This window comes from Brienomyrus brachyistius, unplaced genomic scaffold (genome assembly GCF_023856365.1).
Source record: "Brienomyrus brachyistius isolate T26 unplaced genomic scaffold, BBRACH_0.4 scaffold52, whole genome shotgun sequence".
NCBI classification, from domain to species: domain Eukaryota; kingdom Metazoa; phylum Chordata; class Actinopteri; order Osteoglossiformes; family Mormyridae; genus Brienomyrus; species Brienomyrus brachyistius.
This window is the reverse complement of record NW_026042327.1, coordinates 408,886-480,974: the sequence shown is the minus strand read 5'-3', so window position 1 is coordinate 480,974 and position 72,089 is coordinate 408,886. Positions and strand designations below refer to the sequence as shown.

The following is a 72,089-nucleotide window of genomic DNA, read 5'->3' as shown; positions in this document are numbered from 1 at the left end:
CCTTTAGCAAGCAGCTCCACTCTTTTCTGTTCTCAGTAATATTAGTCTGCCGGGGGGGTTGGGCAGCCAGTTGTCCATGGACCCCCAGAGGCCTGTTTTATCTCCTTACTTGGGGGTTTTGGTTCCTCTCCTCCGTTGTCATCTGGCTTTCTTTATTTAATATCTTTCTTTCCTTTTTCCCGTTGTGTATTACTGTCTTTAATGATGTTGTAATGTATGACTACACATCTATGTAAAGTGCCTTGGGACGACTCTGTGAGGCACTATATAAAAATGAAATTAAATGTCCCGCCTCCTCCCTGACGTGGCTCTAACAGGCCATGCCTGCTGCTTGTTGGTCTCACGTCTCGTTCCAGCCCTCGTGTTAAACACTCCCAGCTGTCTCCAGTCTCTTCCATCATTAGTCCTCCATTTAAGTGCTTCCTGGTCCTGTGTTCCCCAGTTCGATCACTGATGTTGTGCCTTATGTGTTGCCGGTTCCATAGCCTCCCATCCTGATCCCAGTAAGTCCCTGTTTGTTGTCTGAGAAACACCTGCTGCACGAGTCTTTCATCCCGGTGACCATGACACCAACCACCAGTGATCCACAGTTCCAAAGAAATGGCGCTCCAGCTCCCTTCAGGACTTCAGACCAGCTGCTCTCACTTCACACCTCCAGGCTTGTGGGTGTGGTTCCCACTCCTGGTTCTGCATGTACAGCTTTCATGTTCTCCCCGTGTTCCTGTGGGTTTCCTCAGGTTTCTTCCTGCTGTCCAAGATCATGCAGTTTGGTGAATTAGTGTCTCTTGATTGTCCTCAGCATGTGAGTGAGTGTTTGCCCTGTGATGGACTGGCATCCCATCCAGGGTGTCTCTGCCTTGTGCCCTGTGCTTCCTGTGACGTGTGTGTCCAATAACCCTGTACTGGATAAGCGGTTATTGGAATTAGTTGGTATGGGGCGCTGTTTGTAAAGGTAGCAAACATTTTTGTACTTGCCACTTTTTCAACATTTAGTGCAATTTTCTGACATTTAGCTAGAAGTCAATGGTGTTGTGGATTATCAGGTTTTTTTGCTGTGTAAATTATGTTCAAAATTGTTTATCATATGTAAATATAAATGGTTTGTCTATATATAAATATTAAATGTAAATGTTAAATATAAATATTAAATGTAAATGTTAAATGTAAATGTGAATATAAATGTTAAATATAAATGTTAAATGTAAATATAAATGTTAAATATCAAACTAAAATATAAATGTTAAATATAAATGTTAAATCTAAATGTAGACTCTAAATGTTCAGAACGTATGCAAATTAGCCACGCCCATTTGTGTAAAATGGGCGGGTACCGACGAGAGCGCAGGTTAGGGCTGATGCGGGACAACATGGCGAATTCTGCTCACTTAGAGGCCATAGAACATGCAGTTTTGGTAGGTGTTCGCGCTGCGTTACATGGTATTGCTACACAGCCGGGAGCAACATCATGTACAACTTCCACTGTGACATCGGGAAGCTCTGAATGTACATCGTTGTGTTTCTCACTTTCACAACATACATCCAACAGACACCAAAGTAAAGTTAGCAATGTCTTTACTAGGAATTGTACTGCATCGCATGTCACTTCTCAGTGTAGGACTATATAGTTCTCTAACTCTGCGTATTCCTACGCTAGCCAGTCTGTATGTTAATTATTGTGGTACATACCAGAAAAGTAGTTCCTATATCTAATGTGAACATAACATTTCCTCCCTTACAGCATTGATGTCTATCTCATATAAAAGGAAAACGAAACAATAATATACCCCACAACTACAGTACTGGCAATTACAACTTTACAATTACAACCAAATAGTCCTGAACACTTCGACATTCGTGCTGAACACTTAACACACCTAACACTCATTAAACATGGCAAAAACAACGCAATGCATTTCTATCGGTCCAGTCTTTGGGGAGGATGATGAGCTCTTTCAGGATAGCGTCTCTCGTGAGGGTCAGAGCCCTGAACAGGAACCTCAGGAAAACCCGCATTAACCAGTGCAGCATTTCCATGATCGGGAGGCGGCGGCTCTGAGGCTGTGCACACGAGCTCATCAGAGCCCTGAACAGGAACCTCAGGAATACCCGCATTAACAAGTGCAGCATTTCCATGATCAGGATAGCGTCTCTCGTGAGGGTCAGAGCCCTGAACAGGAACCTCAGGAATACCCGCATTAACCAGTGCAGCATTTCCATGATCAGGAGGCGGCGGCTCTGAGGCTGTGCACACGAGCTCATCAGAGTCCTCAGGGTTATGAAGGTCATCCTCTGTGCTCTTATTGGCTGAACGCTGAGCGGTTGCTTCCAGCAGTTGATCGACGTGTCGACGCCAGATAACACTCCCCAACTCTCACAGTGTATGTTAGAGGGCCTGTCTTGGACAGTATTTCACCATGCTGCCATTTCTGCTTAGACTGACGGTAGTCTCTTGCCAGAACTTGTTGTCCAATCACAAAGTTTCTAACATGACCAGTCTTTGCTTTGATGGATTGTTTTTGCATGACATCTCTACGCAGGTCAGGCTTTAGCAAATCAAGACGTGGCCTCAGTCTTCTTCCCATGAACAATACGGCAGGAGCTTGACCTGTGGTAGTATGGTCAGCATTTCTGTATGCAAGTAAGAAATTTGCCATCTTCTCTTGTAGTGACACTTGAGCATTTGACATTGTTTTCATTGACTGTTTAAATGACTGAACAAATCGTTCAGCTAGGCCGTTCGTGGCGGGGTGGTAAGGTACAGCTGTGGTGTGTTTGATGCCATTTCTCTGGAGGAAGGACTGAAATTCCTCGGATGTGAATTGACTGCCGTTGTCACTGACAAGTCGTTCAAGCAATCCTGTTCTTGCAAACAGTGTGCGGAGTAGTTCCACTGTTTTTGTGCTTGTGGCATTTTTCACTATGAAGACCTCTGGCCACTTTGAATATGCATCAATCACCACAAGAAACATACGATCTAGGAAAGGCCCAGCGTAGTCCACGTGGATCCTCTGCCAAGGGGCAGTTGGCCACTCCCAGCTGTGGACAGGGGCGGATGGAGGCTGTTTTTGCGTCTGCTGACATTCAGGACATAATTTGGCCATTTCCTCTATCTGTTGATCAATGCCTGGCCACCATATATAGCTTCTTGCAAGACTTTTCATTTTTACCACACCCAGGTGTCCATCATGAAGTGCTCCCAGGACTTGGGATCGCAGCTTGGGTGGCACAACAACTCTTGTACCCCACATGATGCACCCATGACACACGGATAACTGCTCGCGTCGACTGAAGTATTCAGGCAAGGCCACTGTGTTTTTGGCAGGCCACCCCTTCACAGTTAACTCAAAGACCTTTGCCATAGTTGGATCTCTGGATGTTTCCTGTTTGACCTGTGCGCTTGTGACAGGTAGGTTCTCCAGAAGGGTTGTATGGAACATCTCAGCTGGGTCTGCAGTGGCATTGACTTCAGGTTCACATGGTAAATGCTTGTAGGAGGCTGTTCAATGGATGAAGTACAGTTGCAAGATTTGGCAGGAATTTGTGATAGTAATTGACCAGTCCCAAAAATGAGCGAAGCTGGGAAACATTGGTGGGCTTTGGAGCTTTCAGGACGGCATCAATTTTGTCTCGTGATTTGTGGAGACCCTCTCTGTCTATTCTGTGCCCACAGAACTCAATGGAGTCTTTAAAGAACTCACATTTGTCCTTATTGGCTCTAAGTCCACACTCAGCTAGCCTCATTAGGACAGCCTCTAGATTAGCCAAGTGGGAGCTGTCGTCATGACCTGTCACAATAATGTCATCTAAGTAGCACTGGGTGCCTGGAATGCCCTGTAGCACTTGATCGATAGCACGCTGCCACACCGCAGGCGCGGATGCAATGCCAAACACTAGCCGATTGTACCGAAAGAGGCCTTTGTGGGTATTAATTGTTAGGTACTTTTTTTATTCAGCATCCATTTCCATTTGTAAATATGCTTGAGCCAAATCAATCTTTGAAAAATGTTGCCCTTCAGCTAATGAAGCAAAAATGTCTTCTATACGTGGTAATGGGTATTGATCTGCATGGAGAACTGGGTTGATTGTTACCTTAAAGTCGCCGCATAGCCTTATCGCGCCATTTTTCTTCACAACTGGTACAATTGGTGTTGCCCAGTCTGACCATTCAACTTTGGACAAAATACCCTGGTCCTCTAGTCGCTTTAGTTCTGTCTCTACTCTTGGACGCAACGCATAGGGGACAGGACGAGCTTTCAAAAACTTGGCTGAGGCGCGCTCATCCACTGTGAGGTGTGCTTTCATGTGTTTTAAAGTTCCTATGCCCTCTTGGAAGACTGATGTTGTCCGTTGAAGTAAAATGTTCAGCTCTTCCTGTGTGGCTTTACTGCTTTCATTCTCAATGGGCTGCATTACCTTAATAGACTGCCAATTGAGCTTAATCAGTCCAAATAATGGTACACTTCTGCATTGCAGCACATACAAATCCAAAGTTTTCATTTTGTCTTCATATTTCACTTTGACTTAAATTTTTCCCACCAGTGCCACCTTTTCTCCTGTATATGTTTTCAGTAACAGTGGTATACGTTTCAATTTAATATTTGCAAACTTCTCTTTGTAATCTTTCAGCGATATAAGAGAAAGTGCTGATCCAGTGTCTAGTTCCATTTTTACTTTCTTTCCTTCAATCTCTGGGGTCACCCATATCATCCTCTTATCACTGCCTGACACTGAATGGAGTGCTATATGCCCCAACCCTGTGTCAGTGTCATCTGAGGTTGAACCACTTGTATCGGTGTCATTCATTTCATTCACCCTTTTATCTCTTTTCCGGAATCTTTGTTTTTCCTCATTTTGCTTCATTTTACACATTCTCTGTATGTGGCCCTTTTTATTACAGTGTTTACAGTTCTTATCACGAAACCAGCAGTCTGCTTGGTCATGAGAACTTTTCCCACATCGGAAGCATACAGCTGCCTTGACTGGCTTGGTTGAGAATTTGTTAACATTATGAGTCTCACTTGTCATTTTCTTTTGTAACTGTGATGCATCCCTTGAGGCAGTTTCCATTGCCACTGCAATTTCTAATGCTTTGGCTAATGTCAAGTCTTTTTCGGTTAGGAGTCATCTTTGTATGCTTTCGTTATGCATACTGCACACAAGCCTGTCTCTGAGTGCGTCAGACAAGCCCGCGCCAAACTGACAATGTTCTGCGAGCTTCCTGAGCTCTGCCATGTAGTTGGGAATTGATTCGTTCTTTTGCTGATTTCGGTTATGAAACCTGAATCTCTCTGCAATAACAAGTGGCCTCGGATTAAAGTGCTCCTGCAACAGTTTGGTTATATCTTTGAACAATTTCTGAGCAGGTTTTTGCGGCGCGGTTAAACTCCTCAGTAAGTTGTATAACTTTGCGCCCATAACACTCAGCAAGACTGGCACTTTTCTCTCATTTTCAATGTTGTTAGCTAAGTAATATTGTTCCAGTCTTTCGATATACGTGTCGCGGGGGTATGTGTGCTTGGGCACCTGCCCGTTCCGTCTGACGGGGGCATAACCAGACCTTTTACAGTGGGGTTGGGGGGGGGGGGAAAGGGTACCTGGGGACCTGTCCGTTCTGTCTGACGGGGGCATAACCAGACCTTTTACAGTGGGGTGGGGGTGGCAAGGGTGCCTGGGCACCTGCCCGTTCTGTCTGATGGGGGCATAACCAGACCTTTTACAATGGGGTGGGGGTGGAAAGGCGGCCTGGGCACCAGCCAATTCTGTCCTACGGGGGAGTAAGCAGACCTATTACAGTGAGGTAGGGGTGGCAAGGGTGCCTGGGCACATGCCTTTTCTGTCTGACGGGGGCATAACCAGACCTTTTACAGTGGGGTGGGGGTGGCAAGGGTGTCTGGTTAGCTGCGCCTTTTGCACGATGGGGGAGAACCAGACCTTTTTCAGTGGGGAGTGGGTGGCAAGGTTGCCAGGGCACCTGCCCGTTCTGTCTGACGGGGGCATAACCAGACCTTTCACAGGGGGGTGGGGGGTGGCAAGGGGGTCTGGTTAGCTGCGCCTTTTGCACGATGGGGGAGAACCAGACCTTTTTCAGTGGGGAGTGGGTGGCAAGGTTGCCAGGGCACCTGCCCGTTCTGTCTGACGGGGGCATAACCAGACCTTTCACAGGGGGGTGGGGGTGGCAAGGGTGTCTGGTTAGCTGCGCCTTTTGCACGATGGGGGAGAACCAGACCTTTTTCAGTGGGGAGTGGGTGGCAAGGTTGCCTGGGAAACTGCCCGTCTTGTCTGACAGGGCTTTAACCAGACCTTTTACAGGGGGGTGGGGGTGGCAAGGGTGTCTGGGCACCTGCCCCTGCTGTCCGACGGAGGAGCACCAAGAACTTCTACAGTGTGGTGGGGGGGTTGTAAGGCTGCCTGGGCTCCTATCCGTTCTCTCTGACTGGGGCATAACCAGACCTTTCACAGTGGGGTGGGGGTGGCAAGGGTGTCTGGGTAGCTGCCCCTTTTGCACGACGGGGGAGAACCAGATCTTTTTCAGTAGGGAGGGGGTGGCAAGGGTGCCAGGGCACCTGCCCGTTCTGTCTGACGGGGGCATAACCAGACCTTTTACAGTTGGGTGGGGGTGGCAAGGGTGTCTGGGTAGCTGCGCCTTTTGCACGATGGGGGAGAACCAGACCTTTTTCAGTGGGGAGGGGGTGGCAAGGTTGCCTGGGAAACTGCCCGTCTTGTCTGACAGGGCTTTAACCAGACCTTTTACAGGGGGGTGGGGGTGGCAAGGGTGTCTGGGCACCTGCCCCTTCTGTCCTATGGGGGAGTAACCAGACCTTTTACAGTGCGGTGGGGGTGGCAAGGGTGCCTGGGCACCTGCCCGTTCTGTCTGACGGGGGAATAACCAGACCTTTCACAGTGGGGTGGGGGTGGCAAGGGTGCGTGGGCACTTGCCCGTTCTGTCTGACGGGGGCATAACCAGTTCTTTTACAGTGTGGTGGGGGGGGGGTAAGGGATCCTGGGCACCTGCCCGTTGTCTGACGGGGGCATAACCAGACCTTTCACAGTGCGGTGGGGGTGGCAAGGGTGCCTGGGCAACTGCCAATTCTGTCTGACGGGGGCATAACCAGACCTTTTACAGGGGGGTGGGGGTGACAATGCTGCCTGGACATCTGCCCCTTCTGTCCTATGGGGGAGTAACTAGACCTTTTACAGTGGGGTGGGGGTGGCAAGGGTGCCTGGGCATATGACTTTTCTGTCTGAAGGGGGCATAACCAGACCTTTTACAGTGTGTTGGGGAGGCAAGGTTGCCTGGGCACCTGCCCATTCTGTCTGACGGGGGCATAACCAGACCTTTTACAGTGGGGTGGGGGTGGCAAGGGTGCCTGGGCATATGACTTTTCTGTCTGAAGGGGGCATAACCAGACCTTTTACAGTGTGTTGGGGAGGCAAGGGTGTCTGGGCACCTGCCCCTTCTGTCTGACGGAGGAGCACCCAGAACTTTTACAGTGTGGTGGGGGTGGTAAGGGTATCTGCGTAGCTGCCCTTTTGGTCCGACGGGGGAGAACCAGACCTTTTATAGTGTGTTAGGCAGGCAAGGGTGCCTGGGCACCTGCCCATTCTGTCTGACGGGGGCATAACCAGACCTTTTACAGGGGGGTGGGGGTGGCAAGGGTGTCTGGGCACCTACCTATTCTGTCCAACGGGGGAACAACCAGACCTTTTACAGTGGGGTGGGGGTGGCAAGGGTGCCTGGGCACCTGCCCGTTCTGTCTGACGGGGGAATAACCAGACCTTTCACAGTGGGGTGGGGGGTGGCAAGGGTGCCTGGGCACCTGCCCGTTCTGTCTGACGGGGGCATAACCAGACCTTTTACAGGGGGGTGGGGGTGACAATGCTGCCTGGACACCTGCACCTTCTGTCCTATGGGGGAGTAGCCAGACCTTTTACAGTGGGGTGTGGGTGGCAAGGGTGCCTGGCCACCAGCCCCTTCGATCCTACCGGGGAGTAACTAGACCTTTTACAGTGGGGTGGGGGGTGGCAAGGGTGCCTGGGCACCTGCCCGTTCTGTCTGACGGGGGCATAACCAGACCTTTTACAGTGTGTTGGGGAGGCAAGGGTGCCTGGGAAACTGCCCGTCTTGTCTGACGGGGCTTTAACCAGACCTTTTACAGGGGGGTGGGGGTGGCAATGCTGTCTGGACACCTTCCTATTCTGTCCAACGGGGGAGCAACCAGACCTTTCACAGTGGGGTGGGGGTGGCAAGGGTGCCTGGGCACCTGCCCATTCTGTCTGACGGGGGCATAACCAGACCTTTTACAGTGGGGTGAGGGTGGCAAGGGTGTCTGGGTAGCTGCCCTTTTTGTCTGACGGGGGAGAACCAGACCTTTTTCAGTGGGGTGGGGGTGGCAAGGTTGCCTAGGAAACTGCCCGTCCTGTCTGACAGGTCTTTAACCAGACCTTTTCCGGGGGGGGTGGGGGTGTCAATGCTGCCTGGGCACCAGCCCCTTCGATCCTACCGGGGAGTAACTAGACCTTTTACAGTGTTGTGGGGGTGGCAAGGGTGCCTGGGTAGCTGCTCTTTTTGTCCTATGGAGGAGTAACCAGACCTTTCACAGTGGGGTGGGGGTGGCAAGGGGTACCTGGGCACCTGCCCGTTCTGTCTGACGGGGGCATAACCAGACCTTTCACAGTGGGGTGGGGGGTGGCAAGGGTTTCTGGTTAGCTGTGCCTTTTGCACGACGGGGGAGAACCAGACCTTTTTCAGTGGGGTGGGGGTGGCAAGGTTGCCTGGGAAATTGCCCGTCCTGTCTGACAGGTCTTTAACCAGACCCTTTGCGGGGGGGTGGGGGTGGCAATGCTGCCTGGGCACTAGCCCCTTCGATCCTACCGGGGAGTAACTAGACCTTTTACAGTGGGGTGGGGGTGGCAAGGGTGCCTGGGCACATGCCTTTTCTGTCCGACGGGGGCATAACCAGACCTTTTACATTGTGTTGGGCAGGCAAGGGTGCCTGGGCACCAGCCCGTTCTGTCCAAAGGGGGCATAACCAGATCTTTTACAGTAGGGTGTGGGTGGCAAGGCTGCCCGGGCACCTGCCCGTCTTGTCTGACGGGGGCCTAACCAGACCTTTTACAATGGGATGGGGGTGGCTAGTGTGTCTGAGCACCTGCCCCTTCTATGCTATGGGGGAGTAACCAGACCTTTTACAGTGGGGTGGGGGTGGCAAGGGTGCCTGGGCACCTGCTCGTTCTGTCTGACGGGGGCATAACCAGACCTTTTACAGGGGGGTGGGGGTGGCAAGGGTGCCTGGGCACCTGCCCCTTCTATGCTATGGGGGAGTAACCAGACCTTTTGCAGTGGGGTGGGGGGGGGGGGGGGGGGGTTAAGGGATCCTGGGAACCTTTTACAGTGGGGTGGGGGTGGAAAGGGTGCCTGGGCACCTGCCCATTCTGTCTGACGGGGGCATAACCAGACCTTTTACAGTGGGGTGGGGGTGGCAAGGGTGCCTGGGCACCTATCCGTTCTCTGTGACGGGGGCATAACCAGACCTTTCACAGTGGGGTGCGGGTGGCAAGGGTGTCTGGGTAGCTGCCCGTCTTGTCTGACGTGGGCATAACCAGACCTTTTACAGTGGGGTGGGGCTGGCAAGGGTGCCTGGGCACCTGCCCGTTCTGTCTGACGTGGGCATAACCAGACCTTTTACAGTGGGGTGGGGCTGGCAAGGGTGCCTGGGCACCTGCCCGTTCTGTGCTATGGGGGAGTAACCAGACCTTTTACAGTGGGGTGGGGGTGGCAAGTGTGTCTGGGCACCTGCCCCTTCTGTCCTATGGGGGAGTAACCAGACCTTTTACAGTGGGGTGGGGCTGGCAAGGGTGCCTGGGCACCTGCCCGTTCTGTGCTATGGGGGAGTAACCAGACCTTTTACAGTGGGGTGGGGGTGGCAAGTGTGTCTGGGCACCTACCTATTCTGTCCAACGGGGGAACAACCAGACCTTTTTCAGTGGGGTGGTGGTGGCAAGGGTGCCTGGGTACATGCCTTTTCTGTCTGACGGGGGCATAACCAGACCTTTTACAGGGGGGTGGGGGGTGACAATGCTGCCTGGACACCAGCCCCTTCGATCCTACCGGGGAGTAACTAGACCTTTTACAGTGTGTTGGGGAGGCAAGGGTGCCTGGGAAACTGCCCGTCTTGTCTGACGGGGCTTTAACCAGACCTTTTACAGGGGGGTGGGGGTGGCAATGCTGTCTGGACACCTTCCTATTCTGTCCAACGGGGGAGCAACCAGACCTTTTACAGTGGGGTGAGGGTGGCAAGGGTGCCTGGGCACCTGCCCGTTCTGTCTGACGGGGGCATAACCAGACCTTTCACAGTGGGGTGGGGGTGGCAAGGGTGCCTGGGCATATGACTTTTCTGTCTGAAGGGGGCATAACCAGACCATTTACAGTGTGTTGGGGAGGCAAGGGTGCCTGGGCACCTGCCCATTCTGTCTGACGGGGGCATAACCAGACCTTTTACAGTGGGGTGGGGGTGGCAAGGGTGCCTGGGCATATGACTTTTCTGTCTGAAGGGGGCATAACCAGACCATTTACAGTGTGGTGCGGGGGTTGTATGGCTGCCTGGGCACCTGTCCGTTCTCTGTGACGGGGGCATAACCAGACCTTTCACAGTGGGGTGGGGGTGGCAAGGTTGTCTGGGTAGCTGCCCCTTTTGCACGACGGGGGAGAACCAGACCTTTTTCAGTGGGGAGTGGGTGGCAAGGTTGCCAGGGCACCTGCCCGTTCTGTCTGACGGGGGCATAACCAGACCTTTCACAGGGGGGTGGGGGTGGCAAGGGGGTCTGGTTAGCTGCGCCTTTTGCACGATGGGGGAGAACCAGACCTTTTTCAGTGGGGAGTGGGTGGCAAGGTTGCCAGGGCACCTGCCCGTTCTGTCTGACGGGGGCATAACCAGACCTTTCACAGGGGGGTGGGGGTGGCAAGGGTGTCTGGTTAGCTGCGCCTTTTGCACGATGGGGGAGAACCAGACCTTTTTCAGTGGGGAGGGGGTGGCAAGGTTGCCTGGGAAACTGCCCGTCTTGTCTGACAGGGCTTTAACCAGACCTTTTACAGGGGGGTGGGGGTGGCAAGGGTGCCTGGGCACCTGCCCCTGCTGTCCGACGGAGGAGCACCAAGAACTTCTACAGTGTGGTGGGGGGGTTGTAAGGCTGCCTGGGCTCCTATCCGTTCTCTCTGACTGGGGCATAACCAGACCTTTCACAGTGGGGTGGGGGTGGCAAGGGTGTCTGGGTAGCTGCCCCTTTTGCACGACGGGGGAGAACCAGATCTTTTTCAGTAGGGAGGGGGTGGCAAGGGTGCCAGGGCACCTGCCCGTTCTGTCTGACGGGGGCATAACCAGACCTTTTACAGTTGGGTGGGGGTGGCAAGGGTGTCTGGGTAGCTGCGCCTTTTGCACGATGGGGGAGAACCAGACCTTTTTCAGTGGGGAGGGGGTGGCAAGGTTGCCTGGGAAACTGCCCGTCTTGTCTGACAGGGCTTTAACCAGACCTTTTACAGGGGGGTGGGGGTGGCAAGGGTGTCTGGGCACCTGCCCCTTCTGTCCTATGGGGGAGTAACCAGACCTTTTACAGTGCGGTGGGGGTGGCAAGGGTGCCTGGGCAACTGCCAATTCTGTCTGACGGGGGCATAACCAGACCTTTTACAAGGGGGTGGGGGTGACAATGCTGCCTGGACATCTGCCCCTTCTGTCCTATGGGGGAGTAACTAGACCTTTTACAGTGGGGTGGGGGTGGCAAGGGTGCCTGGGCATATGACTTTTCTGTCTGAAGGGGGCATAACCAGACCTTTTACAGTGTGTTGGGGAGGCAAGGTTGCCTGGGCACCTGCCCATTCTGTCTGACGGGGGCATAACCAGACCTTTTACAGTTGGGTGGGGGTGGCAAGGGTGTCTGGGCACCTGCCCCTTCTGTCTGACGGAGGAGCACCCAGAACTTTTACAGTGTGGTGGGGGTGGTAAGGGTATCTGCGTAGCTGCCCTTTTGGTCCGACGGGGGAGAACCAGACCTTTTATAGTGTGTTAGGCAGGCAAGGGTGCCTGGGCACCTGCCCATTCTGTCTGACGGGGGAATAACCAGACCTTTTACATTGTGGTGGGGGTGGTAAGGGTATCTGCGTAGCTGCCCTTTTGGTCCGACGGGGGAGAACCAGACCTTTTATAGTGTGTTAGGCAGGCAAGGGTGCCTGGGCAACTGCCAATTCTGTCTGAAGGGGGCATAACCAGACCTTTTACAGTGTGTTGGGGAGGCAAGGTTGCCTGGGCACCTGCCCATTCTGTCTGACGGGGGCATAACCAGACCTTTTACAGTGGGGTGGGGGTGGCAAGGGTGCCTGGGCATATGACTTTTCTGTCTGAAGGGGGCATAACCAGACCTTTTACAGTGTGTTGGGGAGGCAAGGGTGTCTGGGCACCTGCCCCTTCTGTCTGACGGAGGAGCACCCAGAACTTTTACAGTGTGGTGGGGGTGGTAAGGGTATCTGCGTAGCTGCCCTTTTGGTCCGACGGGGGAGAACCAGACCTTTTATAGTGTGTTAGGCAGGCAAGGGTGCCTGGGCACCTGCCCGTTCTGTCTGACGGGGGCATAACCAGACCTTTTACAGGGGGGTGGGGGTGGCAAGGGTGTCTGGGCACCTGCCCGTTCTGTCTGACGGGGGCATAACCAGACCTTTTACAGTGTGTTGGGGAGGCAAGGGTGCCTGGGCAACTGCCCATTCTGTCTGACGGGGGCATAACCAGACCTTTTACAGTGGGGTGGGGGTGGCAAGGGTGCCTGGGCACCTGCCCGTTCTGTCTGACGGGGGCATAACCAGACCTTTTACAGGGGGGTGGGGGTGACAATGCTGCCTGGACACCAGCCCCTTCGATCCTACCGGGGAGTAACTAGACCTTTTACAGTGGGGTGGGGGTGGCAAGGGTGCCTGGGCACCTGCCCGTTCTGTCTGACGGGGGCATAACCAGACCTTTTACAGTGTGTTGGGGAGGCAAGGGTGCCTGGGCACCTGCCCATTCTGTCTGACGGGGGCATAACCAGACCTTTTACAGGGGGGTGGGGGTGGCAATGCTGTCTGGACACCTTCCTATTCTGTCCAACGGGGGAGCAACCAGACCTTTTACAGTGGGGTGGGGGTGGCAAGGGTGCCTGGGCATATGACTTTTCTGTCTGAAGGGGGCATAACCAGACCATTTACAGTGTGGTTCGGGGGTTGTATGGCTGCCTGGGCACCTATCCGTTCTCTGTGACGGGGGCATAACCAGACCTTTCACAGTGGGGTGAGGGTGGCAAGGGTGTCTGGGTAGCTGCCCTTTTTGTCTGACGGGGGCATAACCAGACCTTTTACAGTGGGGTGGGGGTGGAAAGGCTGCCTGGGCACCTGCCCGTTCTCTCTGACGGGGGCATAACCAGACCTTTTACAGTGGGGTGGGGGTGGAAAGGCTGCCTGGGCACCTGCCCGTTCTCTCTGACGGGGGCATAACCAGACCTTTTACAGTGGGGTGAGGGTGGCAAGGGTGTCTGGGAAACTGCCCGTCCTGTCTGATGGGGCTTTAACCAGACCTTTTCCGGGGGGGGGTGGGGGTGTCAATGCTGCCTGGGCACCAGCCCCTTCGATCCTACCGGGGAGTAACTAGACCTTTTACAGTGTTGTGGGGGTGGCAAGGGTGCCTGGGTAGCTGCTCTTTTTGTCCTATGGAGGAGTAACCAGACCTTTCACAGTGGGGTGGGGGTGGCAAGGGGTACCTGGGCACCTGCCCGTTCTGTCTGACGGGGGCATAACCAGACCTTTCACAGTGGGGTGGGGGTGGCAAGGGTTTCTGGTTAGCTGTGCCTTTTGCACGACGGGGGAGAACCAGACCTTTTTCAGTGGGGTGGGGGTGGCAAGGTTGCCTGGGAAATTGCCCGTCCTGTCTGACAGGTCTTTAACCAGACCCTTTGCGGGGGGGTGGGGGTGGCAATGCTGCCTGGGCACTAGCCCCTTCGATCCTACCGGGGAGTAACTAGACCTTTTACAGTGGGGTGGGGGTGGCAAGGGTGCCTGGGCACATGCCTTTTCTGTCCGACGGGGGCATAACCAGACCTTTTACATTGTGTTGGGCAGGCAAGGGTGCCTGGGCACATGCCTTTTCTGTCCAAAGGGGGCATAACCAGATCTTTTACAGTAGGGTGTGGGTGGCAAGGCTGCCCGGGCACCTGCCCGTCTTGTCTGACGGGGGCCTAACCAGACCTTTTACAATGGGATGGGGGTGGCTAGTGTGTCTGAGCACCTGCCCCTTCTATGCTATGGGGGAGTAACCAGACCTTTTACAGTGGGGTGGGGGTGGAAAGGGTGCCTGGGCACCTATCCGTTCTCTGTGACGGGGGCATAACCAGACCTTTCACAGTGGGGTGGGGGTGGCAAGGGTGCCTGGGCACCTATCCGTTCTCTGTGACGGGGGCATAACCAGACCTTTCACAGTGGGGTGCGGGTGGCAAGGGTGTCTGGGTAGCTGCCCGTCTTGTCTGACGTGGGCATAACCAGACCTTTTACAGTGGGGTGGGGCTGGCAAGGGTGCCTGGGCACCTGCCCGTTCTGTCTGACGTGGGCATAACCAGACCTTTTACAGTGGGGTGGGGCTGGCAAGGGTGCCTGGGCACCTGCCCGTTCTGTGCTATGGGGGAGTAACCAGACCTTTTACAGTGGGGTGGGGCTGGCAAGGGTGCCTGGGCACCTGCCCCTTCTGTGCTATGGGGGAGTAACCAGACCTTTCACAGTGGGGTGCGGGTGGCAAGGGTGTCTGGGTAGCTGCCCGTCTTGTCTGACGTGGGCATAACCAGACCTTTTACAGTGGGGTGGGGCTGGCAAGGGTGCCTGGGCACCTGCCCCTTCTATGCTATGGGGGTGTAACCAGACCTTTTACAGTGGGGTGGGGGTGGCAAGGGTGCCTGGGCACCTGCCCGTTCTGTCTGACGTGGGCATAACCAGACCTTTTACAGTGGGGTGGGGCTGGCAAGGGTGCCTGGGCACCTGCCCGTTCTGTGCTATGGGGGAGTAACCAGACCTTTTACAGTGGGGTGGGGCTGGCAAGGGTGCCTGGGCACCTGCCCCTTCTGTGCTATGGGGGAGTAACCAGACCTTTTACAGTGGGGTGGGGGTGGCAAGGGTGCCTGTGCACCTGCCCCTTCTGTCCTATGGAGGAGTAACCAGATGTTTTACAGTGCGGTTGGGGGGGGGGGGGGGGTAAGGGCGTCTGGGCACCTGCCCGTTCTGTCTGATGGGGGCATAACCAGACCTTTTACAGTGGGGTGGGGGTGGCAAGTGTGTCTGGGCACCTGCCCCTTCTGTCCTATGGGGGAGTAACCAGACCTTTTACAGTGCGGTGGGGGTGGCAAGGGTGCGTGGGCACTTGCCCGTTCTGTCTGACGGGGGCATAACCAGACCTTTCACAGTGCGGTGGGGGTGGCAAGGGTGCCTGGGCAACTGCCAATTCTGTCTGACGGGGGCATAACCAGACCTTTTACAGGGGGGTGGGGGTGACAATGCTGCCTGGACATCTGCCCCTTCTGTCCTATGGGGGAGTAACTAGACCTTTTACAGTGGGGTGGGGGTGGCAAGGGTGCCTGGGCATATGACTTTTCTGTCTGAAGGGGGCATAACCAGACCTTTTACAGTTGGGTGGGGGTGGCAAGGGTGTCTGGGCACCTGCCCCTTCTGTCTGACGGAGGAGCACCCAGAACTTTTACAGTGTGGTGGGGGTGGTAAGGGTATCTGCGTAGCTGCCCTTTTGGTCCGACGGGGGAGAACCAGACCTTTTATAGTGTGTTAGGCAGGCAAGGGTGTCTGGGCACCTGCCCCTTCTGTCTGACGGAGGAGCACCCAGACCTTTTACAGTGCGGTGGGGGTGGCAAGGGTGCGTGGGCACTTGCCCATTCTGTCTGACGGGGGAATAACCAGACCTTTCACAGTGGGGTGGGGGTGGCAAGGGTGCCTGGGCATATGACTTTTCTGTCTGAAGGGGGCATAACCAGACCATTTACAGTGTGTTGGGGAGGCAAGGGTGCCTGGGCACCTGCCCATTCTGTCTGACGGGGGCATAACCAGACCTTTTACATTGTGGTGGGGGGGGGGGGGGGTAAGGGATCCAGGGCACCTGCCTGTTATCTGACGGGGGCATAACCAGACCTTTTACAGGGGGGTGGGGGTGGCAAGGGTGTCTGGGCACCTACCTATTCTGTCCAACGGGGGAACAACCAGACCTTTTTCAGTGGGGTGGTGGTGGCAAGGGTGCCTGGGTACATGCCTTTTCTGTCTGACGGGGGCATAACCAGACCTTTTACAGGGGGGTGGGGGTGACAATGCTGCCTGGACACCAGCCCCTTCGATCCTACCGGGGAGTAACTAGACCTTTTACAGTGTGTTGGGGAGGCAAGGGTGCCTGGGAAACTGCCCGTCTTGTCTGACGGGGCTTTAACCAGACCTTTTACAGGGGGGTGGGGGTGGCAATGCTGTCTGGACACCTTCCTATTCTGTCCAACGGGGGAGCAACCAGACCTTTTACAGTGGGGTGAGGGTGGCAAGGGTGCCTGGGCACCTGCCCGTTCTGTCTGACGGGGGCATAACCAGACCTTTCACAGTGGGGTGGGGGTGGCAAGGGTGCCTGGGCATATGACTTTTCTGTCTGAAGGGGGCATAACCAGACCATTTACAGTGTGTTGGGGAGGCAAGGGTGCCTGGGCACCTGCCCATTCTGTCTGACGGGGGCATAACCAGACCTTTTACAGTGGGGTGGGGGTGGCAAGGGTGCCTGGGCATATGACTTTTCTGTCTGAAGGGGGCATAACCAGACCATTTACAGTGTGGTGCGGGGGTTGTATGGCTGCCTGGGCACCTGTCCGTTCTCTGTGACGGGGGCATAACCAGACCTTTCACAGTGGGGTGGGGGTGGCAAGGTTGTCTGGGTAGCTGCCCCTTTTGCACGACGGGGGAGAACCAGACCTTTTTCAGTGGGAGGGGGGTGGCAAGGTTGCCTGGGAAACTACCCGTCTTGTCTGACGGGGCTTTAACCAGACCTTTTACAGGGGGGTGGGGGTGGCAGTGCTGCCTGGGCACCTGCCCGTTCTGTCTGACGGGGGAGCAACCAGACCTTTTACAAGTAGGGTGGGGTGGCAAGGGTGTCTGGGCACCTACCTATTCTGTCCAACGGGGGAGCAACCAGACCTTTTACAGTGGGGTGGGGGTGGCAAGGGTGCCTGGGCACCAGGCAATTCTGTCCTACGGGGGCATAATCAGACCTTTTACAGTGGGGTGTGGGTGGCAAGGGTGTCTGGCCAAATGCCCCTTCTGTCCGACGGAGGAGCAACCAGAACTTTTACAGTGTGGTGGGGGGGGGGGGGGGGGGGGGGTAAGGGTGTCTGGGTAGCTGCCCCTTTTGCACGACGGGTGAGTAACTAGACCTTTTACAGTGTGTTGGGGAGGCAAGGGTGCCTGGGCACCTGCCCATTCTGTCTGTCGGGGGCATAACCAGACAATTTACAGTGGGGTGGGGGTGGCAAGGTTGCCAGGGAAACTGCCCGTCCTGTCTGACAGGTCTTTAACCAGAACTTTTGCGGGGGGGTGGGGGTGGCAAGGCTGCCTGGGTAGCTGCCCCCTCTGTCCTACGGGGGAGTAAGCAGACCTATTACAGTGAGGTGGGGGTGGCAAGGGTGCCTGGGTAGCTGCTCTTTTTGTCCTATGGAGGAGTAACCAGACCTTTCACAGTGGGGTGGGGGTGGCAATGCTGCCTGGACACCTGCACCTTCTGTCCTATGGGGGAGTAACCAGACCTTTTACAGTGGGGTGGGGGTGGCAAGGGTGCCTGTGCACCTGCCCCTTCTGTCCTATGGGGGAGTAACCAGACCTTTTACAGTGCGGTGGGGGTGGCAAGGGTGCCTGTGCACCTGCCCCTTCTGTCCTATGGGGGAGTAACCAGACCTTTTACAGTGCGGTGGGGGTGGCAAGGGTGCGTGGGCACATGTCCGTTCTGTCTGACGGGGGCATAACCAGATATTTTACTGTGGGGTGGGGGTGGCAAGGCTGCCTGGGCACCTGCCCCTTCTATCCTACGGGGGAGTAGCCAGATCTTTTACAGTGGGGGGGGGGGGGGGTGGCAAGGGTGTTAATTATTTAACAAATCAAATTTCTTTATTTATTTAAATATATTAATAATATTTTTTCAGTCTGTTATGTCTCTAGTTAAATGATTATTTTATACACTGATTGACAGTCATTATGTCAGTTATGTTCAGCTGCAGTAATACAGTGAATTTAACTTAATCCAGCAGACTGTGGTTTCATTATGTTACTCAGTTATGCTTTGGGTGACGCTGAAGCAGGACATTAATAGGACAGAACAGAAAGCCTTTATTGTCATTGTACAGGGAGGGAATACAGTAAATGGACATAAATATATAAAATGTACATATACAGGGGAGAGAGAAAGCCCCCCCAATCAGGATTACATTTAGTTACATTTTAGTCAGAAAGATAAACTATTAAACTATTTTTTTCATGTTATTCAGATCACTGAACACAGTCATTTATTTTTTGTCAAACATACAGTACTGTGCAAAAGACTTAGTCAGTCCAAAGAAATGTTTCAAGCTGTTTATCTGGGTAGCAAGTGTACTTTGGCTTAGAACAAAAACACAATTTAACATTAGAACGTGTGCAAATTAAAAGTAACACAGTAAAACCTGGTAATAATTTCTTCTGTTTTCTAAAAAGTTACTGAAGTTGGATGGCTAGATGAACACCGCTTCAGTTCCCAAACTTCTCCTCAGGGGCACCTCAGCCGTTCCATGATTTTGTTAAATTTCACCAACAGCTGAATTAAATATATAAATATATTGGTTTAAAAAGTCAGTGAGAGATTGACTAGCTGTATGAGGTGTGTTAGTGGCCAAGTCAAAAAATACATGGCTGCACTGGACGGTCACTGCAAATACTGGGATGATTTTAGCAGAGGTTCTGAAATGGCGAAGCTGACACACTTTGACAGGCATCATATCATAGTTTTACACCAACAGGAGGATAATCTAAACATCATTTTCTTTGCCTGCCTCAGACTTTTGCACAGTGCTGTACATTTCAGAGTAAAAAGGATTATAAAGGTTAAAAAGCAGAGATTTTACCTTTTTGCAGGAGAACCAGCAACACGTCACAGTGACACTGAGGAGTTTCCATAATGAACCCCAAACCCTGGATAGAGGGACTCAGTGAATGAGGAGGTGAATCTGTGCAGGGGGGTCAGTCCATCAGAGGAGACTCTGTAGAAGGACAGAGCACCAGCCCCCCAGTCCAGATACACTCCTACTCTGCAGGAGCCTGAGGGCTCTATGGGTATGAGAGTCTGTTTATTATTGTGCCGGACAGAGTAACTGACAGTATTACAGCACAGACACCATGACTTGTCATTGTATCCAAGCCCACAGTCACTCCCTCCTTCCCTCCTGATCCCTTTATAAGTCACTCCTATCCAGGCTCCATGTCCATCCCACTCAGCCTCCCAGTAACAGCGGCCAGTCAGACTCTCTCTGCACAGAACTTGTTCCCACCAGTCAAATCTCTCTGGATGATCAGGATATGGCTGCTCTGCCCCCCCTGTCACCTTCCTGTTCCCCCCTGACAGAGACAGGAATCTGTTTGCTGTGTTGGGGTCCAGCGTCAGCTGGCAGGAGTCTGTAGGCAGGAGGAAGAATTATTAATCCCATCAGGCCGCCTGTACTTTATGTTTCTGTACGATATAAAAACAGCACAGCTTCCCCTAACGAAGCGGGAACTGAAGCTTATGAAACATAAAGTGGGCGCGCGACGGCGGCGGGAAGAGCCGCCAAAATGGGGTGCGAGCTAAACTAACAGCTTAATTAATTTAATTAAAAAATGACAAAGCAGCGACATTCATCAGACATATTCATCACAAGCATATTTACCACAAAACGGCACCAGAGATCAATACTAAAGTCAGTGTCTTTTCTTCTAACCGCTAATTCCGGCGCGTGCGGCTTGAAAATGGCCATCAATAACAGAATATTTAAGTAATATTATTACATGTTTAAAGTGATATTTAATAAACATTTGGACCTGGATTCTGATATAAACGATTATTCCGGCACAGATCGTGCGCGCATCATAAAAAACAGGAAGGTTCTCATTAATTAAGAAAAATATTGCACTGAAAAACGGGATTATTATCTCATTAATTCGGAAAAACAGAATTAATTTCCCCCAGATGAATGCAATACGCTTCCATAGAGAACCGCTTACCGCGCGCGTGACTGTAGATGCTGCGCCGCTGCCGCGAGGTGTGAGCCCCGCATCTCGCGCACGCACGCGGCCGCTTTAATTTGTTAACATGGGCGCCGAAATGAAATTTGATATTTTCCGCCGCACATCCAATACGTCCCGGGTGCAAAATTCTTTTAGCGCCGTGGATCAGGAGAACTTTTTAATATTCATGAGCGAAGCCCTACATGATTGCCTGGCTGATTATTATTTATGAAATAATTCAGCTCAAGAGCTGTGTGGTTATTAGCACAAGGAGATGAATTAGGTGTGTTAAATGAGGGGAAACCCAAAAATGTGCAGGACAGGATTTGGGCTCCTCTGGTTTAAGGGATTCAGTGACCAATCAGTAATATTTTCTCATGAATATTAAGGAATGTTCCAGAACCACCCTGTAAAAATGCAAATTCACTCACTGCCTACAGGTGCCGTCTTAGGACAATACTAATAAATCGCACACAGAAAACACATACACTCACGGCATCCGCAAAAAGAACAAATGCAAAGGATTATTTTTTTGTGAAATTAAACATGTATAACTAATTCAGAATATATTTTAACCATCCTACGCTCCCACACAAACACAAAGATAATACAAGCAGCTATAAAGCATTTGTAAAAAATATTTTTAAAAACGATTAAATGAATTGATAGTGTTTTTGGTGATGATTCTGATATTTTGTTTCTCGTTTGGATGTTTGTCTAAAATGACATGAAACTCACCTAAACTCAAACATGGAAATCCATCTACACACAGTGCAAAAAGCCACACTCATCACAACAATTGTGTGAATACAACCATAACATAGCATGGTATTATTAATAAAAAACATGCAAAGACACTTACATTTCTGTAAGCCTGGTCTGGTCCGGCACTCTCCACCGTGATCCACACTATAGGAGAAGCAGAATGACATAGTACTGCTGTATCCATTTATTTATTGGTGCCTCTTCTTCACATACATGCATAAGTATCTGTAGCGTGTCAGACACACACTCTGTACTCACTTCAGCTTCTCCAGTTTACAGCTGGGATCCTCCAGTACAGCAGAGAGCAGCTTCACTCCTGAGTCTCCTGGGTGATTGTAGCTCAGGTCCAGCTCTCTCAGGTGTGAGGGGTTTGACCTCAGAGCTGAAGCCAAGGAAGAACAGCCTTCTTTTGTGACTCTACAGCCTGACAGCCTGCAAAGAGACAGACAAAAACTCCCCAGTAAATAAGATCACCTGACCATTACAAGAATTATTTTTAAGCAAAAGTGACTCCTCTAATAAATATTTCAATAATCACGCAAAATTAACATCTTTTGAACATTTTATAAGAACCTATACTTCTCAGAACAAGAACCAGACCCTGTTGATATAGAATCATTTAAAAATAATCTAGACTTACCCATATTAACCAATGAAACAGCAGATGCCCTTGATGCCAGAGGAGGAGATTTCAGGTCCAGAGAGTACCAAGATTTTGTTTCAACAAACCAGTTGAATATAAAGAGTCACAGTCAGAGACTCAACTGGTTTGTTGAAACAAAATCTTGGTCTGGATTTGTACTCCCTACACCTGAAATCTCCACCTCTGCTTGATGCACCATTAACATCAGAAGAACTCCATCCATCCATCCATCCATTTTCCAAACCGCTTATCCTATTGGGCCGCGGGGGGTCCGGAGCCTAGCCCGGAAGCAATGGGCACGAGGCAGGGAACAACCCAGGATGGGGGGCCAGCCCATCGCAGGGCACACTCACACACCAGTCACTCACACATGCACACCTATGGGCAATCCAGCGACGCCAATTAGCCTCAGCATGTTTTTGGACTGTGGGGGGAAACCGGAGTACCCGGAGGAAACCCCACGACAACATGGGGAGAACATGCAAACTCCACACACATGTGACCCAGGCGGAGACTCGAACCCGGGTCCCAGAGGTGTGAGGCAGCAGTGCTAACCACTGCACCACCATGCCGCCCCTCAGAAGAACTCCATAAGGTCCTCAACCAAATGCCTAACAACCAATCGCCAGACCAGATGGTTACCCTGCAGAAATCTATACACATTTTTGGGACATATTTTCTCCACTCTTCAATAGACTGGTAAGAGAAATTAAACATGCATCACAAATCCCATCAAACATGAGCGCAGTGACCATTACAGTGTTATTGAGACCTGATAAACACCCAACACAACCCTCCAGTTACCGGCCATTACAGTGTTATTGAGACCTGATAAAGACCTGTAAGGACATAAAACTTATAGGTCCTGCAGGCCCCAACTCTGATCAGCCTGCATCAGTCTTTTTCAGAGCTCCGCTGACCCAGGCAAGACTGGACTCAACTCTTCAAACCACCCCTTTTAAGGAAGGCAAAGGCCTGCCGGCTCCTGAGAGACTGGATAGGAATAACTGGAGCAACACAGAAGAAGCAAGACCTTTCACCCCCGGAGTGACCGGAGTTCCATAGTCAATTCACAGCAACAACAGCTGTCAGTCTCCATACACTGACACCTTTTCCACTATAAACAGGATAACTCACCACACATAGATGTTAGGGACAAATACACACATGTTTGGTCTCGTTTGAATGGGCATGAGATGGCAAATACTATACTCTCAGATTTAAGGCAGTATAACTTTCCCCAAGGGAAATATAGATAATTTGGCTAAATCTACAAAAATGAGAGAGCCTCCCATATGGTAGAACAAGGGAATTATAACCGCCCCCTAAGGTGATCTGATTGGCTGGGGACTTGAGAACCAAGTCCAGCAATGCCCCTAAAATTAACCATTGACCGAAACTGGTCAGTCTTCAGAGACATGCCATCACCTGGGTTGGATACTTAAGGAAGGGTCTCAGAAGAAGTCGGGGAGTCACTCTGTAATCAGAGCTCCCACAGAGAACTGTGCGAAAGTCCATCTGTAGTCAGATGCTTTCCGCAGAACTTTGTGCACTCTCCGCTGAGGTATGGGATGGTTTAATATTGTATTTGTCAAATTATATTTACAAGTATGTGGCCACATGTCAATAATTGTATATTGTAGTATGTTTAATAAATGTTGTTTCGATTATTTTATGGCTGTCTGATTTGCTAACTTCTTTATAAACTTTCCAGATTGGACTTCTATCCTTATTAGGACAAAAGTGGTAAATACTATCTTGTAGCCTCTGGGTTAAATCCCCTTTATCCGGGTCCCAAACTCGACTGCCCAAGTTAAGTTAGGTGGATACCAGAACCACACCTCTGGAGTTCACACACGCTCAGTTACGGGCCGGCGTACACACTATGTTCCTAGGCACCGGGCATAGTCTCTGAGACATTCACATGGTAAGACAATGGGCGGCATCGGCGGAGTCCCTGAGACGAGCCAAAAGTAAACCTCGTACAAACTACCGCAACAAAAGGTGCGCCTTCACTGCCGCTGAGGTTGACACATGTTATGATATGGGCTGCCCCCGGCTGAGCCTCTGAGGTGGACGTACGTGTGGTTCGGGTAAACATCGGCTTAATCTCCGAGGCACCCACATGCTCAGTAATTGGCAGACACTGAGCCTTTGGGGAATTATATAGGTCGAGGGACCCGAATAATCAGAGGCTGACATTGTCTTAAATGGTGGCGATTTCTGTACCTTTAGGACAAACCCTGTGGAACAAGCCCACAGACCGCCCTGTCGGCCGAGGCGAATCTGGCGGACTCCTTCGTCAGGGGTAAAACTAGAGTTGGTAATCTAAAGGAGAGTCTCGAAGTAATCTGAACAACATAAACGTCATGACTACAATATACTGAAATAAGGTCATTAATAAAATGGAGTCAGATATGTGTCTAAAAGAATATTTTGTATATTAAAAAGGGTAAGTAATTCCCAGGAGCGCTTGGAAGGACCGACACGCATTCTCAGCCTTCGGCTGCGCCATTGGATTCCGCCATTGGGCCAGTGGGCGGCTCCCTACAGACCCAACACAACCCTCCAGTTACCCGCCACTCTCACTAATGAATACAGACTTGAAAATCATTACAAAAGCTCTCGCCACTCAGTTACAGACAGTCATTCCTACTATAATCCATCCTGATCAGACAGATTTCATCAAGACAAGACATGCCTCGGACAACATCCATAGATTATTTAATTTAGTCAGTACTGCTCAGCATACCCACACTAAAACCACGATTACATCATTAGATGCAGAAACGACATCTGACAGTCAGTTGGACATTCTTCTTTAATATATTGCATAGATTTGGCTTCGGAGAGTCGTTCACCCACTGGGTTAAAATACTGTACACCTCAGCCAAAGCTACAGTGTCACAGATGGGATGACATCACCTGCATTCACACTCCGACGGGGAAGACGGCCTGCATGCCCACTCTCTCCTTCACTGTTTGCCATCTTCATAGAAACAATTGTGGCAGCAATACGACAGAACAGTGAAATAAATAGAATTCATACTAATAAGTCAACACAAAATTAGTCTCTATGCAGATGATATCTTGCTGTTTTTATGAAACCCTCAATATATGAAATTTTAATTTTATTAATACCTTTTCAAAACATATCAAACTACACAATAAACTGGAAAAAAACACATAATATTCTCACTGTCTGACGATGCCTGGGATTCAGCTGATCAGGATGGTCCATTTCACACTGGAAATATCCGGTACTTGGGTATCTACATCTCCCACAGGCTGTCTGACTTGGTTACCCTCAACTACACCCCCTTATTCAAAACAATAGATGAGTCTCCCACTTGAATCAATAAAAATAAAATTACTCGTCCAGAATAATTTCAGAAAAATTCTTTCAAACTCATTAATGTCACATTTTTGCTGGAAAAACAAAAACACAAAATCAAACATTCCACATTACAGAAAAGTAAATCTCAAGGTGGATTACAAGCTCATTTTTCTTAATTACTTCTTAGCAAAACAAAACTGCTTTAACAACACAGTGCTGCCATTTCCACAGCACTGACAGCCCAGTGGAAAGTCATTAAAATCACTAACTGTACTCTCAGACCCTGTAAATACACGCCAATCTGGAATAATCTGGACTTCCTACTTCACAATATCACCATTCACTATCACTCACGGGGACAGAAAGGGATTACACATCTCCACCTCCTTTTCAGTAACAGTCATTTCATGACATTCAAAGACTTAATCCATAAATGCGAGTTGAGAATATGCAATTTTTCTAATATTTACTAACTGAATCTAGCATCAGAACCAAAATGGACCTCACACATAATACACTGAATCCTCCTCAGATGAGACAACATTCTGCAACTTAAAAATAAAAAGAAACCTCTAGAATATATAATCCTCCATCTGCGACAGACACATTGATATTTGTACCAAAAATTAACTGGAATAAGGACCTTATCTTTTCCCCCAGCTCTGATTTCTGGATGGACGTCTGCAACAACATATTCACAGTGACAAATACTGGCCTTCAGTTCAGTACAAAGTAATTCACATAAAACATGTGACTCAATATAAAAAGTAGTCAGTACTGATACCTGCTCACAGTGTACAAGGGGTGTCACAGATAATTATCTGCATACTCTGTGGGCCTGTATACCTGCTCACAGTGCACCGTGGGTGTCACAGATAATTATCTGCATGCTCTGTGGGCCTGTATACCTGCTCACAGTGTACAAGGGGTGTCACAGATAATTTTCTGCATGCTCTGTGGGCCTGTATACCTGCTCACAGTGCACAATGGGTGTCACAGGTAATTATCTGCATGCTTTGTGGGCCTGTATACCTGCTCACAGTGCACCATGGGTGTCAAAGATAATTATCTGCATGCTCTGTGGGCCTGTATACCTGCTCACAGTGCACCATGGGTGTCACAGATAATTATCTGCATGCTCTGTTGGCCTGTATACCTGCTCACAGTGCACCATGGGTGTCACAGATAATTATCTGCATGCTCTGTTGGCCTGTATACCTGCTCACAGTGTACAATGGGTGTCACAGATAATTATCTGCATGCTCTGTGGGCCTGTATACCTGCTCACAGTGTACAATGGGTGTCACAGGTAATTATCTGCATGCTCTGTTGGCCTGTATACCTGCTCACAGTGTACAATGGGTGTCGCAGATAATTATCTGCATGCTCTGTGGGCCTGTATACCTGCTCACAGTGTACAATGGGTGTCACAGATAATTATCTGCATGCTCTGTTGGCCTGTATACCTGCTCACAGTGCACCATGGGTGTCACAGATAATTATCTGCATGCTCTGTTGGCCTGTATACCTGCTCACAGTGTACAATGGGTGTCGCAGATAATTATCTGCATGCTCTGTGGGCCTGTATACCTGCTCACAGTGCACCATGGGTGTCACAGATAATTATCTGCATGCTCTGTTGGCCTGCATACCTGCTCACAGTGTACAATGGGTGTCGCAGATAATTATCTGCATGCTCTGTTGGCCTGTATACCTGCTCACAGTGCACCATGGGTGTCACAGATATTTATCTGCATGCTCTGTGGGCCTGTATACCTGCTCACAGTGTACAATGGGTGTCACAGATAATTATCTGCATGCTCTGTGGGCCTGTATACCTGCTCACAGTGCACCATGGGTGTCACAGATAATTACTGTATGTTCTCTATAGGTGAAAGATCTGGACTGCAGACAGGCCAATTCAGCACCCGGGCTCTTCTCCGACGAAGCCATGTGCTTGTAATAGCTGCAGTATGTGGTTTTGCATTGTCCTGCTGAAATACACCAGGCCTTCCCTGAAACAGACGTCCTCTGGAGGGGAGCATGTGTTGCTCTAAAACCTTTATATACCTTTCAGCATTCATAGTTCCTTCCAAAACATGCAAGTTGCCCATACCGTATGCACTTATGCACCCCCATACCATCAGAGATGCTGGCTTTTGAACTGAACGCTGATAACACGCTGGAAGGTCTCCCTCCTCTTTAGCCCGGAGGACACGGTGCCCTTGATTACCAACAAGAATGTCACATTTGGACTCTGACCACAGAACACTTTCCCACTTTGAAACAGTCCATTTCAAATGAGTCTTGGCCCACAGGACACGACGGCGCTTCTGGACCATGTTCAGACATGGATTCCTTTTTGCATGATAGAGCTTTAGCTGGCATCTGCAGATGGCACGGCGGATTGTGTTTACCGACTGTGCTTTCTGGAAGTATTCCTGGGCCCATTTAGTAATGTCATTGACACAATCATGCCGATGAGTGATGCAGAGTCGTCTGAGGGCCCGAAGACCACGGGCATCCAATACAGGTCTTCGGCCTTTGAACATTTGTAATATCATCTATGTTCTGTTGTGAATAAAATATAGGCTCATGTGATTTGAAAGTGTTTTATTTGTTATTTCATTCAAATATAAAGAACTTTTCTAGAATTCTGGTTGTTTGTATGTTTGCTGGGGGCGGCATGGTGGTGCAGTGGTTAGCACTGTTGCCTCACACCTCTGGGACCCGGGTTCAAGTCTCCGCCTGGGTCACATGTGTGTGGAGTTTGCATGTTCTCCCCATGTCGTCGTGGGATTTTCTCCGGGTACTCTGGTTTCCCCCACAGTCCAAAAACATGCTGAGGCTAATTGGAGTTGCTAAATTGCCCGACTGGTATGTGAATGTGCCCTGTGATGGGTTGGCCCCCCATCCTGGGTTGTTCCCTACCTTTTGCCTATTGCTTCCGGGATAGGCTCCGGACCCCCTGCGACCCAGTAGGATAAGCGGTTTGGAAAATGGATGGATGGATGTATGTTTGCAGCAAACTATTTTGTGAATAAAAGCTACCTCAATGCCCACCGCCCCCCTACTTTTTTGCTGTTATTTTAATTAATTATTATTATTACTGTTTGATTCATGTATTGTATGTTTCAGTCATTACAGATATGTATGAAAGTGTGTCCGTGAATGTATGGACATTCATATCTATGTATTAATATATACTGCTTAAAAAAATTGAAGGAACACTTTTTAATCAGAGTATAGCATCAAGTCTATTAAACTTCTGGGATATTGACCAGGTCAGTTAAGTAGCGGAGGGGGTTGTTAATCAGTTTCAGCCGCTTTAGTGTTAATGAAATTATCAACAGGTGAAATAGAGGGGCAACAATGAGACGACCCCCAAACCAGGAATGGTTTAACAGGTGGAGGCCACTGGCATTTTTCCCTCCTCATCTTTTCTGACGGTTTTTTCACTAGTTTTGCATTTGGCGACGGTCAGTGTCACTACTGGTAGCATGAGGCGATACCTGGACCCTACAGAGGTTGCACAGGTAGTCCAACTCCTCCAGGATGGCGCATCAATACGTGCCATTGCCAGAAGGTTTGCTGTGTCTCCCAGCACAGTCTCAAGGGCATGGAGGAGATTCCAGGAGACAGGCAGTTATTCAAGGAGAGCTGAACAGGGCCATAGAAGGTCCTTAACCCATCAGCAGGACCGGTATCTGCTCCTTTGTGCAAGGAGGAACAGGATGAACACTGCTGGAGCCCTACAAAATGACCTCCATCAGGCCACTGGTGTGAATGTTTCTGATTGTTTGGTCAGAGACAGACTTCATGAGGGTGGCTTGAGGGCCCAACGTCCTCTAGTGGACCCTGTGCTCACTGCCCAGCACCATGGAGCTCGATTGGCATTTGCCATAGATTACCAGAATTTGCAGGTCTGCTACTGGTGCCCTGTGCTTTTCACAGATGAGAGCAGGTTCACCCTGAGCACATGTGACAGACGTGAAAGGGTCTGGAGAAGCCATGGAGAACGTTATGCTGCCTGCAGCATTGTTCAGCATGACCGGTTTGGTGGTGGGTCAGTGATGGTCTGGGGAGGCATATCCATGGAGGGACGCACAGACCTCTACAGGCTAGACAACGGCACCTTGACTGCCATTAGATATCAGGATGAAATTCTTGAACCCATTGTCAGACCCTATGCTGATGCGGTGGGTCCTGGGTTCCTCCTGGTGCACGACAATGTGGCAAGAGCATATAGGCAGTTCCTGGAGGATGAAGGAATTGATACCATTGACTGCCCCCCACGGACATTATGTTTCGTCCATTCGATGCCACCAGGTTGCACCTCAGACTGTCCAGAAGCTCAGTGATACCCTGGTCCAGATGTGAGAGGAGATCCCCCAGGACATCATCCATGGTCTCATTAGGACCATGCCCCGACATTGTCAGGCATGCATACAACCACGTGGGGACGATACAAACTACTGAGTATGATTCTGAGTTACTGTAATGAAATTTCAACAAAATGGACTAGCCTGCCACATCATTTTTCACTTTGATTTTCGGGGTGTCTTTGAATTCAGCCCTCTGTAGGTTGATAATTTCATTTCCATCAAACGATGTGGCATCCTTTCGTTCCTAACACATTACCCAGTCTACATCAGTATAGATATCCAGCATGATTTTTTTCCCCATTGATATCTGATGTGTTTTCAAAGTGTTCCTTTAATTTTTTTGAGGAGTGTATATGTGTGATAATTTTTTATTTACTAATTTCTTTTTGACAATTACGGCTCCAATCATCCACAATCATCATATATAAATAGAATCCTTCGTTTTTTACTTTTTTGCATTTATCTCCTTTTCTTTTCCTCTCCCCTCTACGACTCCTCAGATTAAATACTGACTTCATTCGCCCCCCCATTCCTGCCACTTCAACTAGCCTCTACTTTGGGGTAGTGGTTCTTTTCACCTGTGCCTCTGGGTGGGGCAGGTCACCTAGTGCACTGGGGGTGGGGTGTCGCAGACACTCACACACGCATACCCTGTCACAGACACTCTCATACACACGTACCCTGCCACAGACACTCTCACACACACGTACCCTGCCACAGACACTCTCACACACATGTACCCTGTCACAGACACTCTCACACACATACCCTGCCAGACACTCTCACACACACGTACCTTGCCACAGACACTCTCACACACACGTACTCTTCCACAGACACTCTCACACACACGTACCCTGTCGCAGACACTCTCACACACACGTACCCTGTCACAGACACTCTCACACATACGTACCCTGTCGCAGACACTCTCTCACACACACGTACCTGGCCGCAGACACTCTCACACACACGTACCCTTCCACAGACACTCTCACACACACGTACCCTGTCGCAGACACTCTCACACACACGTACCCTGTCACAGACACTCTCACACATACGTACCCTGTCGCAGACACTCTCTCACACACACGTACCCTGCCGCAGACACTCTCACACACACGTACCCTTCCACAGACACTCTCACACACACGTACCCTGTCGCAGACACTCTCACACACACGTACCCTGCCACAGACACTCTCACACACACGTACCCTGCCTCAGACACTCTCACACACACGTACCCTGCCACAGACACTCTCATACACATGTACCCTGCCACAGACACTCTCACACACACGTACCCTGCCACAGACACTCTCATACACATGTACCCTGTCACAGACACTCTCACACACATACCCTGCCAGACACTCTCACACACACGTACCCTGCCACAGACACTCTCACACACACGTACCCTTCCACAGACACACTAACACACACATACCCTGTCACAGACACTCTCACACACACGTACCCTGCCTCAGACACTCTCACACACACGTACCCTGCCACAGACACTCTCACACACACGTACCCTGCCTCAGACACTCTCACACATACGTACCCTGCCACAGACACTCTCGCACACACGTATCCTGCCGCAGACACTCTCGCACACACGTACCCTTCCACAGACTCACTAACACACACATACCCTGTCACAGACACTCACACACATATCCTGCCGCAGACACACTCATACACACGTACCCTGCTGCAGACACTCTCATACACGTGTACCCTGCCACAGACACTCTCACACACACTTACCGTCACAGACACTCACACACATATCCTGCCGCAGACACACTCACACACACGTACCCTGCTGCAGACACTCTCATACACGTGTACCCTGCCACAAACACTCTCACACACACTTACCGTCACAGACACTCACACACATATCCTGCCGCAGACACACTCACACACACGTACCCTGCCGCAGACACTCTCATACACGCGTACCCTGTCACAGACACTCTCGCACACACGTATCCTGCCGCAGACACTCTCGCACACACGTACCCTTCCACAGATACACTAACACATACATACCCTGTCACAGACACTCACACACATATCCTGCCGCAGACACACTCATACACACGTACCCTGCTGCAGACACTCTCATACACGTGTACCCTGCCACAAACACTCTCACACACACTTACTGTCACAGACACTCACACACATATCCTGCCGCAGACACACTCACACACACGTACCCTGCCTCAGACACTCTCACACATACGTACCCTGCCACAGACACTCTCGCACACACGTATCCTGCCGCAGACACTCTCGCACACACGTACCCTTCCACAGACACACTAACACACACATACCCTGTCACAGACACTCACACACATATCCTGCCGCAGACACACTCATACACACGTACCCTGCTGCAGACACTCTCATACACGTGTACCCTGCCACAGACACTCTCGCACACACTTACCGTCACAGACACTCACACACATATCCTGCCGCAGACACACTCACGTACCCTGCCGCAGACACTCTCACACACGCGTACCCTGTCACAGACACTCTCGCACACGCGTACTCTGTCACAGACACTCTCACACAAACGTACCCTGTCGCAGACACTCTCACGCACACGTACCCTGTCACAGACACTCTCAAGCACACGTACCCTGCCGCAGACACTCTCACACACACGTACCCTGTCGCAGACACTCTCGCACACACGTACCCTGCCTCAGACACTCTCACACACACGTACCCTGTCACAGACACTCTCACACACACGTATCCTGCCGCAGACACTCTCACACACACGTACCCTGTCACAGACACTTTCACACACGCGTACCCTGCCGCAGACACTCTCACACACATGTACCCTGCCACAGACACTCTCATACACACTCTCACACACACGTATCCTGCCGCAGACACTCTCGCACACACGTACCCTTCCACAGACACTCTCGCACACACGTACCCTGCCACAGACACTCTCACACACATGTACCCTGTCACAGACACTCTCACACACACGTACCCTGCCACAGACACTCTCACACACACGTACCCTTCCACAGACACTCTCACACACACGTACCCTGTCGCAGACACTCTCACACACACGTACCCTGTCACAGACACTCACACACACACGTACCCTGTCGCAGACACTCTCTCACACACACGTACCCTGCCGCAGACACTCTCACACACACGTACCCTTCCACAGACACTCTCACACACGCGTACCCTGCCACAGACACTCTCACACACACATACCCTGCCAGACACTCTCACACACACATACCCTGCCACAGACACTCACACACATGTACCCTGCCACAGACACTCTCACACACATGTACCCTGCCACAGACACTCTCACACACACTTACCGTCACAGACACTCACACACATATCCTGCCGCAGACACACTCACACACACGTACCCTGCTGCAGACACTCTCATACACGTGTACCCTGCCACAAACACTCTCACACACACTTACCGTCACAGACACTCACACACATATCCTGCCGCAGACACACTCACACACACGTACCCTGCTGCAGACACTCTCATACACGTGTACCCTGCCACAGACACTCTCACACACACTTACCGTCACAGACACTCACACACATATCCTGCCGCAGACACACTCACACACACGTACCCTGCCGCAGACACTCTCACACACGCGTACCCTGTCACAGACACTCTCGCACACACGTACTCTGTCACAGACACTCTCACACACACGTACCCTGTCGCAGACACTCTCACACACACGTACCCTGTCACAGACACTCTCACGCACACGTACCCTGTCACAGACACTCTCAAGCACACGTACCCTGCCGCAGACACTCTCACACACACGTACCCTGTCGCAGACACTCTCGCACACACGTACCCTGCCTCAGACACTCTCACACACACGTACCCTGTCACAGACACTCTCACACACACGTATCCTGCCGCAGACACTCTCACACACACGTACCCTGTCACAGACACTTTCACACACGCGTACCCTGCCGCAGACACTCTCACACACATGTACCCTGCCACAGACACTCTCATACACGTGTACCCTGCCACAGACACTCTCACACACATGTACCCTGTCACAGACACTCTCACACACATATCCTGCCGCAGACACACTCACACACACGTACCCTGCCTCAGACACTCTCACACATACGTACCCTGCCACAGACACTCTCGCACACACGTATCCTGCCGCAGACACTCTCGCACACACGTACCCTTCCACAGACTCACTAACACACACATACCCTGTCACAGACACTCACACACATATCCTGCCGCAGACACACTCATACACACGTACCCTGCTGCAGACACTCTCATACACGTGTACCCTGCCACAGACACTCTCACACACACTTACCGTCACAGACACTCACACACATATCCTGCCGCAGACACACTCACACACACGTACCCTGCTGCAGACACTCTCATACACGTGTACCCTGCCACAAACACTCTCACACACACTTACCGTCACAGACACTCACACACATATCCTGCCGCAGACACACTCACACACACGTACCCTGCCGCAGACACTCTCATACACGCGTACCCTGTCACAGACACTCTCGCACACACGTATCCTGCCGCAGACACTCTCGCACACACGTACCCTTCCACAGATACACTAACACATACATACCCTGTCACAGACACTCACACACATATCCTGCCGCAGACACACTCATACACACGTACCCTGCTGCAGACACTCTCATACACGTGTACCCTGCCACAAACACTCTCACACACACTTACTGTCACAGACACTCACACACATATCCTGCCGCAGACACACTCACACACACGTACCCTGCCTCAGACACTCTCACACATACGTACCCTGCCACAGACACTCTCGCACACACGTATCCTGCCGCAGACACTCTCGCACACACGTACCCTTCCACAGACACACTAACACACACATACCCTGTCACAGACACTCACACACATATCCTGCCGCAGACACACTCATACACACGTACCCTGCTGCAGACACTCTCATACACGTTTACCCTGCCACAGACACTCTCACACACACTTACCGTCACAGACACTCACACACATATCCTGCCGCAGACACACTCACACACACGTACCCTGCCGCAGACACTCTCACACACGCGTACCCTGTCACAGACACTCTCGCACACACGTACTCTGTCACAGACACTCTCACACAAACGTACCCTGTCGCAGACACTCTCACGCACACGTACCCTGTCACAGACACTCTCAAGCACACGTACCCTGCCGCAGACACTCTCACACACACGTACCCTGTCGCAGACACTCTCGCACACACGTACCCTGCCTCAGACACTCTCACACACACGTACCCTGTCACAGACACTCTCACACACACGTATCCTGCCGCAGACACTCTCACACACACGTACCCTGTCACAGACACTTTCACACACGCGTACCCTGCCGCAGACACTCTCACACACATGTACCCTGCCACAGACACTCTCATACACACTCTCACACACACGTATCCTGCCGCAGACACTCTCGCACACACGTACCCTTCCACAGACACTCTCGCACACACGTACCCTGCCACAGACACTCTCACACACATGTACTCTGTCACAGACACTCTCACACACATACCCTGCCAGACACTCTCACACACACGTACCCTGCCACAGACACTCTCACACACACGTACCCTTCCACAGACACTCTCACACACACGTACCCTGTCGCAGACACTCTCACACACACGTACCCTGTCACAGACACTCACACACACACGTACCCTGTCGCAGACACTCTCTCACACACACGTACCCTGCCACAGACACTCTCACACACACGTACCCTTCCACAGACACTCTCACACACGCGTACCCTGCCACAGACACTCTCACACACACATACCCTGCCAGACACTCTCACACACACACATACCCTGCCACAGACACTCACACACACGTACCCTGCCACAGACACTCTCACACACATGTACCCTGCCACAGACACTCTCACACACACTTACCGTCACAGACACTCACACACATATCCTGCCGCAGACACACTCACACACACGTACCCTGCTGCAGACACTCTCATACACGTGTACCCTGCCACAAACACTCTCACACACACTTACCGTCACAGACACTCACACACATATCCTGCCGCAGACACACTCACACACACGTACCCTGCCGCAGACACTCTCATACACGCGTACCCTGTCACAGACACTCTCGCACACACGTATCCTGCCGCAGACACTCTCGCACACACGTACCCTTCCACAGATACACTAACACATACATACCCTGTCACAGACACTCACACACATATCCTGCCGCAGACAGACTCATACACACGTACCCTGCTGCAGACACTCTCATACACGTGTACCCTGCCACAAACACTCTCACACACACTTACTGTCACAGACACTCACACACATATCCTGCCGCAGACACACTCACACACACGTACCCTGCCTCAGACACTCTCACACATACGTACCCTGCCACAGACACTCTCGCACACACGTATCCTGCCGCAGACACTCTCGCACACACGTACCCTTCCACAGACACAATAACACACACATACCCTGTCACAGACACTCACACACATATCCTGCCGCAGACACACTCATACACACGTACCCTGCTGCAGACACTCTCATACACGTGTACCCTGCCACAGACACTCTCACACACACTTACCGTCACAGACACTCACACACATATCCTGCCGCAGACACACTCACACACACGTACCCTGCCGCAGACACTCTCACACACGCGTACCCTGTCACAGACACTCTCGCACACACGTACTCTGTCACAGACACTCTCACACACACGTACCCTGTCGCAGACACTCTCACACACACGTACCCTGTCACAGACACTCTCACGCACACGTACCCTGTCACAGACACTCTCAAGCACACGTACCCTGCCGCAGACACTCTCACACACACGTACCCTGTCGCAGACACTCTCGCACACACGTACCCTGCCTCAGACACTCTCACACACACGTACCCTGTCACAGACACTCTCACACACACGTATCCTGCCGCAGACACTCTCACACACACGTACCCTGTCACAGACACTTTCACACACGCGTACCCTGCCGCAGACACTCTCACACACATGTACCCTGCCACAGACACTCTCATACACGTGTACCCTGCCACAGACACTCTCACACACACGTATCCTGCCGCAGACACTCTCGCACACACGTACCCTTCCACAGACACTCTCGCACACACGTACCCTGCCACAGACACTCTCACACACATGTACCCTGTCACAGACACTCTCACACACATACCCTGCCAGACACTCTCACACACACGTACCCTGTCACAGACACTCACACACACACGTACCCTGTCGCAGACACTCTCTCACACACACGTACCCTGCCACAGACACTCTCACACACACGTACCCTTCCACAGACACTCTCACACACGCGTACCCTGCCACAGACACTCTCACACACACATACCCTGCCAGACACTCTCACACACACACATACCCTGCCACAGACACTCACACACACGTACCCTGCCACAGACACTCTCACACACATGTACCCTGCCACAGACACTCTCACACACACTTACCGTCACAGACACTCACACACATATCCTGCCGCAGACACACTCACACACACGTACCCTGCTGCAGACACTCTCATACACGTGTACCCTGCCACAAACACTCTCACACACACTTACCGTCACAGACACTCACACACATATCCTGCCGCAGACACACTCACACACACGTACCCTGCCGCAGACACTCTCATACACGCGTACCCTGTCACAGACACTCTCGCACACACGTATCCTGCCGCAGACACTCTCGCACACACGTACCCTTCCACAGATACACTAACACATACATACCCTGTCACAGACACTCACACACATATCCTGCCGCAGACAGACTCATACACACGTACCCTGCTGCAGACACTCTCATACACGTGTACCCTGCCACAAACACTCTCACACACACTTACTGTCACAGACACTCACACACATATCCTGCCGCAGACACACTCACACACACGTACCCTGCCTCAGACACTCTCACACATACGTACCCTGCCACAGACACTCTCGCACACACGTATCCTGCCGCAGACACTCTCGCACACACGTACCCTTCCACAGACACACTAACACACACATACCCTGTCACAGACACTCACACACATATCCTGCCGCAGACACACTCATACACACGTACCCTGCTGCAGACACTCTCATACACGTGTACCCTGCCACAGACACTCTCACACACACTTACCGTCACAGACACTCACACACATATCCTGCCGCAGACACACTCACACACACGTACCCTGCCGCAGACACTCTCACACACGCGTACCCTGTCACAGACACTCTCGCACACACGTACTCTGTCACAGACACTCTCACACACACGTACCCTGTCGCAGACACTCTCACACACACGTACCCTGTCACAGACACTCTCACGCACACGTACCCTGTCACAGACACTCTCAAGCACACGTACCCTGCCGCAGACACTCTCACGCACACGTACCCTGTCGCAGACACTCTCGCACACACGTACCCTGCCTCAGACACTCTCACACACACGTACCCTGTCACAGACACTCTCACACACACGTATCCTGCCGCAGACACTCTCACACACACGTACCCTGTCACAGACACTTTCACACACGCGTACCCTGCCGCAGACACTCTCACACACATGTACCCTGCCACAGACACTCTCATACACGTGTACCCTGCCACAGACACTCTCACACACACGTATCCTGCCGCAGACACTCTCGCACACACGTACCCTTCCACAGACACTCTCGCACACACGTACCCTGCCACAGACACTCTCACACACATGTACCCTGTCACAGACACTCTCACACACATACCCTGCCAGACACTCTCACACACACGTACCCTGCCACAGACACTCTCACACACACGTACCCTTCCACAGACACTCTCACACACACGTACCCTGTCGCAGACACTCTCACACACACGTACCCTGTCACAGAGACTCACACACACACGTACCCTGTCGCAGACACTCTCTCACACACACGTACCCTGCCACAGACACTCTCACACACACGTACCCTTCCACAGACACTCTCACACATGCGTACCCTGCCACAAACACTCTCACACACACATACCCTGCCAGACACTCTCACACACACACATACCCTGCCACAGACACTCACACACACGTACCCTGCCACAGACACTCTCACACACATGTACCCTGCCACAGACACTCTCACACACACGTACCCTGCCGCAGACACTCACACACACGCATACCCGGTCACAGACACTCTCACACACACGTACCCTGCCACAGACACTCTCACACACATGTACCCTGCCACAGACACTCTCATACACACGTACCCTGCCGCAGACACTCACACACACGCGTACCCGGTCACAGACACTCTCAAACACACATACCCTGCCAGACACTCTCACATACATGTATCCTGCCGCAGACAAACGGCAAATGACAAATGGGACCAAACTGTTTGTCCGTTATAAGCGAAATTCCATTGTATGTGAGTCCGCTATATGCGATGCTTTTTCTGCAGGTTCTTAAAGGCACACGGCCAGCGGACCTTGTCTGTTACATATGATATTCCGTTATAAGCGAGTTCGTTATAATGGGATTATACTGCACCTCCAACTCCACCTAGCAGACATACCTATGAGGGGATTGAGGTATGGATTGATTCTGATCGTGTTTGGACTAAACACCCCGGGATTCAAATACATCGTCCACCGTGATTCACCCACATTATTGTTGTGCCACAGGTGAACTGCACAAACATGTTTTTTCACTGATCACTTATATAACTTGTTTCTCACAGAAAGAGCTAGAACACCTATCTTGCCTTTCCCAGCGGAAAGGGAGGCTTATCTTTTCTCTCCCAGGGGAAAAGGGAAAGTCTTGCCCAAAATGCTTCATAACCGCAAGCGCAAAACAGCCTCACCTGGACAGGAATTGGAGAATAAAGAGCACAGTCCCTGAGGGAGGGGTGACCCTGGCCAGCTCGCCCCCTCCCCGCACGAGTACCACTCCAGATTTAGCATAAAGGAAGGGGGAGAGCTCAGCACTGACCGGAGATCAGCCGTGGGATAGAGCGCGCATCGCCCGGCACTTCTCAGGAATTATGTGTTGGTCTCCTGCCAGGACTGAAAGGGGCTCCCCAGTCCGTGTGTGAAGGTGGGTGATTATAGCACGTCCGAGTGTAGATGGCTTGTGGCTACTTTTTCATTTTATTAATTAGTGGGATTACCTATCATCCATCCATCCATCCATTTTCCAAACCACTTATCCTACTGGGTCGCGGGGGGTCCGGAGCCTATCCCGGAAGCAATGGGCACGAGGCAGGGAACAACCCAGGATGGGGGGCCAGCCCATCGCAGGGCACACTCACACACCATGCACTCACACACGCATTCCTATGGGCAATTTAGCAAGTCCAATTAGCCTCAGCATGTTTTTGGACTGTGGGGGGAAACCGGAGTACCCGGAGGAAACCCCACGACGACATGGGGAGAACATGCAATCTCCATACACATGTGACCCAGGCGGAGACTCGAACCCGGGTCCCAGAGGTGTGAGGTAACAGTGCTAACCACTGCACCACCATGCTGCCCCCGATTACCTATCAATGCTTATGAAATATATTATAATTTTGTGTATATTTTAAGAAATATTTCTGAATGGACCAAAGCGAACCTGATTGTTCCTTCGACAGCCCTATATCCCCCTCTCACATTAAAACAATATTCTAGGTGGGGTCTTACCAAGGAATTGTATAATCTTAGCATCACTTCATTTAAATTAAACTCCACACACCTAGAGATGTAACCCAACATCCTATTGGCCTTTTTAATTGCTTCCCCACACTGGCGAGAGTGGGACATGGAAGCATCAACATACACACCGAGGTCTTTCTCGTAATCAGCTACCTTTATTTCCGAGGAACCCATAAAAAATCTGTACTTTATATTTCTGCTCCCTGCATGGATTACCTTACATTTATCTACATTAAATTTGATCTGCCAGGTATCAGCCCAGTCGCTAATTAAATCAAGATCCCGTTGTAGCCTCTCCGCTGCTAGATCAGTATTTGCTACATCATCCACCTTGGTGTTGTCTGCAAATTTAACTTGTTTACTGTATGTATTGGTGTCAATATCATTAATGTAAAATAGGAACAATAGTGGTCCTAAAATTGAACCCTGCGGTACCCCACTATGAACGCAGGCCCACTGTGACATTGTGCCTCTAATAACTACCTGCTGCTTCCTGTCTGTTAACCAGTTTTCAATCCAAGATGCTACAGTTCCTAAAATCCCTGCAGCTTTGAGCTTAAGCAAGAGCTGTTTGAGGGGGACAACATCAAAGGTCTTCTGCAAATGTAAGTACTTTTTGTGACCAAGTTCTATTTTTGCTTCCTCAAAGAACTCAAGTAGATTAGTTAAACAGGATCTACTTCTCCTAAATCCAGGTTGGCTACCCCTCAGAATGTTATTTGTATCCAGGTTATTTGTATCCATAACTTTTCCAGTTATGCAAGTTAAAGTAATTGGCCTATAGTTTACTGGATTACATCTATCCCCTTTTTTGAATATGGGTGTTATATTAGCATACTTCCAATCATAAGGTACCACATGTGCAAATAAGGATTTCGGAAACAGTAAAGTTAAAGGTTGGCTAATAATAACCCTCATCTATTTTAAAACTATAGGTAAGATGCCATCAGGACCCTGTGATTTATTTATTTTGAGCTTAGCTAGGTTTTGTACCACATCAGCCTCAGTTATACATACAGTCCCTCCACAATTATTGGCACCCCTTTGTACAAGGGGTAAGAAAAAATCCACCTTCTGGTGAAGTTGCTTCATCTCACACGGAAAAAAATGAGAAAAATCCAACCTTTACTTAAAATCAATTTATTTGAAGGAAAATCAAATCCTTCATCAATAAATAATTATTTTTAACAAAAACACATGAGCCACGATTATTGGCAGCCCTGCAAATTATAGTGAACACTGTGACGCCCGCTCCGTCCGCTCCTCGTGTGTGCCACGCCCCTAATTACCCACGTGTGATTCCCTGATTGTGCCCAGTCGCGTCATGTTCTTTTCTGATTAGTTCCCTGTATTTAAGTCTCTGTTGTACACTAACCCGTTGTCTGTCATTGACGTTACCTGCCGTTTGTCCCTGCCTGCGTTTCCGTCCTGCCCTATTCCCAATTAAACCCTCGTTTGCCCCGTTTACCGCCTTCCTGCCTGGTCCTTCCTGCCCACCTGCCTTACCCGAATTTACGTAGCGTGACAAACACAATGTAACTGAAGCATGTTTCCCATGTAAATTATACATATTTGAGTTGATTGAAGTGAATAGGAACCTTCAAGCTGTAATCCATGACTTCCTGAGTAACTGGGGTACAAACATGAGGAGACACAGAGCCCAAATTCCCTTAGTCATCCATCAACATGGGAAAGATAAGAGACACACAGACCAAATGAGGGAGAAGTGTGCTGACCTTCATAAGTCAGGGAATGGGTATTAAAAAATAGCTACTCGCCTTAAAATGCCCATTTCTACTGTTAGGGCAATAATTAAAAAGTGGACATCAACTGGAACTGTTAGAAACCTGCCTGAAAGAGGACCCAAGTTTATTTTGCCCCCACATACAGTGAGGATGATCGTAAGAGAGACAAAAATCCCCAAGGATGACTGTTAGTCAATTACCAGACAAAGTAAAATCTTGGGGTTACCACGTCTCCAAAAAACCATCAGATGCCCCCTTCATGCTAACAGACGTTTTGAAAGTTATGACAGAAAGAAGCTTTTTCTGTCAGTTACTTAAAATGTTAGAGCCAGGAGTTTGCAAAACATTATACAACTTTGACTGGAATGAAATTCAATGATCAGATGAAACAAAAATGGAGCTTTTGGGCAATAAACATTCAAGGTGGGTTTGGCGTAAAAAGAAGGATGGTTATAATGAAATGAACCTTATCCCAGCTGTAAGATATGGTGGAGGTTCTGTGATGTTGTGGAGCTGTTTTTCCTCCAAATACCCTGGAAACCTCGTTAGGGTACATGGCACTATGGGGTCCATGAAATACCAGGACATTTTATATCAAAATTTGGCTGCTGCTGCCAGGAAACAAAAACTGGGCCTTCATTGGATCTTCCAGCAGGACGATGATCCTAAGCACATGTCCAAATAAACATTAAAATGGTCAGCTGACCGCAGAATCAAGCTTCTGCCATGGCCACCTCAGTCCCCTGACCTGAACCCCACTGAAAACCTGTGGGCTGAGCTAAAGAGGAGAGTGCACAAGAGAGGGCCGAGGACCCTGGGTGATCTGGGGAGATTCTGTAAAGAGGAATGGTCTCAGATGTCCTGCTCTGTATTCTCCAACCTTATAAAATGTTATAGGAGACTCAGTGCTGTTATACTGGCAAAGGGAGGCTGTACAGAGTATTAAAAGCAGGGCTGCCAATAATCGTGTGTTTTTGTTGAAAATAATTATTTCTTGATGAAGGATTTGTTTTTCTTTGAATACATTTATTTCAATGAAAGGTTGGATTTTTCTCATTTTTTTCAGTGTGAGATGAAGCTGCTTCGCCAAAAGGTGGATTTTTTTCTAACCCTTTTTACAAATCTTTACAAGGGGGCCAATAATTGTGGAGGGACTGTATATTGTTTATATACGACACTGTATTTGTACTAAATGGTGGTAAGTTAATCATGTCCTCTACTGTGAACACCCGTGTAAAATAATCATTAAACTCATTTACTATATCAATTTTCATTTTCAATTATAAGGCCCTTACTATCCTGCAGATGAGTGAGTTCAGCTTTTAGAGCTCTTTGGGAGTTAAAATATTGGAAGAAACTTTTAATGTCATCCTTAACCTCCAATGCAGTCTTACTTTCGACATTCCACTTACTGTAGCGAATCTAATGTTATTTTTTAAGTCAACCCCTAGACTTAGATACTCCTGCTTTATTTTGAAATCATTAGTTATTTTCTACCTTAGTATTTCCAGCGTACAGTGTGAAATACCCAGTAATACTCACCTCACTACCCCCAGTTTACAGTGTGGAATACCCAGTCAGACTGACCTCAGTATCTCCAGGTTGCAGTGTAAGTCCCCCAGTCCAGCAGAGAGCAGCTTCACTCCTGAGTCCTGCAGGTCATTGTCACTCAGGTCCAGCTCTCTCAGGGGTGAGGAGTTTGATCTGAGAGCTGAAGCCAGTGCCTCACAGCATTTCTCTGTGAGTTCACACCGGCCCACCCTTAAAAAGATTAAACACTTTTAAATCCACTTTTTACACTGCAGCACTGTATTCAAATGAGGAGGATAAGGGTCATGACATAATGGATTTTCAGAAAACAATTAAATTATTAAAAAATCTTTTAACAATCATTCCGATTCTGTTTGGTGTCCATTATTTTTTTGTCCATAACACGTTAAAGTCAGCATGTTTATCTGTAACAGTGCTGTTAACTTTGCTAACCAACACAAATGTTTTGCATGCATTATATGTGTCACGCCCAGCTCGTGTGATCCTCGTGTGCCACGCCCCCTCATTAACCACGTCTGCTGCCCCGATTCTGACCAGCTGTTTCCTGTTATTTCGGCTTGTCTTGTGTATTTCAGTCCGTGTTCAGGTCTGTTTCCCTAGATCTGTCATTGATGTTGTGAGCCGTGTTTCCTCGTCTGCCCTTAATAAACCCCGTTTGCTCGTCTTCACGGCTCCACTGCCCTGTCTGCCTGCTCCTCCGCTCAGCGGACATCACAGTATGGTTGAATGGATGTTTCCTGCTTCCCTGCTTAATTATTTCTAGCATGGATCGAGGGCTGATAAGATTGTGGGATATAAGGACGTAGGAGAAGAAAACAGAAGCTGTTTGTGTTTGTTTATTATGTAACTGCTGAAAGGCATTGTGGGTTTTCTTGCTGTCCAGTTACTTTTGTGTAAAATGCATATTCTGTACTCACTGCAGCTTCTCCAGTTTACAGCTGAGATCCTCCAGTACAGCAGAGAGTAGCTTCACTCCTGAATCTCCTGGGTGATTGTAGCTCAGATCCAGCTCTCTCAGGTGTGAGGGGTTTAACTTCAGAGCTGAAGCCAGGGAAGAACAGCCTTCTTCTGTGACTCTACAGCCTGACAGTCTGCAGAGAAAGACAGAAACTCCCCAGTAAATAATATCACCTCACCATTATAATTATTAAATAAATGTGATGCTCTAATAAATAATTCAAGAATTACAGTTTAGTGTCTAAGACAAGGCAGGACCCCTTCTCTCTTTCCCTTAGCTAATTGCTCACTATCTCCTCTTTATAGTGTGGAATACACAGTAATACTGACCTCAGTATCTAAAGCGTACAGTGTGGAATACCCAATATTACTGACCTCAGTATCTCCAGTTTGTGGTTTGAAATACCCAGCAATACTGGCCTCAGTATCCCCAGTTTACAGTGTGGAATACCCAGTAATACTGACCTCAGTATCTCCAGTTTACAGTGTAAGTCCCCCAGTCCAGCAGAGAGCAGCTTCACTCCTGAGTCCTGCAGGTCATTGTCACTCAGGTCCAGCTCTCTCAGGGGTGAGGAGTTTGATCTGAGAGCTGAAGACAGCACTTCACAGTGTTTATCTATGAGATCACAGCTGTTCAGCCTGAAACAGAAAACACTTTAAGACACAAGCATATACACATCCTACACATTAGTAAAATACAAAGCATTACAATAAGCATTTGTTTTCATTATAATTAGCAGCACAGCTTACACTTCAAAATGAATTATAGTCTGCAGAGTGTTCTGTGCGTCCTGACAATCTGCTGCAGTCACATGATCACTAATTGTGAGTCAGCGCATCTTTGCTAAAAACTAGAGGTAAAAACATTAAGTACAAGCTATAGGAATACATAGGAACACATCAACAGCAAGATGGACGTGAACCTCCCATAACAGTCAGACCAGTGCTTCCAGTGCAGTCCTTAGCCATCTTTCTGCCAGGTGTCCCTACACTCGACACGTATCACTGAAAGGAGGAGATGTGAACATTCCCAGCAGCTAATGCAGCAGCAACTGGCACTTGGATTCTTGATCCCATGAGTAAAATCCTTTTTCTCCCTGTATTGTTATACCTGGGAACATGTCAAATCACCAATTACGTCTGGGTGATATGATGATATTATCGGTAATGAGCGTAATCAGACAAGTATCCCGGTGTCGATATCTGACAGTGACTAACCGGCGATTATCGTCTTTGCTGGGGAAACGCGCTTAGGCTACATACAAAGCAAGATAACAGAAAGATTCATGATTTGCTTTCAGTTCAGCTTTCTAGCCAAAGATTCTGAAGCAGTTCAGTATTGTCACATCACAAACTTCTATCTCTGAGTCAGCAGCCAGAATGTCAGCCATTCAAGTGCAGCTTTCTGGTGGGAATTTTGAGCTTCCCAACTCAGTTTTTCATATCTTAGTCTCAGGCACGGCTTTAAGTGTGTCCCTGACCCCGCCAGGGCTGTGATTAGGATTGGTTGCTAACTGTTTAATAAAGGTGGTTAAAAGTAAACTCTCTCTCTCATCTATCTATCTGAATCAATCAATCATTATTTATATAGCACATTTTAGCCACAGCGTTTATAAAGAATTTTGCAAACATTTAAAAAGAAGAAAAAGAAATTCAAATAAGCTCAGAATAAATAACAATAAGCGCAAAAGAAATAAAAATAGAGTAAAAATGTTTTAAAAAAATAAAATTAAAAACCATCATAAAGGACTTTAAATACCCATCTCCTCTTTAAGGGCCCCTCCTCAAAGGGGCCTCTAGCCCCTATGTCTTCTGGGGGAAGCGACCGCCCGCCCCCCCCCCCCCACAATTACTGATATTAATAAAAGCATAAAATAATAAAACTGATTATCATAGATTATTATATGCGGTGGTAAAAAGATGCCTTTTCAGCCTAGTTTTGTAAGTACTGAGACATTCAGTAGCTCTCAGGTTTTCTGGGAGAGAGTTCCAGAGTTTGGGCCCATAGTGACTAAAAGCTGCCCCCTCCCTCCCCAGCCGGGTTTTAGGAATAATCAGTAAATTACTGCCGGATGATCAGACTGATCTGCCTGGGACATACCTTACAGTCATGTTACTGAGGCAGGACAGAGCTAAACCACGTAAATATTTACAAATTAGCAAATGAACTTTAAAATCAATCCTAGAAGCCAGAGGAAGCCAGTGCAGGGATGTGAGAGCAGGTGTGATGTGATCCCTGTGACTGGTGCGTGTTAACACTCCGCCAGCGGCATTCTGGGGCCGTTGTAGATGTGATCCCTGTGACTGGTGCGTGTTAACACTCCGCCAGCGGCATTCTGGGCCCGTTGTAGATGTGATCCCTGTGCCTGGTGCGTGTTAACACTCCACCAGCGGCATTCTGGGCCCGTTGTAGATGTGATCCCTGTGACTGGTGCGTGTTAACACTCCGCCAGCGGTATTCTGGGCCCGTTGTAGATGTGATCCCTGTGACTGGTGCGTGTTAACACTCCGCCAGCGGTATTCTGGGCCCGTTGTAGATGTGATCCCTGTGCCTGGTGCCTGTTAACACTCCGCCAGCGGCATTCTGGGCCCGTTGTAGATGTGATCCCTGTGACTGGTGCGTGTTAACACTCCGCCAGCGGCATTCTGGGCCCGTTGTAGATGTGATCCCTGTGACTGGTGAGTGTTAACACTCCGCCAGCGGCATTCTGGGCCCGTCGTAGATGTGATCCCTGTGACTGGTGCGTGTTAACACTCCGCCAGCGGCATTCTGGGCCCGTTGTAGATGTGATCCCTGTGACTGGTGCGTGTTAACACTCCGCCAGCGGCATTCTGGGCCCGTTGTAGATGTGATCCCTGTGACTGGTGCGTGTTAACACTCCGCCAGCGGCATTCTGGGCCCGTTGTAGATGTGATCCCTGTGACTGGTGCGTGTTAACACTCCGCCAGCGGCATTCTGGGCCCGTCGTAGATGTGATCCCTGTGACTGGTGCGTGTTAACACTCCGCCGGCGGCATTCTGGGCCCGTCGTAGATGTGATCCCTGTGACTGGTGCGTGTTAACACTCCGCCAGCAGCATTCTGGGGGCGTTGTAGATGTGATCCCTGTGACTGGTGCGTGTTAACACTCCGCCAGCGGCATTCTGGGCCCGTCGTAGATGTGATCCCTGTGACTGGTGCGTGTTAACACTCCGCCAGCGGCATTCTGGGCCCGTCGTAGATGTGATCCCTGTGACTGGTGCATGTTAACACTCCGCCAGCAGCATTCTGGGCCCGTTGTAGATGTGATCCCTGTGACTGGTGCGTGTTAACACTCCGCCAGCGGCATTCTGGGCCCGTTGTAGATGTGATCCCTGTGACTGGTGCGTGTTAACACTCCGCCAGCGGCATTCTGGGCCCGTTGTAGATGTGATCCCTGTGACTGGTGTGTGTTAACACTCCGCCAGCGGCATTCTGGGTATTATTTAATACTGCCAAGACCCCCTCCACTCTGCAAACAAGTAAACCAACTTCCTTTCTTTTTAACAACCTAAGCAGTTCTGTTAACCTGCTTTATGACTTTATGGTCGTGTTTCCACAAACTGTGCTTGCTTTGCAGAACAGTATTTCCCTTTTAAGGTTATCCATTTTAAATCTGGTGTAGGATCACACATGCACATAGCACAGAGCTTAAATTCCAGGTGGCCTGAGACAAGGCCTACCCTGGTACGAGAGGCACACATTGGCCTAGGCCTCAAAGGGGGGTTTGTGACCCCACACACAGACACACTTAAACACACACAGATAACAAGGGGGGCCAGCACTCCAACTTTTATTGCTCAAAGTTTTAACGACCTACAGACAGCAGAGTGGACCTCAAGGACAGGGGTCCCTCGACTTGGCACACAACCCCCTCCCCAGACATCCTGCCTTACATACCACTCACCCAACACCCTAAAGAAAGTTTCTTTTAAGTTTGGCTGTTGTATATCTGTATATTTATTTACCCATAACTACTAGTCTCAATATACAGACAGGTTATGTTTGTAATGTGTCCTAACTTTCAAAGACTCTTTTTCTTTGACTGACTAACCTCCCCCCTTTTATTTTCCACATTCCTCAGCAGCCCTTATCTGATCCCTGTATTCTACCATGTCTATCTAAGGGTAAGATGTGCTGCTGACATGAGAATATGTCATATAATGTCTGTATAAAGGGTAACCTCTGATTGAGGTGCAACCTAGACCACTTAGACCAGTGACTGGTGTGAGTAATATAACATAATGACATAATATAAGTAATCATTAATTAATCATTACAGATGGTATTCGGTGTGAACCGCTAGGCTGGTATGGCATGTTTGGTATCAAACCGATGGAAAATCACTCCAGTTTTACACCACTTCAGCCTCTGTTCATTGAGTGCTCTCTAGTCCCTGCCTCTGTGCGATTTGGCTACTAAGCTCTAAAACCTCAAACTCGACTGAAATATCGTGAGGCTCCCTCTCATTGGCCATGAGGGGAGCTTCGCTACCGATCGTTTACATTACCTGGTGATGCAGCTCGCTGGACGAACCTTCTAACCCAGGTTACTAAGCGATACTGGTAACTAGTGAATCCCATGTAAGTCTCACATTAACAGACTCACGGGGATTCGTAATTGAGTTTGGAGGAACCAACCATTCGGCATAACAATTAGTTCATAAACATCATTAAATAATGATTAATTCAAATGTAATTATTTTCAAAACATATTGGTGGAGATATTAAAATTTACCTGAGCTAAATATTCCTACAATGGTGTCCCTCAGGGATCAGTGCTGGGCCGCTACTGTACACTGTATATATTGGTCACATCAGAAATCATGGTGTTGGGTTTCATTGTTTTACTGATGATACACAGTTATATATATATCTGTTAAGCCGGATGATGCATCACAGCTCTCGGTTAGAAGACTGTCGACTAGATATCCGGTGCTGGATGGCAAATAATTTATTTATGTTAAACACAGAAAAACAGAAGTACTGTTAACTGGTCCGAAGGCGGCTCGAAATAAGTTTGACAACCTCAACCTTGGTGGTCTTCCTACCCAACCTAACACAGTGGTCAGAGATCTTGGTGTTCTGGTTGATTCAGATTTATGTTTCGATGCTCATATAAAAAGCATCACTAAAGCTCTGTTCTATCATGTACGGAACCTCGCCAAGCTTCGGAAGATGCTCTCCTTTCATGAAGCGGAAACACTAACACCTTTATAACTTCCAGGCTGGATACTGTAATGCCTTCCTTTCTGGGTGCCCATCTGGTGCCTCACATAAACTTCAGCTGGTACAAAATGCAGCAGCCAGAGTTCTTACAAACACTAATAAATGTGATTATATTAGCCCTGTTCTATGCTCCCTTCACTGGCTTCCAGTTAAGTCTCGGATTAACTACAAAATACTGCTATTGATTTATAAAACACTGAATGGCCTTGCACCAGAATACCTTAGTAACCTGCTGGCCTTATACAACCCTCCTGGCTTTCTTCCATCATAAAGAGCAGGATATCTGTTAGTACCCAGGGCAGAAAGAGCTACGGCAGGCTGCAGAGCTTTCTCTTATAGAGCTCTTCAGCTGTGGAATAGTCTTCCAGCGAATCTGCAGGATTCAGGCTGACTTTCAATATTCAAGTCTAGACTAAAATCACACCTGTTTAGTTTAGCTTATAGGGACTCTAGTTCTAGCTCTAGCTAACTGCTCACTCCCAGTCAGACCTATAGTGTGAGGTGTAGAGCTGGGTGGGGATCGGTGCCATTGGCTTTGGATAAACTGAACTGTCAGTCTGTCACTTTAGCTTCACACTCCCTTGTGGAATTGGAGTGCTGACATTCAGGGACCCCCCATGCCTGCGTTCCCACCTGCCTCTCCCTCCTACTTATGCTGCCATAGCCATATCTGCCGGAGCTTACATACTGCACTCACCTAACTGTTTGCACTGCCTCTAGTCTCCCCTACTTTGGCTAACTGCACATTTTATTTCCCCTAATCCCCCTGGGCTGTGCTGCCTGGAGACCCCACATTTTCAAGATATCCTGCCTACCCTGCTGCCTGCGACGTCTCCACTACCTGTGACGTCCTTCTGGCCTGCTGCTGCCCCCTGGAGGATGGGCTCCCCCTTTGAGTCTGGTTAGGGTTAGGGTTTCCTCTGCTGCCCCCTGGAGGATGGGCTCCCCCTTTGAGTCTGGTTAGGGTTAGGGCTTCCTCTGCTGCCCCCTGGAGGATGGGCTCCCCCTTTGAGTCTGGTTAGGGTTAGGGCTTCCTCTGCTGCCCCCTGGAGGATGGGCTCCCCCTTTGACTATGGTTCCTCCCAAGGATTCTTCTTTCTACGGAGCTATTCCTTGCCACTGTCCCCTCTGACTTGCTCACTGGGGGCTTTGGGCAGGGATGCTGTAAAGTGCTTTGAGATGATATAATGTTGTGAAAATACACTATACAAATAAATCTGAACTGAACTGAAATTGCGCTCAGTGTTTGGGGGGAGGACTCAAAATGATTGTTTATTGCGATATTTTTATACTAAATGACACATACACATTTTTTTACTTATCGCCCAGCCCTAACCAACTATACACTAATTGGAAAGCTATCAGTCCTGTGAAATAGGCTTTTAGAAAAATGTTTGTTTGAATGATTTATGAATAATGATACTTCATTCACCCCCATTGGGAAATTGTCTTTTCGCCCCACCCATCTTGGGGACACGCTGACACCTATACAGGTGAGAGAAAGTTTGGGGGTCGCAGCGCAGGATCGGCCAGCATCCAGCACCCCTGCAGCTCAAGGACCCAGTGATGACATCACTCTGCCGGCCAAGAGATCTGAACCAGCGACCTTCCGCTTATGAACAAAAAGTCTGAACCCAGAGAGTCACGCACCACACCCAGTATTTACAGAAATGCTTCCTACAGCATCCAGAACTGAAACAAATATGAGTGGTTTTCCCACTATTAATGATAACTGGACCATTCTGTATGATGTTGTATCTTTGGTTATTTGTTACACAAATGATGGTCGTGGAAATCTTGTCTTTTTGTTTTTACTACATCACTACCTTCAGTTAATATAAACTAGGTTAAAAAGGAACCTTGTTGATAAAAGAGGGGAAATAAATTACATATATACATATTAATTTTATATTTTAAACAATGTTTGTTTATGTCTGCCAGACTACATGTGTCGTCACATCCTCAGCAAGGTGCAGCTGAGGCCAGCAGAGGGCGCCAGTGAGCAGCCAGAGACAGCAGTCATACGGAAGCTCCCAGCTCTGGGCTCCATCACATGAACACGCCTGCTGACAATAACACTCACATACCACTGATACACCCTGTGGATAAAGAGCCCTCACTGTTTCTATAGCAGGTTAGGATGCTGTGCTGTGATCAGAAGGCAGACTGGATGGGAATGGAAACGTAGTAACAAACAAAAAGTGACATCACTACCTTCAGTCATTATAAAGTCTGTGGTCAAGATTAGCTACTGCTATACATCAGCTATAGCTGTGATTACCAAAATAAAACTCACTTATTAATCCATGAGGAGAAATATATAATATATATTACACATTTCAAACAATATTCATGTATTACTGCCAGACCAGACATGATTTCCCATCCCCACGTCACTTACAGAGCCGTCCTGGAGTTCTTGACCACAGGCAGCAGCCTGCAGTGCTGTTTATCCGATCTGATGTATTTCTTCAGGTCAAACACATCCAGCTCCTCATCGGACATCAGCATCACAAAGGCCAGAGCTGAGTACTGTGCAGGTGAGAGGTCATCTGCTGAAATGTTTCCTGAATTCAGGTATCTTTGTACTTCCTCTACTAGAGAATTGTCACCCAATTCAGTCAGACAGTGGAACAGATTGATGGTCCTTTCTGGAGATAAATTCTCCTTTATTTTCCCCTTGATGTACTGGGCTCTATCCTTAATGATATGTGAGGTGATTCTTGTCGGCCCCAGTAGCCTTTGTAACAGAGTCTTACTGGAGTCTGTTGAGAGGCCCAGGAGGAAGCGGAGGTAGAGGTCCAAGTGTCCATTCTTGCTCTCTAATGCCTGATCCACTGCAGTCTTCAGCAGGTCAGCTGATGAGTTTGACAGAAACACATATAAAGCAGCGAGATACTCCTGGATGCTCAGATGCACAAAGCAGTACACCTTCTCCTGGTATAACCCATACTCCTCTTTAAAGACTTCTGTGCACACTCCAGAGTAAACTGAAGCTTCACTGACATCAATGCCATTCTCTGTCAGATCTTGCTCATAAAATATGAGATTGCCTTTCTCAAGGTTGTCAAAAGCAAGTTCACCAAGTGTCAAAAGGAATTCCTTGCTGTATTCTTTAAGCTTAGTTTCATGGTTTTTCATATACTTGTCATTTTTTACACTTGTCTGAAAGATCAGGAAGTGTGTGTACATTTCAGTCAGAGTCTTTGGAATTTCTCCCCTGTCAGTCTCACTAAAAAACCTCTTAAGCACAGTGGCTGAAATCCAGCAGAACACAGGTATGTGGCACATGATGAAGAGGCTCCTTGATGATTTCACATGTGTGATAATCCTGCTGGCCAGGCTCTGATCCCTAAATCTCCTCCTGAAATACTCCTCCTTCTGGGCATCACTGAACCCTCGTATCTCTGTCACCTGGTGGACACACTCAGGAGGTACCTGATTGGCTGCTGCTGGCCGGGAGGTTATCCAGAGGAGAGCAGATGGGAGCAGATTCCCCTTAATGAGGTTAGTCAACAGCACATCCAGTGACGTTTTCTTTGTTACATCAAACCAGCTCTCATTGTTCTGAAAATCCAGAGGAAGGCGACACTCGTCCAGACCATCAAAGATGAACAAGATTTTGTACATAAACAGCTCAGTGGATTCAAGAGATTTCAGTTCTGGGACAAAGTGGCAAAGCAGTTCAATGAGACTGTATTCACCCTTAATCAAATTCAGGTCCCGGAAAGGAAGAGCAAATATGAAGTGAACATCCTGGTTTGCTTTTCCTTCTGCCCAGTCGAGAATAAATTTCTGCACAGAGACTGTTTTCCCGATACCTGCCACCCCTTTAGTGAGTACAGTTCTGATAGGTGTCACACGCCCACATAAGGGTTTAAATATATCATTGCACTTGACTGTAGTATCTTCTGTTCGACTTTTCTTGGATGCTGTTTCAATCTGTCTCACTTCATGTTCATCATTGACTGCTCCAGTCCCACCTTCAGTTATGTAGAGTTCTGTGTAAATCTCACTGAGAAGTGTTGGCTGTCCTTCCTTAGCTTTCCCTTCAAATACACACTCAAATTGCTTCTTAAGTTTACATTTCATTTCCTGTTGATGTTGCAGCATGAGCTGTCCTGAAAAGAAATGAGAGAAAAATGCACTAATTCTCACCGTGATCCTGACCAATATGAGAGGAAGAATATTTTCCAAAAACACACTTTTTTGCACATACATATCCTGATATTTCCCTGTGACTGTGAATGTGAAACTGAAAGTTTTATCATGCGTATTTTTACTGGAACATCCTTTAAGGAAATGTTTAAAGCCATTTATCTGGGTAGTAAGTGTATATCTGCTCAGAACCAAAAAACACAAAACCCCTTTTCAGTTCCCAAACCTCTCCTCAGGGGCACCACAGCCAGTCCATGTATTTGTTAAATTTCACCACCAGCTCACTTCATTCATTAATTAAATAAGTTTAAAACTCAATGAGATATTGATCAGCCACATGAGGTGTGTTAGTGGTCAAGTAAAAAAATACAGGGATATACTGCACGATTTCTGTAAATATTAGGTTGCTTTTGGGAGAGGTTCTGAAATGGCAAACACACTTTGACATACATATTATAGTAGTTCTACACCAACATAAAGACCATTTAAACATCCTTTTCTTTGACTGCCTAAGACGTTTACACAATATTGTACATGTACATAATATTATAAAGTTCTTACTCTTGTCCAGCAGGTCAGCAAGATCATTATGTTTCATGATCCTCAGGATGTACACTGTGATCTTCAGAGCTACCTCTCTAACACTGGTCTTCTGCATCTGACCATCACAGTCCAGGGCATTGTCCTCCTCCAGCTGAGGCTCAGAGCATTCTGGGTAATTCTGATCTAGGTGCCTCACAAACGTCTTCAGCTCGTCCTTTAGGAACTTCATGGCTTTTTCCTCTAGCGACTAAAATAAACAGTCAGAGTTAATTATTGCTACTTACACCAAACCTTTTCAGAGTTTCACTTGTGAATCATAGTTTAAAACATATTTTCTTTAAGATGATGAATTTATTATTATGCAGCTGTATAAAATATAAGCTAATTCACATAACAGCCAAGAAAATATATATCAGCAATAAATACAAACCTTCAATTTGGATGATAAACCCGATTTATCATGTAGATCTGAACTGCAATCTTCCATTTGGTCTCTGTGAATTAGGCAGAAACATAAAGACCTCAATTCATCTACACAAATGTAACAGAAAGACTGAAAAGTTCCCCATTAAAATTGCTGTTACTGCAGATAAAGAATAACATTGTGTTATATTACAACACCAATTCCAAAAAGTTGGACATTGTGCAAATTGTAAATAAAAACAGAATGTAATGATATGGAAATCTCATAAACCTGTATTATATTCATAACAAAGTATAGAAAACATATCAGATGTTTAAACTGAGACATTTTGCTATTTCATGAAAAATATTGGCTCATTTTGAATTTCATGACAGCAACGTATCTCAAAAAAGTTGGGATGGGGGCAATAGAAGGCTGGAAAAGTTAGTGGTACAAAATCCCAATGTTAAGATCGCCGGTGAACGGGGAAGGTGCACGGACAGGCAGGCAGGCAAGGATCAGGCAGGCCGGTAGAATAAGGGGTAAACGGGGTTTAATCACAGGACTAAGGGCAGGAAACATCAGACGCCAACTAACATCAGTGACAGACCAGGAACCAGGGCAAGACATGGACTCAAATAGACAGGACTGATTGAAAATAATCGGACACAGGTGGGTACGATCCGGGAAGCACACGTGGATAATCAGGGGGGCGTGGCACACACGAGGATCGTACGAGCCGGGTATGACAGACCCCCCCCCCTCAGAGGAGGCGACGGACGAGACGAGGGAAACGGGACCTGGAAAAGAAGAACAAAACCATTCAAGGGACACCGGAAACATGACCGAGACACAGAACAGGCACAGAGACAAGAAGTAGGACAAAACCTGATAAAGGACAGGGAGGGCAGACAGACAGACTAGGAAAGGAGACATAGCGGGAACAGGCTGGACAAAAGGACCAGGAGTGAACGGAGGAGGAACAAAGGGACGAGGAAGGGAGACAGGAGAGACATAGCCGGGAGGAGGAGCAAACGAAGGAGGGAGACAGGCAGGGGAGTAGGGAGAGAAGGAGGGGGAACCAAGGGGAGTCCGAGGGAGCCCCAGCGGGCAACGGGTGGCCGTCAGAGGGGCCGCAGGCGGCCGGAACAGGAGGGGACCTCAGAGCAGCAGAGGAGGCAGGGCGAGGCACTGACGGAGGGGCCGAGGAGGGAGGTGGAGGGAGACCCAGGGAAGGGGACGAAGGAGCTGGAGGGGACCTAGGCGAGGGCAAGGAGAGGGGGGGAGCCGCAGCAGGTGGCGACGTCCTCCGACGTGCCGGAGTGGAGGGAACCGCAGGCAACTGAGGAGCTGCAGCAGGGGAGTCCGCAGGCGACTGACCGGGCACCAGAGTGGGGAGCAAGACAGGGCGATGAGGCTGCGGAGGGGGACCCGCAGGCAACAGCCAACCCGGAGGGCGAGGAACCGCAGGTGCCGACCAAGCCCCAGCGCAGGCAAGGGAGGGCGAGCCAGGGGGTAGGGTGGGTGGGACCCCAGCCCTGCGTCTGTGTCCTCTCCCCTTACAGGACACAGAAATAAGGACCCTTGGTGGGGGGTCGAGCTCGCCGGGGCGAGGGCAGAAGAGTCACCAGGATCAGGTCTGGGGCAGAAGGGACCGGCATGGGGCAAGGAACGGGAGTCACAAGGGGCACAGTCACTGGCAGAGGGTGCGCCTCCGGCGTGGGCGCAGGAGCTGCAAGCAGAGGGAGCGCCCGCTCGGGAGCTGCAGGCGGAGGGGGCGGCTGCTCGGGAGCTGCAGGCGGAGGGGGCGGCTGCTCGGGCTGCGCAGGCGGAGGGGGCGGCCGCTCGGGAGCTGCAGGCGGAGGGGGCGGCCGCTCGGTCTGCGCAGGCGGAGGGGGCGGCCGCTCGGGGAGCTGCAGGCGGAGGGGGCGGCCGCTCGGGCTGCGCAGGCGGAGGGGGCACCTGCTCGGGAGCTGCAGGCGGAGGGGGCGGCCGCTCGGGAGCTGCAGGCGGAGGGGGCACCTGCTCGGGAGCTGCAGGCGGAGGGGGCACCTGCTCGGGAGCTGCAGGCGGAGGGGGCGGCCGCTCGGGAGCTGCAGGCGGAGGGGGCGGCCGCTCGGGCTGCGCAGGCGGAGGGGGCGCCCGCTCGGGAGCTGCAGGCGGAGGGGGCGGCCGCTCGGGCTGCGCAGGCGGAGGGGGCGCCCGCTCGGGAGCTGCAGGCGGAGGGGGCGGCCGCTCGGGCTGCGCAGGCGGAGGGGGCGCCCGCTCGGGAGCTGCAGGCGGTGGGGGCGCCCGCTCGGGAGCTGCAGGCAAAGGGGGCGGCTGCTCGGGCTGCGCAGGCGGCAGCGGAGGCGGTTTCTTGGGCCCCCCCCCCCTGCTACCCCACCCCTCGATACGGCTCTGCTTTGCTTATCAATGGAGCCGCCTGCTCTGTGAGCGACTGGCCCACAGCCACGCCGGCCTGGGACTCGTGGGTGAGCAGGGAGCGTCAGACGGGGGGGGGGGGAGGGGGGGGCGCCTATCAGCTTGTTTCCCACATCCCTGCCCCCCCGCTTCTGTACCAGCTGGTCCCCGGGTCCCCACTAGCTGGGGCGATACTGCTGCCTAAATATGACGAAACATTAAACATATCATCATCCTGCACCTGTTCTCCATCCCAGTGGACATAATGTGCATGATGTCATCAGCGTGCGCCACTCCCTCTGGAATGTCCTACTGTATTACAGAATACTAACTGCTTCAGGGATCACAGCAGTGAAGGAAGTTGCGCATGCAGTCTCCGCCTGGGTCACGTGTGTGGAGTTTGCATGTTCTCCCCATGTCGTCGTGGGGTTTCCTCCAGGTACTCCGGTTTCCCCCCACAGTCCAAAAACATGCTGAGGCTAATTGGACTTGCTAAATTGCCCATAGGTGTGCATGTGTGAGTGAATGGTGTGTGAGCGTGCCCTGCGATGGGGTGGCCCCCCATCCTGGGTTGTTCCCTGCCTCGTGCCCATTGTTTCCGAGACAGGCTCCGGACCCCCCACCACCCAGTAGGATAAGCGGTTTGGAAAATGGATGGATGGATGGATGGCCAGACCTTTAAGTTTGACTACAAAGCACCTATGACAGACATCAGCCTTCGCATGATGTCACAACACCATCCCTCACAGATGTGTCTTACCTGGCTCAAGCTATTCAGAACAGCATAGCCGTTAACAGGCTCCCAATGCCAGAGCCTGCTGTGTTTAACGGGGATCCAATTCATTTTATTGAATGGAAGGCATCCTTTATGTACTCATTCAGAGAACAGGTATCTCTTAAGCAGATAAGCTGTATTACCTTAAGAAATATATCAGTGGTCCTGATCATAAATGTCTTGAGGGCACGTTCTACCAAAGTGATGATGAGGCATGCAAAGATGCTTGGAATAAGCTTGGTCAGCGATATGGTCAGTGATACGGTCAGCGATATGGTCAGCGATACAGTCAGCGATACGGTCAGCCAAACGGTCAGCCATACGGTCAGCGATACGGTCAGCGATATGGTCAGTAATACGGTCAGCGATATGGTCAGCGATACAGTCAGCCATACGTCAGCGATATGGTCAGTGATACGGTCAGCGATACGGTCAGCCAAACGGTCAGCCATACGGTCAGCGATACGGTCAGCGATATGGTCAGTGATACGGTCAGCGATACGGTCAGCCATACGGTCAGCGATACGGTCAGCGATATGGTCAGTGATACGGCCAGCCATACGGTCAGCCATATGGTCAGCGATACGGTCAGTGATACGGTCAGCCATACGGTCAGCCATACAGTCAGCCATACGGTCAGCGATACGGTCAGCGATACGGTCAGTGATACGGTCAGCCATACAGTCAGCTATACAGTCAGTGATACGGTCAGCGATATGGTCAGTGATATGGTCAGCGATACAATCAGTGATACGGTCAGCCATACAGTCAGCTATACGGTCAGTGATACGGTCAGCGATATGGTCAGTGATACGGTCAGCCATATGGTCAGCCATACAGTCAGCCATACGGTCAGCCATACGGTCAGCGATACGGTCAGCCATACGGTCAGCCATATGGTCAGCGATATGGTCAGTGATACGGTCAGCGATACAATCAGTGATACGGTCAGCCATACGGTCAGCCATACAGTCAGCGTTACGGTCAGCCATACGGTCAGCCATACGGTCAGACATACGGTCAGTGATACGGTCAGCCATACGGTCAGCCATATGGTCAGCCATACGGTCAGCCATACGGTCATCCATACGGTCAGCGTTACGGTCAGCCATACGGTCAGCCATACGGTCAGCCATACGGTCAGCGTTACGGTCAGCCATACGGTCAGCCATACGGTCAGCCATACGGTCAGTGATACGGTCAGCTATACGGTCAGCCATACGGTCAGTGATACGGTCAGTGATATGGTCAGCCATACGGTCAGCCATACAGTCAGCGTTACGGTCAGCCATACGGTCAGCCATACGGTCAGTGATATGGTCAGCTATACGGTCAGCCATACGGTCGGTGATACGGTGAGTGATATGGTCAGCCATACGGTCAGCCATACAGTCAGCCATACGGTCAGCCATACGGTCAGTGATACGGTCAGCTATACGGTCAGCCATACGGTCAGTGATACGGTCAGCGATATGGCCAGTGATACGGTCAGCGATACAATCAGTGATACGGTCAGCCATATGGTCAGCCATACAGTCAGCCATACGGTCAGTGATACGGTCAGCCATACGGTTAGCGATACGGTCAGCCATACAGTCAGCGTTACGGTCAGCCATACGGTCAGCCATACGGTCAGCCATACGGTCAGTGATACGGTCAGCTATACGGTCAGCCATACGGTCAGTGATACGGTCAGTGATATGGTCAGCCATACGGTCAGCCATACGGTCATCCATACGGTCAGCGTTACGGTCATCCATACGGTCAGCCATACGGTCAGTGATACGGTCAGCTATACGGTCAGCCATACGGTCAGTGATACGGTCAGTGAAATGGTCAGCCATACGGTCAGTGATACGGTCAGTGATACGGTCAGCTATACGGTCAGCCATATGGTCAGTGATACGGTCAGTGATATGGTCAGCCATACGGTCATCCATACGGTCAGCGTTACGGTCAGCCATACGGTCAGCCATACGGTCAGCCATACGGTCAGCGTTACGGTCAGCCATACGGTCAGTGATACGGTCAGCTATACGGTCAGCCATACGGTCAGTGATACGGTCAGTGATATGGTCAGCCATACGGTCATCCATACGGTCAGCGTTACGGTCAGCCATACGGTCAGCCATACGGTCAGTCATACGGTCAGCTATACGGTCAGCCATACAGTCAGTGATGCGGTCAGTGATATGGTCAGCCATACGGTCAGCCATACGGTCAGTGATACGGTCAGCTATACGGTCAGCCATACGGTCAGTGATACGGTCAGTGATATGGTCAGCCATACGGTCATCCATACGGTCAGCGTTACGGTCAGCCATACAGTCAGCCATACAGTCAGCCATACGGTCAGCATTACGGTCAGCCATACGGTCAGCCATACGGTCAGTGATACGGTCAGCTATACGGTCAGCCATACGGTCAGTGATACGGTCAGTGATATGGTCAGCCATACGGTCAGCCATACGGTCAGCCATACGGTCAGCGTTACGGTCAGCCATATGGTCAGCGTTACGGTCCGCCATACGGTCAGCCATACGGTCAGCCATACGGTCAGCGATATGGTCAGCGATACGGTCAGCGATACGGTCAGCCATACGGTCATCCATACGGTCAGCGTTACGGTCAGCCATACGGTCAGCGATATGGTCAGCGATACGGTCAGCGATACGGTCAGCCATACGGTCATCCATACAGTCAGTAATACGGTCAGCTATACTGTCAGCCATACGGTCAGTGATACGGTCAGTGATATGGTCAGCCATACGGTAAGTGATACGGTCAGCGATACGGTCAGTGATATGGTCAGCCATACGGTCATCCATACGGTCAGCCATACGGTCAGCCATACGGTCAGCGATACGGTCAGCCATACGGTCATCCATACGGTCAGTGATACGGTCAGCTATACGGTCAGCCATATGGTCAGTGATACGGTCAGTGATATGGTCAGCCATACGGTAAGTGATATGGTCAGCGATACGGTCAGCCATGCGGTCAGCCATATGGTCATCCATACGGTCAGCCATACGGTCAGCGATACGGTCAGTGATACAGTCATCCATACGGTCAGCGATGCGGTCAGCCATACGGTCAGCCATACGGTCAGCCATAGGGTCAGCCATGCGGTCAGTGATACGGTCAGCCATACGGTCAGTGATACGGTCAGCGTTACGGTCAGCCATTCATCATCCAAAGGGCATTTCCGGAGAGGCTCTCAAAATGGCCACAAATACCGTCCAAAGATGCCGAAGGGTTACAGACATTTTCTGATTTTTAAATGCCTGTTTGCAAACTATGCCTCATGCAAAGGGCCTAGACATACTGAGTGACTGTGGGGAAAATCAAACATTAATTCAGAAGCTACCTGACTAGTTAGCATTGCGCTGGAATCGTCGGGTTACGGTAGCCCTCATGGAAGGTGGCGAATTCCCATCTTTCCAAGACTTTGCCAGATTCATATCAATTGAGGCAGAAATTGCATGCAATCCTGTCACCTGCCTACATGCACTTCACTCAGTGGATTCACACCAGGATAAAATAATTACAAGGGAACCTAAAAGAAACAGGGTTAATGTTCTCAGCACTCAAGCCACTGTTGGCAGGGATAAAGAGACATCAACTAACGACAGAGTATGGGCTCCATGCATCTGATGCCAGTGTAACAAGCATCAGCTCCACAGATGTCCTGATCTTATGAAAACGTCTCCTGAGAACCGAAGTTCATATGTAAAGGACAATAAGCTGAGCTATGCTTGTTTAAAACCAGGTCACTGTGCAAAGGAATGCCGTCGTCGCCATAGCTGTGAGGTATGCAGGAGAAGGCACCCCACTAGTCTTCATGATTACAGCTGTGAGAAGAATGGAAGTAGAGACCAACCTGTGCCTGATATAATCAGAGCTACAAGCAATGTAAGGAAACTACAGATGCTATGTCACTTAATGCCACCAGTCAAGAACAGTCACATAGCACCTCCATGATTGTACCTGTGTGGGTATCCTGTGTCAAAGATCCAGCAAAGGAACAACTTGCATATGCTTTATCAGACACGCACAGTGACAGCACTTTCACTGACAAAGAGGTGAGCAATGAATTACAAATGGACACTTACCCAGTGCAGCTGAAACTCACCACCATGTTGGGAGAGAATATGGTGATGAGTGAGAGAGTATCAGGACTCTGTGTAAGGGGTTACAATTCATCGGTGCGCATTGCTCTCCCTCCTGCATACACCAAAGACTGCATACCTCTCAATCGTGATCACATTCCAACGCACGAAACTGCTAAACGCTGGACTCACCTTGCTGCAATAACTGATAAGATACCACCCCTCCTCAGCTGTGATGTTTGACTCTTAATTGGGTACAACTGTTCAGGATCGCTGGCGCCTAGACAGGTGATACTAGGTGGAGACAATGAACCATATGCTGTGCTGACAGACTTAGGATGGAGTATCGTTGGCTGCCCAACACCTTAGCTTGATACAACCGCAGAATTCGCCTTAGTCACCGAGCTGCGGTACAGGAGCTGCGTCTAATAACACCAACAGATATACTTCAAGTCCTAGAGCTGGATTTCAAGGATGTCAGAGGAGAGTTTAAGGCAAACTCTCAAGAGGATCTAATTATCCTGGACAGGCTCAAGGAAGGTATAAAGAAAAACTACCAAGGACGTTATGAAATGCCACTTCTTTTTATACAATGGTCACATTTACCTGATAACAGGCACATTTACCTGATAACAGCTGAAGTCAGGCTCAGACATTTAGGGCGTAAATTCTGCAAGGATGAGAAATATAAACAAGATTACACTGCAAACATGAAGGATATCATTGAGAGAGGTGATGCTGAAGAGGTCCATGATTTTGGCACTCATGGTGAACAATGGTTCATTCCCCACCATGGTGTCTACCATCAAAAAAAGCCAGATAAGTTGTGTGTTGTGTTCGACTGCTCTGCAAAGGACAATGGTACCAGCCTAAATGAACATCTACTTCCAGGTTCAGACATAATTAATAATCTAACTGACGTTCTCATAAGGTTCCAGCAGCATCACATTGCTCTGACATGTGACATATAGAAAATGTTTCATCAGTTCCATGTCAAGGAGAACGACTGCAACTATCTGCGCTTCCTATGGTGGAAAGATGGAGACATGAGTCCACAGCCAAAAGAATACCGAATGAAGGAACATCTTTTTGGAGCAGTATCGTCTCCTGGCTGTGCAAACTATGGACTTAAACGCTTAGCTAATGAGAGCAGACACTCATCCATTAGGGTCCCAGTTTATTGAAAGAGACTTCTACGTGGATGATGGAGTCACAAGTATGGAAACTGTGGAGAAGGTCATTCAGTTAGCACAGGAGGCAAGAGAGGTATGTGCAAAGGGTGGCCTTCGTCTTCACAAGTTTGTGTGAAACACCCATGCTGTTTAACAGAGCATACCCTCATCAGAGCGTGCTACAGATGGTAAGGCAAAGGAAATCACTTTCAATGACAGCCCCCTGGAACGAGCACTGAGGATTCAGTGGAAGACAGAAAGTGATTGCTTTAAGTTTAACATCACTCTAAAGGAACCACCAATGACACGGCGGGAAGTACTGTCTACCATTGCTTCTATATTCGATCCTCTTGGGTTCCTTGTTCCATATTTCCTTAAAGGGAAAAGGATCCTCCAGGAAATGTGTCACCAAGGTACTGGCTGGGACAACCCACTGCCAGAGGAGCTGGAGAGCTGGCAAAGGGACCTTGTCAAGTTAAAGACCATGAACATAGATAGATGCTACTTACCTCTCAATTTTGGAAGGGTTGTGAAGAGAGAGTTACACCACGTCTTTGACGCAAGCACCTTAGGGTATGGTCAGTGCTCCTATCCGAGAGTCAAGTATGAGAAAGGAAAGGTCCATTGTGCTCTCATCAAAGGAAAGTCCCGTGTAGCTCCCACAAAGGTGACCACCATACCAAGACTAGAATTATCAGTGGCAGTAGTCTCAGTTACAGTCCGCAATATGCTTAGAGAAGAGCTTAGCTATTTGAATGTGGAGGAGTTCTTCTGGACTGACTCCAAAGTAGTTCCGGGCTACATAAATAATGATGCATGACTCTTTCACACGTTTGTAGCCAATAGGGTTCAGACATTTCGCCACAGTACAAATCTTCAACAATGGCTTTATGTCTCAACGGAAGAGAATCCGGCAGACACTGCCTCTAGAGGGAAAACCATAAATGAGTTGTTTTCCTCAAATTGGTTTGGTGGTTCTGTGTTCCTCTGGAAACAGGAAATACCGATAATAACAGATGTAGTACTGGAACCTCTAATAGGTGATCCAGAGGTGAGAAGAACTGGAACACTGCATACAGGGGTGTAGTGCTGCTGACCGCTTGTCCGAGTTCTCATCATGGTTGCAGGCTACTAAGGCCATTTCATGCCTTTTGCGACGAGTTAAATGAAAAATAAATGGCCCCGCTAATGTAAGTGCATTGGAAAGTGCAGGGCGTGTCATGGTCAAACACCTCCGAAAGCAGGTGTACAAACAAGAAATAAAGTTACTGAAGAAGGGAGGTCGGCTGCCAGATCATCCCAAGGTGCAGCACCTACAGTAGATGCCTTTGTAGATGCAGATGGCAGAATCAGGGGGGGAGGAAGGCTCAGTCGATCATCCTTCTCCAACTTACTCAGACACCCAGTGATCTTATCAAAAAACCATCATCTGACTAAGCTGATAATTAGTCATTATCATGAAAGAGTAAAACATCAAGGCGAGGGCTTTACCATCAATGAAATCAGATCTAATGGCTATTGGACTCCTGGAATAAGCAGAGCACTTGCATCTTTTATCCGGCAGTGTGTCACTTGCCAGAGACTCAGAAGACCTGCAGAAGGTCAAAGGATGAGTGACCTTCCAAAGGAAGGTGTAGAGCCCTCCCCACCTTTCTCATAGTGTGGCATGGACTGTTTGGTCCCTTTACCACTAGAGAGGGAAGAAAGCAGCATAAAAGATATGGTTTGCTTTTCACTTGCTTCTGCTCACGAGCGATCATAGTGAAATGTTAGAGGATATGTCCACTGGTGCCTTTATAAATGGTCTGAGATATTTCATTGCAATTCGTGGTGCTGTTCGACAAATCCAATGTGATCAAGGCACCAACTTTGTGGGGGCAAAGAACGAATTGAACAAAGCTTTACAAGAACTTGACACTCCCAGACTCACCACCTTTCTATCCGAAAACCATTGTGATTTTGTTTTCAACGCACCTCACTCCTGTCACGTCGGAGGTGTGTGGGAGAGCCAGATAAGGACCATAAGGAGTGTGTTGAACTCCACATTATCATTGGCCTCTTGCAGACTCAACGGTACTTCTCTGTGAACGTTGTTTTATGAAGTCATGGCTATACTCAACACCACTTACTGTGGACAACCTGTACAACCCTGATAGTATGGAACCACTCACAGCCAATCATCTACTTACAATGAAGTCCAACATGGCTCTACCTCCACCAGGGAAGTTTGTTAGGGAGGACCTTTATGGACAAAGGAGATGGCGCAGAGTACAGTATCTGGCGGAACAATTTTGGAGTCACTGGAAAGGGAGTATCTCCACATTATTATTTCAAGACAGCGTTGGCACACACCGAAGAGAAATGTACAAGTGGGAGATACAGTGATGCTTGTGGATGACTGGTTACCCAGATGTGAATGGAAACTGGGACGGATTTTAGAGACTGTCACTGATGAAGATGGACTGGTAAGAAAGGGTAAAATATGTATAGGAGATAGGAGACTTAGCGAGAAAGGGGAACGCCTTGGTAAGCTGTCAGTGCTAGAACGTCCAGTGCAGAGGTTAGTCTTGTTATTAGAAGCTACTTAAGTACATTTCACTGATGTTTATGCTTTATTTTCCATGATACAGATTTGAAAATTATTTGTGTTTGTGGGTATTGCTTGGAACACACATAATTTTGGTGGGAGTGTAAATAACCCCAAGGTTTGACACGAGACTAATTAATGTTACAAAACATATTGAGTTGCGTATTGCATATTTTTTAATTTTCATTTGTATACATTCATTTATGCTTATGTAGTTTTATTTAGTGGGACCCCTTTTTTTGAGGGACTTCCGTTTTTTTCGGTTACCAGAACATCGTTAAGCTAAGCTAAGCGGAGAACATGTTTGTGTTTTGCTTTATGATATTTTGTAAATGGTTTAAGCCCCCCCCCCTGGTAAAGGCACAAGCTCTTACGTTGGCTACGTTTTTTTTGGTAATTAATTTATTTTAAATAAATCGTGAACCATCAGTCAAGTCTTTCGGCCATCAATCCGAGGGGAATGCTACAGAGGAGTATGATGAATTCAAAGATTTAGTATCTACTAAAGGAAACACATCAAAAGCGACCCAAACCAGAAAAGACGGCTGGCAAAAAGTGTCCGACAAATTAAATGTAATTTTTAGTTATTGTATTTATCACTTGAATGTAATATTACGTTTCCAGTGTTTCATCATTCTTTTATTGTCATAATTACAGATAAAATCATGTTGACATGGGAACAAGTTAAAGTGAAGTACAAACACAACATTTCATTCATATATATATATATATATATGTTTGTATGTATGAGTTTGTGTGTGTACGTATGTGTTTGTTTATTTTACATATATGAATGGCGAGGCCATGACTGAACCCATTTCCACGCACGGACACTGATTAAGTCTGTGAGCTAATCCTAGTTTACGCAGAACAAACCTGCTCCGAGCAGGTCTGAGAATTTGGATGTGCTGCTATGACAACACATCCAGCAAGAGTTTCGAAAAACCGTGCCAAGTACCCCAGGCGGCTGGCGTGTGCCAAGTGCCCTATGGCCTGACTATAGACCCAGAGAGACATGCATGCTAGTGGGCTGTACAGTAACACTGTTACCTCTCAGTGCTCTTTCTCTTACACCCCACAGGGGGGGCATTTCATGGCTTGCACTATAAATGTTGTGACTCACAGCTTCTAATGTCCTGAGACCCCAGGGCACTGGCCCCACTGGCCCGGTCCATAACCCAGCCGAGGCTCCAGGAGGCGCTATCTTGGGGCACCTTCAGCCACCGGCTCATTCCCCCACCGTGAGCTAAGAAGCGCTACTGGGGATCTTTCCTTCCTGCTGCCGTTAGACACCACAATGCCTGCTGTCGATGTGCAGCCCCCACAGCCAGCCTTATCGTCCCATTTTTAATGTGGTAAAAGCTGCTCTCTGTTTTTAATCATATAAATAACAACAGTTTGCTGCTGAACACAAGAGAATTTCCCCTCTTGGATCAACAAATCATCTTATTTTATACTCAGGGGATGAGAACCACTACAGTGTCACATTAATTATGATCTAAATCAGCAAGTATTTAAACGTCACCTTTGGCAAAGAAACCAATAGTCTTTCTCATTTTTTGTCTGATGATAGTAGTTTATTGTTTAAGCCACACAGTTTGACTAAACATGTTAAACTAAAGCCTTCTTCTGAGTATGATCTAATGAATTCATGAGAGTGAAATTATTTGTTATCATAACAGAAACATCCATCTCACGAGACGACAATCTATTGTCGAGTCATTCTTTAATGGATATGCGGGGGGGGGGGGGGGGGGGGGGACAAGCAAACCAGTTTTTTCTAGCTCTGTGCTGCGGATTGAAATTTAAAATCCACTTTGTGATTAAATAACTTCCTATTCCAGCTCACAGGAAGCCAGGTTTTACAGGAATCCTCAGATGTTATTTATATAGAATAAAGACAAAACTTTTAAATTCTCAAGGTGATGGAATCTGTTAAAGGTAAAAATTGCTGCATTTATTATAAATATGTTATTTCCTCATAGCTTGTATGTGTCTCTGTGCCATTTGACTGAGAGTCTGAATGTCATTAACAGTGTTTGTTTAAATGCACATTTACCTTTGATCTGTAGGAAAAGGCCCCCCTTTGAAGTTGACTCCCTTTTTCATTGACCAGTCACTCTTTAGGGAAACACAGCTGGGTACAGGAGAGTCTGCTCTCTTCATCAGGACACTGCGGGAAGCAAGAGGAAACAAACCCTCATGGTATAAATATAATTCATACAATGGGGACGGCATCACACTGCTGTTTAGCCTTCTGCTCTGCCTTCATGTACTTTGATATGCTGTGAAGCTCTTGATGTAAACAGGCTTATTTACAGTCGGCTGTTAAGGAAATTGTCTCATCTAAAATTTAGATATTATATGAAACTTTTAGCATCACTGTTAAAAACCTCCACAACTAGACTTGACTGATGTTCCTTTTTACCTGTTTATATATGTTTTTGTTTGTTTGTTTAGTTTTGTTATGTGGCCATTTTGTATAGGAGGGATGGTCTGTTGCTCGCCTCTAGTATAAAAGAACTGGCTAATTGTGGAAGAAGACGGTGAAGACAGAAGGTGACGAGGTCTTTTTATTAAGCTACACATATTAAAGTGTGGGGGCAGCATGGTGGTGCAGTGGTTAGCACTGTTGCCTCACACCTCTGGGACCCGGGTTCGAGTCTCCGCCTGGGTCACATGTGTGTGGAGTTTGCATGTTCTCCCCATGTCGTCGTGGGGTTTCCTCCGGGTACTCCGGTTTCCCCCCACAGTCCAAATACATGCTGAGGCTAATTGGAGTTGCTAAATTGCCCGTAGGTGTGCCTGTGTGAGTGAATGTTGTGTGAATGTGCCCTGCAATGGATTGGACCCCCATCCTGGGTTGTTCCCTGCCTCGTGCCCATTGCTTCCGGGATAGGCTCCGGACCCCCCGCGACCCAATAGGATAAGCGGTTTGGGAAATGGATGGATGGATATTAAAGTGCTGCCCACTGACCAGCCCAGCTAGGAGCCCAGTTTACTTTTATGTTCTGGCCTGACTATAGACCCAGAGAGACATGCATGCTAGTGGGCTGTAACACTGTTACCTCTCAGGGCTCTTTCTCTTACACCCCACAGGGGGGCGCATTTCATGGCTTGCACTATAAATGCTGCGGCTCACAGCCGCTAATGTCCTGAGGCCCCAGGGCACTGGCCCCACTGGCCCGGTCCATAACCCAGCCGAGGCTCCAGGGGGCGCTATCTTGGGGCACCTTCAGCCACCGGCTCATTCCCCCACCGTGAGCTAAGAAGCGCTACTGGGGATCTTTCCTGCCTGCTGCCGTTAGACACCACAATGCCTGCTGCCGATGTGCAGCCCCCACAGCCAGCCTTAACGTCCGAGTTTTAATGTGGTAAAAGCAGCTCTCTGTTTTTAATCATATAAATAACATACATTTTTATTGAACGATATTGTATTTTAAGGATTTTTTCATTATGCACTGTGTACTTCTTAAACTTGTTAACTTACAGAAATTTTGTTTACTTCTATAAATGTTTACTCACTTGCACTATATCTGCTGTCTTTGCACAATGTCTTTGTTTTACATTGTATGTTTGTATCTGTGCACTTTGTTGCTGAACGCAAGAGAATTTAACTCTGGGATCAACAAATCATCTTATTTTATACTCAGGGGATGAGAACCACTACAGTGTCACATTAATTATGATCTAAATCAGCAAGTATTTAAACGTCACCTTTGGCAAAGAAACCAACAGTCTTTCTCTTTTTTGTCTGATGATAGTAGTTTATTGTTTAAGCCACACAGTTCGATTAAACATGTTAAACTGAAGCCTTCGTCTGAGTATGATCTAATGAATTCATGAGAGTGAAATTATTTGTTATCAAAACAGAAACATCCGTCTCACGAGACGACAATCTATTCTTGAGTCATTCTTTAATGGACATGCAGGAGGAAAGAGGCAAACCAGGTTATTTCCAGCTCTGTGCTGAGGACTGAAATTTAAAATCTAATTTGCGATTAAATAACTTCCAATTCCGGCTCGCAGAAAGTCAGGTGTTACAGTAATCCTCATCCATTTACCTCAGATGTTATTTACATAGAATACAGACAAAACTTTTCTTTAAATTCTCAAGGTGATAGAATGTGTTAAACGTAAAAATTGGTGCATTCATTATAAATATGTTATTTCCTCATAGCTTGTATGTGTCTCTGTGCCATTTGACTGAGAGTCTGAATGTCATTAAGTGTTTGTTTAAATGCACATTTACCTTTGGTCTGTAGGAAAAGGTCCCTCTGTGAAGTTGGGTGGTTCATGCATTGACATGTCGCTCTTCAGGGAAACACAGCTGGGTACAGGGGAGTCTGCTCTCTTCATCAGGACACTGTGGGCAGCGAGAGGAAACAAACCCTCATGGTATAAATATAATTCATACAATGGGGACGGCATCACACTGCTGTTTAGCCTTCTGCTCTGCCTTCATGTACTTTGATATGCTGTGAAGATCTTGATGTAAACAGACTTATTTACAGTCAGCTTTTAAGGAAATTGTCTCATCTAAAATTTAGATATTATATGAAACTTTTAGTATGACTGTTAAAAACCTCCACAACTAGACTTGACTGATGTTCCTTTTTACCTGTTTATATATGTTTTTGTTTGTTTGTTTAGTTTTGTTATGAGGCCATTTTGTATAGGAGGGATGGTCTGTTGCTCGCCTCTAGTATAAAAGAACTGGCTGATTGTGGAAGAAGACGGTGAAGACAGAAGATGGCGAGGTCTTTTTATTAAGCTACACATATTAAAGTGCTGCCCACTGACCAGCCCTAGCTAGGAGCCCAGTTTACTTTTATGTTATGGCCTGACTATAGACCCAGAGAGACATGCATGCTAGTGGGCTATAACACTGTTACCTCTCAGGGCTCTTTCTCTTACACCCCACAGGGGGGCCCATTTCGGAAGCAGATCCATCCATTTTTATGCTGATCCAGACCAGATGATTCCTGCTGGGGCCTCTGTGAACATGAAGGGTAAGTAGATACATAGATAAATACACAATATCGAGTACTCAGCATTTTTACATCAAACTGATGAATTGGGTCCCCATTCTGCTATGTTCCATGTGTATAATTACACATAGTAAAGTGGTTGAGTGCAAAATTTCAATTCCACATTTTTTATAAATATATGTATAAACATCGTCTCTTGGAGCCGACACCTTATGGTGGTGGAGTGGTTTGCGTGTTCCAGTGATTTCAGGAGCTAAGCTGCCCGGGGCTTTATGCCCCTGGTAGGGTCACCCAAGGCAAACAGGTCCTGGGTGAGGAACCAGACGAACTGCGGCTCATTAGACCTCTTATGATGAGTAAAACATGGATTCACGTTCTCCTTCCCCTGGACGCGGGTCACTAGACTTTTATGGATGGAATTTCTAGGCACAACTAGGGCGTTGAGGTGTCCGGTTTGGTGACCTCAGGATTGGGTCTCTGCTTTTTGCAGATGATGTGGTTCTGTTGGCCTCATCGGACCGTGACCTTCAGTTCTCACTGGAGCAGTTCGCAGCCGAGTGTGAGGCGGCTGGGATGAGAATCAGCACCTCCAAATCCGAGACCATGGTCCTCAGCCGGAAAAGGGTGGAGTGCTCTCTCCGGGTCGGGGAGGAGGTCCTTCCCCAAGTGGAGGAGTTTAAGTATCTCAAGGTCTTGTTCATGAGTGAGGGAAGGATGGAGCGGGTGATCGACAGGCGGATCAGTGACTGCAGTGGGTGCATGTATACAGCAGTGATATTCCAGCAGACCAGGGGAGGGCAGATGTACTTAAACAAAGTACATCTACACAGTACAGTACAAAAACCACGACCTCCATCACAGCTATCACCCCCCTACCCTCCCCCCCAGAACTCAGAATACACGAAGCGGATGTGAGCCGGCTGTCCCAGAAACAGGAATCCAAGAAGCCCCCAGACCAGATGGTGTCTCCCCCTCCTGCCTCAGAACCTGTGCTGATCAGCTGGCTCCCATCTTCACCCACATCGTCAATAGATCCCTGGAGCTGTGTGAA

General features: G+C 49.1%; 1 protein-coding gene and 1 long non-coding RNA gene across 2 annotated transcripts; both read right to left on the bottom strand.

Annotated features, from left to right (window-relative positions):
- Window positions 1–23,084: 23,084 nt before the first annotated feature.
- LOC125723872 (uncharacterized) lies at window positions 23,085–29,515 on the bottom strand. The gene is made up of 3 exons (XR_007386995.1): window positions 26,836–29,515; window positions 26,092–26,773; window positions 23,085–26,029 (listed from the first exon to the last, which is right to left on the bottom strand). It is a non-coding gene; the product is annotated as an uncharacterized LOC125723872 (long non-coding RNA).
- Window positions 29,516–41,520: 12,005 nt separating this feature from the next.
- On the bottom strand, window positions 41,521–68,120 carry LOC125723836 (NLR family CARD domain-containing protein 3-like). The gene is made up of 7 exons (XM_049000669.1): window positions 68,107–68,120; window positions 55,026–55,089; window positions 54,614–54,842; window positions 52,296–54,015; window positions 45,115–45,288; window positions 44,610–44,783; window positions 41,521–43,902 (listed from the first exon to the last, which is right to left on the bottom strand). Exons 2-7 carry the CDS (start codon window positions 55,080–55,082, stop codon window positions 43,719–43,721), a joined length of 2,538 nt encoding a protein of 845 aa, XP_048856626.1. The 5' UTR covers window positions 55,083–55,089; window positions 68,107–68,120; the 3' UTR covers window positions 41,521–43,718.
- Window positions 68,121–72,089: the final 3,969 nt, after the last annotated feature.

Coding starts and splice junctions, on each gene's coding strand:
- LOC125723836 (XM_049000669.1), bottom strand. CDS start 55,082: ATGGAAGATTGCAGTTCAGATCTACATGATAAATCGGGTTTATCATCC. Junction 54,843..55,025: donor GTTTATCATCCAAATTGAAG/GTTTGTATTTAT, acceptor TGTTTATTTTAG/TCGCTAGAGGAAAAAGCCAT. Junction 44,784..45,114: donor TGTAAACTGGAGATACTGAG/GTCAGTATTACT, acceptor CTTTCTCTGCAG/ACTGTCAGGCTGTAGAGTCA.